Source organism: Sarcophilus harrisii, chromosome 1 (assembly GCF_902635505.1).
Source record: "Sarcophilus harrisii chromosome 1, mSarHar1.11, whole genome shotgun sequence".
Classification (NCBI taxonomy): Eukaryota; Metazoa; Chordata; class Mammalia; order Dasyuromorphia; family Dasyuridae; genus Sarcophilus; species Sarcophilus harrisii.
Window position 1 is genome coordinate 671,794,140 of NC_045426.1, and position 72,089 is coordinate 671,866,228.

At 37.0% G+C, this 72,089-nt stretch overlaps 1 protein-coding gene across 1 annotated transcript; it reads left to right on the plus strand.

The window, feature by feature from the left end:
• Window positions 1-13,737: 13,737 nt before the first annotated feature.
• LOC100932082 (ceramide synthase 4-like) lies at window positions 13,738-51,631 on the plus strand. The gene is made up of 11 exons (XM_003762726.3): window positions 13,738-14,211; window positions 26,902-27,111; window positions 29,803-29,920; window positions 31,449-31,567; window positions 31,751-31,808; window positions 33,096-33,146; window positions 35,353-35,445; window positions 36,046-36,174; window positions 47,492-47,598; window positions 47,908-48,064; window positions 49,900-51,631. The coding sequence occupies exons 2-11, from the start codon at window positions 26,939-26,941 to the stop codon at window positions 49,975-49,977; spliced, it is 1,083 nt and encodes a 360-aa protein (XP_003762774.1). The 5' UTR covers window positions 13,738-14,211; window positions 26,902-26,938; the 3' UTR covers window positions 49,978-51,631.
• Window positions 51,632-72,089: the final 20,458 nt, after the last annotated feature.

The window sequence follows — 72,089 nt, forward strand, 5'->3', positions numbered from 1 at the left end:
CAAAACCATTTGGTATTGGCTAAGAAATAGACTAGTTGATCAATGGAATAGGTTAGATTCAAAGGACAAAACAGCCAGTAACTTTAATAATCTAGTGTTTGACAAACCCAAAGACCCCAGCTTTTGGGATAAGAACTCACTGTTTGACAAAAATTACTGGGAAAATTGGAAATTAGTATGACAGAAACTAGGCATGGACCCACACTTAACACCGTACACCAAGATAAGGTCAAAGTGGGTTCATGACCTAGGCATAAAGAATGAGATTATAAATAAATTGGAAGAGCATAGGATAGTTTACCTCTCAGACCTGTGGAAGAGGAAGGTATTTATGACCAAAGAAGAACTAGAGATGATTATTGATCACAAAATAGAAAATTTTGATTATATCAAATTGAAAAGTTTTTGTACAAACAAAACTAATGCAGACAAGATTAGAAGGGAAGCAATAAACTGGGAAAAATTTTTTACAGTCAAAGGCTCTGGTAAAGGCCTCTATTTCCAAAATATATAGAGAATTGACTCTAATTTATAAGAAATCAAGCCATTCTCCAACTGATAAATGCTCAAAGGATATGAACAGACAATTCTCAGATGAAGAAATTGAAAACTATTTCTAGCCATATGAAAAAATGCACCAAGTCATTATTAATCAGAGAAATGCAAATTAAGACAACTCTGAGATACTACCACACACCTATCAGATTGGCTAGAATGACAGGGAAGATAATGTGGAATGTTGGAGGGGATGTAGGGAAACTGGGACACTGATACATTCACTGTATTGTGAATACATCCAGCCATTCTGGAGAGCAATTTGGAACTATGCTAAAAAGCTATCAAACTGTGCATACCCTTTGACCCAACAGTTACTACTGGGCTTATAGCCCGAAGAGATTTTTAAAAAGGGAAAGGGACCTGTATGTGCAAGATTGTTCATGGCAGCCCTCTTTGTAGTGGCCAGAAACTGGAAACTGAGTGGATGCCCATCAATTGGAGAATGGCTGAATAAATTGTGGTATATGAATATTATGGAATATTATTGTTCTGTAAGAAATGACCAACAGGATGATTTCAGAAAGGCCTGGAGAGACTTCCATGAATGGATGCTGAGTGAAATGAGCAGGACCAGAAGATCATTATTTACTTCAACAACAATACTATATGATGATCAATTCTGATGGATGTGGCCCACATCAACAATGAGATGAACCAAATCAGTTCCAATACAGCAGTAATGAACTCAACCAGCTATACCCAGGGAAAGAACTCTGGGAGATGACTATGAAGCACTACATAGAATTCCCAATCCCTCTATTTTTGTCTGCCTCCATTTTTTATTTCCTTCACAGGCTATTTCACTATTTCAAAAGTCTGTATACTAGTTCAAAGTCTGACTCTTTATATACAGCAAAATAACTGTTTGGACATGTATACCTATATTGTATTTAACTTATACTTTAATATATTTAACATGTATTGGTCAACCTACCATCTGGGAGAAGGGGTGGGGGGAAGGAGGAAAAAAGTTGGAACAAAAGGATTTGCAACTGTCAATGCTGAAAAATTACCTATGCATATATTTGTAAATAAAAAGCTCTATATATATATAAAAAGAAATAATCAGGTGAGAAACAAAAAAACAGAATTAGGAAAGTGAGTCAGAAAAATCCCACTTTAAGCAGAGGCTAACATTGTCTTCCTAACACTTGCCCAGATAAGACATCCACCTAGACATTTCAGGAGCATTCTGAGTAATTTATAGCATTTCACTCCCAAAGGAGACTCAATTATCAGGCAATCAAATTCAGAACTCAAAAGAATAATCAGTTATGGTCCCAAGAGATTTTATCTCTAATAGCAAATTCTACCAATGGCAGCATAGGGCTAGATACATTATTTTAAAAGTTTATCAGGACTTATACACATAGATTTTGTTTAACATGCCTCATACGTTTAAACTTATCCTGGTGCAAAGGATTAATCATTAAACAAGCTTATAAATTCTTAATAAATATTCCTTGTTTAGAAACTATAAATCCTAAACAGGCTCAGTTCTCAGGGCTGATAATCTTGCTTACCCTGATGATTTCAAGAAAACTGGCAAGTTAACAAATTAAGGGGAGTTGACAGAGAGCTCATGGAAGGGGCTGAGCTTGCTGTTGCCCACCCCACCTATTCTTAGTGTTTTCATGGGCTGGGCTATTCGATATTTCCTCCCACTCTATGAAGGGGAAAACTTGGAGGTAAATTGATAAAACTTAACATGATAACAATAACTCTCAGTAACTTAGTTAACAATTTTAGAATTTTTCCTAAGTAATAGACAAATAATCTTAGCTGTAGTTTCTATTCGCTTAAATAAGTTTCCCTTTTTAGGGAGAAAACAAGACAATTCTTAAAATTGAGATAGAACAGATTTAAAATTGACTTTAATTAATGAGATTCCCTAAATTTTGATTAAATGTCCTGGACAAACAGAATTGCAATTTGGTTATTTTCCAATTTATGAAAATCATTTCTCTTTTTTGAACCAGGAAAATGGTAAAGGTGCCAGTTTTTACTGACAGGGCCCTCAGATATCTGACTCTAGATAACTAGATTTTTAAAGTAATACCAAACTCTTCTGCTAACACTATCAGTGCAAATAGATCCCTTTAATGGATTTTAATTAGAGCTCCTTTAAAATTGCTTTTACTATCATCTCAGACAAATTTCCAAATTATTTTAGAAATCATTTATCAATTGATCACATCTTAAACAATCTATAAAGTTGTCAAATATGAAACAATTATATCCAATAAAGTAGTTAACATAACATATTTATGCTAAGCACTTTTGCAATCATGTATTCTTCACAACAATAACTATTATTTTTCTTTACAAATTAGAAAACTGAGCAGAGAGAAAATAATTTCCCATAAATTATATAGTTAATACATATCCACAATTGAGACAGAGAATGGTGGTCTTACCAAATGCAGAGGCTAAGTTGCTTTCTCACCTCACACTGCCATGCTAGATGGTGCCAGGGGTACCCGAATTCTTCCCAGGCAGTTCCTGGACAGAATCTGCTGAAAGCTGGGGTGACTTGTCCCAAAATATCCCTTTGATGGTAGTTTCAGGTGCCAGGGCTCAGGGAATGTGAACCATTGGACCTTATCCCCACTCTCCCAAAACTGGGTTGGGAAAGTGTTTGGGCAAAATTGTGTGGGGTCCCCATGGGCTACTTCCCCTATTTCTACAGGTGAGGCAGAATTTGAGTTTTAATCTGATCTCAGATGAAAGGGATTAGCAACAGAGGGACTTGGACTATATTGATCTTGTTAGCAATCCTCACAAACTGAGATACACTTAGGTTCACTCTGGATCACTCATTAAGAAGTTCCCTTAATACTTTCTGGGGTGCTTTTCCAAAAAAGCAGAAGGGAGACTTCAGATAAGATAGGAGTCAAAGAAGGGTTTGTAAAAAATTGCTATTTACCTAGTTTGTTTTTTCCTTTTCTTTACTTTCAGAATGGGGTAAATTCCTGGAATTATTCCCAATGTTTCAGGAATTTTTCTTGCAATCTTAAAATGACTAATTGCCAAACTTCTGAATCATTGCTCTCAAAATTGAGAATTTGCTAAAAATATTTTACTCTCAAAACTTTGAAAATCTGTAAAGATGTTATTTTAATTTTAATTAGCTAAGTTTTTGTATAGCCCCTACATTGGCCAGAGTTAACGTCCATGGAAAAAAGTTAGGCTTTTTAAGAAATTTTCTCAGCATTCTAATTACAACATAGAAGTTTGTTTGTTTGTTTGTTTTCCTTGCTGGTTGCATTTTAAATCTTTCCAGATAACAAAATCTAGCTCACAGAATAAACATGACACAGACATTCTGCACAAAGACATAGACATAGAGAAAATGACATGAAAGAGGACTGTCCTATCTTTGCCAAAAGCCATAAAATTTTGCCAAAACTATCCTATAGCACTTTCAACTTCTGGCATCCCAGAGAAGGTTAAAAGATATCAAAGGTTCCCTAGGAACTTTGCCAAAAATTGCAAGTATTTCCAAGTCTGGCCATCCCTAGACAAGGAAAACTTGCTGAGCATGGACCTCATGACAATCCAGACAAGCCTTCTCGCATGGCTTGGGGTATTTTGCTATAGGATTGTGGGAGGGAAAAAAAAGGAGGCTTATCTTGACAAGAAGAGAATAAAGCCAGGGGAGTCCAGATTCTCCCCATACAGGTCACCAAATGTTGATGTTGGGAAGGGGACCCCAAGTTTGGGGTCACAGACTGGTGTTGTGAGATGTCTCAAAAGAATTTGCAGACTTGAACCCATTTCCTAGTCAAGGGGCAAAGTTTATTGTAATAGTAATGCCATTACAAGTAGGCTGAATTCCAAAAGAAATTAGCAGAGAAACCAGAAGCAAGGACACACATTTATCCAGATTTTTATCACTGACAAGTTAATTCCATGGCCCAGAGGAATGGTCTCCAAAATTTGGTTATCACTGACCAGATTATCACTGACAAGATTATCAATCAGCAATGAATTGAAGAGTGGTCTATTCAGAATCAGACAGATTGGGAGTGGGAGTTTCCTGAGGCAGATTCCAAAATCAGAAGATTTAGGATTACTGATTTATTGTTAGAAGAGAAGCCCCCCCTAAAATTAGGGGACCATAAAATCATTATTATATTACATCATTCATATGACCAAACCTCAAGTTTTAGTGCCAGATCCCACACCATAGATTACATCAGTAGTTGGGATCATTTTGGGTCCTGATACTGCTACTGCCACTGTCCTAGATTCAAAGAAGAATAAAAGAGGCAAGGATACTCTCACAGCTCTGGACAGAAATTGGAGTACCACAATGATCAGGCAACTAGAAGTCAGAATATCTGAGGGATATTTTAGTCTTGGGCACAAACAGGAGATTGTCACATAGCAGATGAAATAACAGGGAGAAACCAGTATAGCTTTAAGAAAAGATTCTTTCCTGTGGAATATCCTGTGAGACTGGTGAACTAGAGACTTTTCATTTAGCTAATGAGTCTGAAGTGGAAAATGGGAACTCATCACTATCTTTGCAGATTTCTCCTTTATTTTGGTTCTGAATCTGAGACAAGGACTGAATACCTGCCCACCATTTCCTTTAATGTTCAAAGTGATAACAAAGCATTTAATTAAGGCTCTTCTGGCCATACCTGAAGCTCTTGGAAGATAAATATTAGCAAGGGTAGGAGATGGACACAAAACAAATGTCATTTTCCTAAAGTATTTTGTTCTTAAACATCTTCAGCTCAATGTGTCCAAAATAGTAATCATGACCCTAAACCATTCCATCCAGCTACCTTCTCTATTACCATAGAAGACAACATGATTTTGCCAGTATCAAGATCATAAGTTAGGAGTTATATTAGACACCTCTCACTCTCCATATCCAGTCTGCTGCGAAAGCCTGTCAATTTTGTTTTTATATAGCATTTCTCAAATATGGTCTCAAATATGGCCAACATTTTAGGAAGGGAAGGGGAAGGGAAGGGAGCAGAGGGCAGGAGTCAGTCATTTGGTTCAGTGACAAGATACAGATCAGGACATCTTGGTTTCCGATGCCATGGGAGACCTTGGCCTTTTTAAGCTAAAATCTTTAACAGGTCTCAGTTTGTCTGAGAGTAGGCCTAATCAGTGATTCAAGTTAGATAAGGTTGTGTACCTCAGATCAGTTCTATGAGGAATGTGAATTGTTGTTTGAATTTTATAGATAAGATAACTGACTCTAAAAGAGATGGGATCACAAAAAAACTACTAAGTATTGAAGCCAATTAATTGGAGTAGGGTAGATTTCAAAGGCAAAGGTTGTCAGAAATAAGATAGAGCTAATCCTGTAGGCTTCTTGAAAAAGAAAAATGGGGGGAATAGAAATATAGGGAAAGAGGGGATGGCTGCCAGCTCTAAGAAAGGTCTCATATTTCCAAAAGATTGTTTTATAAAAAGAAATGTAAATGTTTGCTCTAGGAGAAAGAAAAGTTGGAAGAGGAAAAATCAGGGGACAGTTGATCTTATTCCTTAAGCAGTCTCCCAGGTGGCCCTTTCTCTGCTTTAGTTCTGCACTTTCAGATATGGTTGCAGAGGGTGCTCCAGAACTCTTTCAGTAGTCAAACAACATCCAGAAAACTAACCCAAGAGGATAAAATCTAAGAAAGAAAAAGAAAAGGATGCAAGCAGGCTTAAAAATAGATCTTTGTCAGATAATCGGTATCTTCTTTAGGAGATGAAAAAATGATTGATAAAATTCAATAGAAAGTGAACTGGATACTAGGTTTAGAGGATCTAGGTTCAATTCCCCTGCTGTTGTCATTGTATAACTTTTGGCCAAGTCACTTAGCCTTACTGTGCAGGCCTCAATTTTTTCATTTATTGAATGAAAAACGATCTAAAATTCCCTTCCAGCTCTAAATCTATGGATTTAGATAGAGCTGAGACAAAAAAGGAATTGAATCTGTCCTCGAGAAGTGAATAATCTTGCAATGAGTACACACAGGAGCATAACACAGAGGACAATGTGATAGAAGCTCTTATGGACAGGTCTGACTTGACTTAATATCCTATTAGTTTAGGTATGATGTTGGAATGAAATGAGGTACTTATAGATCTCTCCACAATTAACAAAAGAAAGTTTACTTAATGATATTATGGGAAGGCTATTTACTAAGCATATTCAAAGCCAGGAAAACAATGCGCATATTTCTCATTAGATCATAAACACTTGGAAAAAATTAAAACCCTGCAGACTCTCACAGCTAGCTCTAAAAATCACAGCAAGAAAGTAAAAAAGCTTGGGACAGTACCCAAGCCAACTTAGCTTAAGGAAACATAGTTCATCCTTACTTCTGATAATAGGGCAGGCTTTGGTGATTGGCAAAGATTTATGGATAGTTGACAAGACTGAAGGATCTATACTTGATCTGGACAGGTTTTTTTAATGTTCTTGGATGAAAAGGAAGCCATGTAGATAAAGTCAAAGGCTACAAGAAATCTATATCAATGGAATAATCAATCTAAATCAAATATCACAGCTTGGATCTCTGGGTTATTTAAGTCCCTTACAATCTTTCTGAAAACAATAGCTTAATTTGCATAGGGATGAGAGTGGGAGGAAGATTAGGATGTTCCTCCCACCAAATGAACAATGAAAAGAGCAAATTCACTCAAAATTTATTGAGTTTCTTCTTGGCCTTACATGCCAATGGTTGTGCCAGGTGCTGGGATAAAAAAAGTAACATCGTACCCATCATCAAAATTCTTACATTCTATCAAGTGTGGGAGGAGATGCAACTTGTCCATTGATAAGAAGAGAGTGATAATGGCATAAAGAAAAGAAAAAGGACTCCAGGAGAATTTGAGGAGCAAGAGAATACTTTCTGAAAATTAAACAGCATCTTTTTTTATTATGTACTACTTTAAAATTTCATATACCAACTATTTACCTGTCAACCCAGAGAGGAAACTCACATACTATTTCTCAATATAAAACTATTAAAAAAGAGGCATGGGGGTAGGGCAGAGCCAAGATTTTAGGAGAAAGGAAGGGACTCACCTGAACTCTCCCAAACTCCACTCCAAATTACTTTAAAATAAGGGCTCAAATCGATTCTGGAGAAGTACAACCAACAAAAGTTTGGGGTAAACAATTTTTCAGTCCAAGTCAGCATAAGAGATCATCAAGAAAGGTCTGTCCTAGCAGGATTATGGTCATGCTGGAGCCCAAAGCAGACCAAGCAGGGGCACCAGAATCATTCCTGGAGACTATTTGGCAGCAGCAGCTTTGGGAGTTCTCAAGTCACATTTGGTAAGGGGTAAGACAACTGATCAGAGATTACAGGGGAACCTTTGCTGATTCTGGGTATAGTCATCTGTTGTATTGCCCATACGTTACTCCAGGTCACAGTTTCAGAACTAGGAGAAGCACTAACTTATTAGAACTTGTGGAAATAGGAGTGCAGGGATGCTTGTTAGAGTTCCAGGGCATGGGATGGTGGAGAAAAGTGTTTGTGGTCACCCACAGAGCAGAGCAAAGCCAGGAAAACAATGCACATATTTCTCATTAGATCATAAACACTTGGAAAAAATTAAAACCCTGCAGACTCTCACAGCTAGCTCTAAAAATCACAGCAAGAAAGGACAGAATCATGGGACATACACCCTCCACCTGGAAGGAGAGTCCAACTTTAACATAAAGTAAAGAAATAGGCTGGAAAAGGAGCAAAGAACAACAGAAGAAAATGACCGCAAAAAGTGACTGTGGTAACAGGAATAATGAAGACACCGGCCCAGAAGAAAATAATGAAGTGAAAACAGCCACATTCAAAGCTTCAAAGAAAAAATATGAATTGTTCAGAGGCCCAAAAAGAATTCCTGAAAGAGCACAAAAAGACTGTTAAAATCAAATAAGAGATGTAAAAGGAAAATTTGAAAAAAGAAACGAAAGTGATATAAGAAAATCATGAAAAAAGTCAACACATCAGTGATTTATTTCTTTGCTATCTGACACACATACCCTTATGGGTAAGTTCTGTGCCTTTGTTCCTGCTCCAATCTCTGAACTTCCATCTTGGTAAAGTTTGCCATTCTTTATAAGAAAAACTCCAGTGCCTCTTTCAAATTCATCTCGAATCATTCTAGTAAGTATATCCTTTCATAGTGGTACATCTCTGTTAATTGAACTCTCTGCATGTCTCTGTTTTTTTTTTTTTTTTTTATCGCACATTTCTGTAAAATTGTAACTGTATGTCTCTTGTCCCTCTATGTGCCTCTGTTGTTTTGTAACCTGCACACCTTTCTAAAGTTGACACTGCATATCTCTATAACTGTGTGCCTCTGTATGGATTGTGCAGTTCACTTTGTTAAAACTATCTATGCCTGTTTGTATCTATCTTGTATGTTATTTGTGTTTGTGTCTGTAAAATACAGAAAATCTGTATCATGCTTGTGCTGTGAGCTAGATTATATTACCTTGAAAAATTTGGATGCAGGCATCCAAAAAAAACCTTTTAAAAGTGTAAGCGGAGACTTTATTGGAAAAGATTAATGAACTTTCTTAGCTGAAACAACTGACCAGTAAGCAGGACTCACTCCCACTTTAGGCTAGGAGATTAGATTATAACAAAAAAAAAAAAATCTTCGACACATTTTTTCCCTCTCATTTCAATTTTGGCTATTTTGTAATTATGAAAAATAAAGTCAGGTGATCAACATTTGTTGAACTACTAACAACAGCAGATTTTGGAGGTTTGAAGAGTAATCATTTTAAGATTGCAGAGAACTCCTGGGATTTGGGGGTAATTCCAGGAATTCAATCCCTTCTGAAATATTTTAATAATTTGGGGGGCACTACTCTGTAGAATTTGTTTTAAGGAAAAATAAGGATTAGATTTTATAAAAGTTTTCAGAGTAAATTTCTAAATTCTCTCATATTGTGAAATTTGAGAGACCACAAAACAGAAATGCTTTTAAACAAAACTTTTTGATCTGATAAATTGAGTGAATTGGGACTTTAAAGGGATGTAATAAAAATAGATATTTGAAAATTGTTAAATATTTAATGAAATATTTTTCCTCATGAAATAGATAATAATACATAATAATAAATTTTCATTGAAATTCTTGGCTTTTATGGAAGTGTTTAGGATAGTTTAAAGATTTAGCTTCAACAGATTAATAATGAGTCAACTGAGGTATTTACTTGAAGCCCAGAAAAATGGGTAGTTTTCATTTATATGTAAAGAAGTGAGATGTTATAGTTAGAGAAACATCAGGAAACATATTCAAGCCCTAATTTGTGCTTAGTGAAATTTTACTATTTAAGGTAAAAATTCTTGGGACTGTAATTTACTATTGTTTGAGCTTTGATTACAGGGATAGTTGTCTAAATTGTCATAAAACTAGCAGTACAAAATGACATGTGCTGCTAAAAGTGGATGTCTGTGCATTGGAAAAATTCTGCAGATAGCTTTGGCACATTCAAGTTAGGATCCCCCTGAATCTTTCCCTGCATTATTATTTCCTTTCTGAAAAAGAAAAATTCCACCTGGATAATCCTAAATTTTGCTTTTAATACCCTGTGACTAAATGATAGGCTGTCAGATATGACTTACACTAGAATCAAAGAGAGCTAAGGGAGTTTTTCACTCTGTTATGACACTTGTTATAACTATGTCCCTCTTTTCCTTTCATAGCAAATTTCTATAATTAAGATGTTTTAGAAGTATAATTCTAAATCTTTTAAATAACAAATTGATACAGTAACATCTCTGAGCTGCTGTAATAAGATGCAAGTATAAATATCTTACAATTTTTTCCTATATTTGTGGCTAAATTATAATACAGCAATGATATCTTCCTAAGGGGAAATAACTAAATAATATAATAAGACAAAAATGTAAGGTGAAAGTTTTCTAATGAAATGGAATAGTAAATTTTGAGAAAAGCAACAGGATTAGACTCTTTTCTCTAAGATGCAATATAGATATACAGATGCATATGACTGTCTTTCAAAATCTGTCTATCATGGAAATTCATCCTTTGAGTATGTTTAGGGATTAAGAGTTCAAAATTGGATTTTACATGTAAATTATAATGATTTACTATTGTAAAGGAAGTGAAATTATTTTCCTATTATTAAAGTATCTGATAATTTTAAAAGGCAGAAGAATTCATTTTATGCTTGCATCCTCATACATTTTTAAAAGATTCTCTTATCAGATACAGGATTTGGGTAAGGATAAAAACAGCAAATAATGTATAAACTGAAATTCTTTGAAGTTTCAAGATTGAAGAACCATAATTAAATGACTGTACTAAATTATATTAAGTTAGAATTGTCTAGGAACCTCTAGATTTGGAACCAGAGAAGTAGATCCCTTTTAGACCTGACCTGAGAATAAAGACTATTATCCAAGAAAAGATAAACAGGGACAAAATAATTATATGAGACATCTAGGATTCAAAATGTGCTGGCTAAATGGACATTAAGAATGAGTTACCAGGATGCAAGGAGATTATGTTAATTAACATTGATGATAATTATTGTATGGCTTTGCATGGTGTATGTTTACATTTACATTACCTTGATGACATAAATATCCCTTCTCAAGACTAGTTCATTGTGAGCCCTCTAAGTAGTTTGATCTGTAACTGACTCAATATAATTATGCAGTTATGAAAATTCTGAGAAACCTTTGCTGCATTGTTTGAAACTACACTACATGGTTAGGAAAGTGGATCTCTATGTTCTGTTTAGAAATCCTTAAGCAAGGATATATGTTATGTTGACCAGAAACTCAGATCCAAAGATTGAAGCAAAGAGTTTTCTCATCTGAAAACTGGTCCAATATTGATCAATCAATCATTGTTTCTAAGGGCGCCTACCCAGTCCTTCTGACTACCCCCAAAGCTGTCATACTTGTAGATGTAGACTCCTTGAACATCTCGAGAGAGCTTCTGCTTCTAAGTGAACAGCAGAACCTTCTGGAGCCCTCATAGTTCTTCTAATATGGAACCACAAGCAGTTGACACCTAGATAAGAGAATGGTCCCAAAATTTTAGAGAAGGGCTAAGTATACTCTCTTCTTCCCTTGGGTTGTGTCACCTAACCAACAAAGGCCTGGTTCAAGTATATGTTCATATTTTCTCCCACTACATTCTTGGCCCTCCCTCTTCTTTCTGATTGCAAGCAAACAATGGCTAGCAGTGATATCTGGAATACAATTCCCTGATAGATTACTTTTATTACTCCCTGGGTAATATCTCATCCTGGCCCATCTGGCTTCTCATAGCATCTTGGCTTATACTTGCCTCTCTTTTATTGACCAGAAAAATAGGAATACTTTCAGACCCCCTGTCTTTGACCAAAAGAGAGAACTGTCAAATTATTAGGAGATACCTGTTTTCTCAGTAGACAAAGACAATATAATAAAAATGACAACTCTATCTAAATTAACTTACCTAGTCAGTCCTATATCAATGAAATTACCAAACAATTATTTTATAGAGCTAAAAAAAATTTAAATTCACTTAAAAAATCCAAAAGATCAAAAATATCAACAAAAAAAAATCATTGGGGGAAAAATGTAAAGAAAGGTGGCTTAACAACACCTTATCTCAAACTGTATTACAAAGCAATAATCATTAAAACAGTCTGGTACTACCTAAGAAATAGAGTAGTGGGTTAGTGGAATAGCTCAGGTACATAACACAGAGTAGTAATATCCATGGCAAGCTAGTGTTTGAAAAATTAAAAAATCCAAGTTTTAATTTACCAATGGATAAAAATTGCTAGGGAAACCAGGAAAGCAGTTTGGCAAAAACTAGGTATATTATATTTCAAGATAAGATCAATATAGGCACATGATTTAGATTTAAATGGTAATATCAAAAGCAAATTAGGGGAGCACTGAATATCTTTTCTGTTAGATCTATGAATTTATGATAGAACAAAAGATAGAGAATGTTATGGGAAATAAAGTGGATAATTTTGATTACGTTAAATTAAAAAAAGTTTTGCATATACAAATCCAATACAGCCAAGATTAGGAGAGCAGAGAAGGGGGGAGGGGGGAAAGAAGAGAAACTTTATATTAAGTTTCTCTGATAAAGGCATCATTTCTTAAATGTATTAAAGAACTAAGTCAAACATAAAAAATGCAAGTCATTCCCCAATTGATAAATGATCAATGGATATGAAAAGGCAATTTTCAGAAGAAATCAAAGTTATCTACAGTTATATTAAAATTGATCTAATGAAGAAAATGACAGCACAGGAACAGAGTAACCGTTTATCTCAGGAAATATTAGCCATGACTCCCACTGAAGAACTGGCTGGGTTCCCTCAGTCCCTGAAAGAACCTGAGACTGTTAACAACTTAAAACTTGTGAGAGATTTCCAGCTGCCTGTCTTCTCTCATCCCTCCATCGATGCATATATTTCATGGACACGAAACAAATTTGTTTCCATCTGTATAAAAATTCAAATTAGTTTTTGACCCTTTAGAATAGGTAGCCACTCACTTCTGTTCAGGTCAAACGTCAAAGATGGGATCCTCCCTAGATTCAAAGCTTGTTACTGGATCATTGAGAATATGGGGGGGGGGGGGAGTTCCCGGTGTATAAAGTGTAAAGTGCTTGAAAGGTAGCAAGAGGCCGTATGTCCTTGTGCTCAGAGTGGGAAGGGGGTGTCTTGCGCTTGGAAGTACCAGAGGTGTCTGAAAGGAGAAGGTACCCCTATTTCTTGAGGGGGCTGAGTGCCCCAGTGGGCAGAGTGGGGAGGGGAGGGGTGGAGGTGTGGAGGTGTATGGAGGACTGGGTGCGAGTCAGAAGTTGGTTAAGTAAGTTCCTGAAAGGCGAGAGGTGCTGGGTGGAAAGATCGGTTGATTCCCGCTTCCAGTACTGGGCTGGAGGAGAGCCAGCTGCCAGACCGGATAGGTGGAAGATGAATCAGATAAAGATTTCGAGCTTTCTGATGCTTCTTTGGAATCTATCGGCTCCAATAGTTCCTTTTCCTGCTCCCCAACCTGCTTTTTCCTTTTCCTCCTCCCCGCCCCCACATCATCTCCTGCTGACTACACTTTCAGCCCCAGCCCCTGGTCCCCGGCCAGCGATATCCACCCACCTCCCTCCAAAAAACACCTTCCAGAACACGTCCCAGGTTCTCCCTATGTTCCCACCCACAACTTCCCTTCATCCCTCCCATTCCGAGTTCAGGCTCTATTTCACTCTAAACTTTGCTCTGCCTCCCACTTTCTATTCTCTAGGGCTCCCGCAATCCCCCGGGAAAACGTTTCTTCCCTGAACTCCCTTCTTTTCCTGGGGAGCCTCCCCTTCCCTGTCTTTCATCTGGGTCCCCTTTTCCTTCTGAGCCTGCCGGACTTCCAGGACTCTCATGGGTACGCGGGCCCCCACCCTCCTCTAGGATGCTCCTCCCATTCCCTGGAGCCCTTGACGCCTCCTTCTGCCAGAGTCCTCCCTCCTTCTCAGAGAGGCAGCCGTTGGATAACAGGGAAGTTCTTCCGAGACTAGTCTCGGATTGTGAGAGACCCTTTTGCCTGGGCAGCGGGGACACAGATGTATACCGTGTCCCTTGAGCCAGGACTGCTCAAGTGGAGGGCATAATCGGGCTCAACTGTTTTCCATCTCACTGCGCCTCAGCAACAGGTAAGCGTTTCCTCGCTATATCCTTCATTCTCCTTCTTCCCAGATAGCCAGCCCCTATTCTTAAGGAGTTGCTCCAATTCACATTTACACAGCTAGGACTCACACTCCATGTGCAGGACCCCCGCCCTGATGCTCAACTCAGATGACTCTGGGTCTCCTATAGATTTGTCCTCTCGGTAACACTCTCTGTCTCTTCTTTCCCCCCTCCCCCCAATGACTGAAACATGTCTTCCTCCTTGGCTCCTCTTCTTTCAAAAAGCATTTTTTCTTTGTTACCCATAAGACAACTAGGTTGCCTAGTAGATAGAGACATGGGCTAAGAATCAAGAAGATCCCGATTCCTAAATTTAAAATCTAGCTTTGGATTCTCACTAGCTGCGGGATCCTGAAAAGTCACATTATCCTCTTTGTCTTAATTCCTCATCTGTAAAATAAATTGGAGAAGGAAATGGCAAGCCACTTAGTATCTTTGCCAGGAAAACCTCAAAGTGAAGTTATGAAGAGTTTTGGAAAACAAATCAAGATATTCTTTTAAGGATCCTATCAAGCACTTATTCTTGTCTGAGATATTTGCTCTTACTCCTGCACCCACCACCACCCACCAGTATCTCTCCTTCCTCTTATTATCTTGCATCTATTTGGTATATAGTTCTATGTGTAATGTCTTCATCAGCACAATTCTCCCCAGTTGTGATGCTGGAGAAAACTTTTGAGAGTCCCCTGGACAGAAACATCAAATCAATCAATACTTAAAGAAATTAATTCAGGGAATTTTGAAGCTGAAGCTTAAATGCTTTGGTCACATAATGGGAAGACAGGACTCATTGGGAAAGATCCTGATGTTGGGAAAGATTGAAGGCAAAAAGAGAAGGAGGAAGCAGAGATGGATAGATAATGCCATGGAAATAATGAACATCAATTTAAGATTTTCATCAATAGTGGATTAGATGGGCCTGGTGTGCTATGGTCCAGGGGGTCTGGAAGAGTCAGACATGACTGACCAACAACAAAAGTGAATATTTCACTTTTGCCTTTGCATAGTGACTAACACATGGTTGGGCTTTAAAACAATGATTGCTTGATGATTAATTTATCTACCACATGCTTCTTCCAAATCTCAAGGGAAACTCTATGGTTCTTCATACACACACACACACACACACACACACACACACACAAACACACACACACACCATTCCTACTTTGTCCTCTTCTCTTTATCCTACTCTTGTAGTTCCCAAATGACCCCAGCTCTCCATGACACAGGCCTCCTCCTCTATGTTACTATGTTATTCATACACACACACACACACACACACACACACACACACACACACATATCCCAAATGCTATGTATCCATATCACAAATACAAACCCATGTCAAACATATATGTGGGAGGAGGGGAGGGTATCATACATCTCTGTCATTCTTGGGTCACATCCAGTTCCTCCAAAGTTCTGTTACTCTCAGGTTACACATTTAATCCCTTTTTCATATCCCCTTGAGTATCTTTCACAGTCTACTCCTAGGAACAGTCCCAAATAGGATTGTCCAAAGGGTGGTTTAGATTTGCTCCCAGGTAGATAGTCCTAAACCCAGAAAAAATCTGGTCAAAGTCTCCAAAATTTTTCTACTTCTCGAGGTTAGAGGGTTAAGGGACAAAGTGGACTCCAGTCTCGATTCAGTTTTTATCTTGGTTGGCTTAGACTAGAGGCAGGATAATGTCTTATTGGAGGAGAAATTGGATAGACTGGTGCTCATCAAAGAGCATCATCCATGATCTGAACTGCTGGTGCTGGATGGCAATGACATAGGATAAAGCCTAGTTTTCAGACTTAAAGATGTGTGAAGAGAAGAACCACAGTGGCACCCCTCCTCCCAATCCAGGGCTAGTTGCCTTCTTGTGAATAATGAAACTAAATGCTGAGCTTGGGACCCCATTCCCAAGGAAGGCCTTACTGGTCCCTCCATTCCCCTCTTCTTATTGTCTTTTCTCTGTTTTGCTCCTGTGGCTCCCAAATGACTTCACTTCTCCATCCTACACCCCTTCGTGTTTTCCCCTATTCCTATGATATTATCCCATGAAATACAAATTAGAATATCCATATGCAAAACATATCTCTGAGTCAAACATACCTAACATGTCACACACATGTCTTTTTGTGTCACACTTATCACACATAATAGCACCCTATTGCCTTCATATTGCACAGATATTCTGCACATTTGAACACTCCTCTGGGAATTATATACAGAGGATCAATATGATCAGAAAGATGTGGGCCAGATCACTAGGTGTCTGTGTGAGCTCAGAGAGGAGTGAATTCAAGGTCTACCAAGGAGACAAAACTGACAACACTTGGTAACTAAAGGTATGTTGTGGTTGATAACCTTCTTGATTCTTAGCCCATGTCTCTATCCACTGGGCAACCTAGTTGTCTTATGGGTAACAAAGAAAAAATGCTTTTTGAAAGAAGTGGAGCCAAGGAGAAAGACATGTTTCAGGCATTGGGGGGAGGGGGGGAAAGAGGAGACAGAGAGTGTTACCGAGAGGACAAACCTAGGGTACAGAAAAGATAAGAATGCTTTGGATAGAAAAAAGATACATTTAAAAGAAAACTGAGTTATAAAACATTTTATTTAGGACATGCTGAGTTTGAGATCCATCCAGTTGGAAATGTTCAATAGTTGGTGATGTAGGACTGGACCTCAAAACAGTAGAATGTAATCGACAATCAGCAAGCATTATATTATTTTTTTAATCTTTGTATTTCCAGCAGAGACTCAACCAATATTTGTTCAGTGAATAAACACTGAGTGGGAAATATGGAAAATTTTCTATTTCTAGCTCATTTCTATTGGGCTATATACATATATATCAAATAACAATCCTGTGGGGTATGCCATGCAAGTAAGCGTTTACCTAATTTACAGATGAGGAAATAGGAATCCAGAGAAGGTCACTGCACTATACCATGTGTCTTCTAGGGGCAGTGGTACTTGCTAGGCTGGTGAGAGGAACCACCATAGTCATTTGCAGTTACAAGCCCCCTGATACAATCACTTTCCTTCTTTCACCCCCATCCCCAGCTAAAAAAGGTTTCCAGGGGAAAGGTTTCTAGGGGAGGTCACTGTGAACTGGCTTCACCTCCCTTCTCCACTTACTGGTGCAATTTAATCTGGGTGAGTTCACCCTCCACTAGAAAATTCCCAAGAAGTTTGTTGATTCCAGTTGGCTCCCAGGTGAGATATAACATCCCCCTCTCCTAGAAGATAGTCTGGAAAAAAATACTTGAGAATGTCAAGGAGGCTTTCTTGCTCTACAACTTGGGGTTATACCCTTGCCTTTCCAGGTGCTCAGATCTCAAGAAAAGAAGAACAGCTGTTCCAATTAGATGAATGGAAATAGGTGTTGAATAGCTGGGACCCACTTGAAACTCCACCCTTCAGAAGGTAGAGTTACAGCCTGCTGAGACTCCAGATAGGAATCTGACTTGAAATGGAGATAAAGCCTCCTATCAATCAGTCAATAGATTTGCTCTGTGCCAGGAACTTGACACTAGATATGCAAATACAAAAATTTTCCTAAATCACAAGACCGCCTCTATTACCTTCTACTCCTACTCAATAAAATCTAGTGTCTCCCTAAAAGTAATCTTTTGATGTGGTACAAGGATACAAAAGTGTTGAATCAAAAAATATATTGGGGTTCCAGGACTTTCCCCATACCATCCACCAAATGTTGGGGAATAGGATTTGGACCCCAAAATATATTGGAGTTATGTGCTGATGTCACAAGGTATCTCAAAAGAATTTGTAGGCTTATACCTTCTACTAATCAAGAGGCAAAGATTTTTATTATTATAGTATTGACTGATGGCCAAGTTCTAAAAGGTAGTCTTAGCGATTAACAAAGAGAAAAACTCATAAATTCCCTAGCTGAACTTGCCATTTACAATGGGAAAGCTTAGTAAGCAAACTAGTTACTAAAAGGAGTTAGTGAAGAAGTGGGGTATATGTAGGTTCTTTTATAGGAGAAAAATAACCTTAGAGGTTGACATCATAAATTGGCCTTCTGATTGGATGGATACTATTAACTATGAGATCCTGATAATTTTGTCAATGCAAGGACAACAAAAAGGCCCACTTAAAAACAAAAGGCCTGCTAAAGGACAGAGAATCCTGCTTACCTCAGGGAGTAGCTTGTGGGAATTCTGCTAGGGCTCATGGCTACCAACACTCACTTAAATTCAACAAAACCTTCTCCAAGTTCAGCATCAAATAGAAAACCTTCTGTTTTCTTCACAAGCAGGCCCCTTCTTCTACTCTTCTGGCACTTGACTCATCCTATTGGTACTCTCCAATGTGACACTGGTGTTCTTCTGTTCCTCAACTGCCACTCCTCAATGGCCATTCCCTCTCCCAACTTCAAAATTTCTTCCTGCTTGTCCCTCATACCTGGAATGTTCTCCCTTCTCCTTTCAGTGCACTTTCTTCCCTCTGGACTCAGGTCCTTTTGAGAGAGGCTTTTTCCAGTCTCTTTTCCACTCAAAAGCTCTTAAGGTAATGCTTTCCCTTTGAAACTACCTCCTATTTGATGAGGTCTAGTTTTGGGGTGCCTAAATGAAATTAGGGTTTAGTTGAGGTCTAATGGCAGGTTTGGGGTACAGGGAGTCAAACAGAGCTCCCCTGCAACCCTGTTGGATTCTCAAGGATACAGAGGTAAGTGAGGTCTAGTAGGGGGCAGTCCCCAATAAAGGCATTTATCAGCCTGAAAGCTAGATTGATAAAAGAGGTTTATTATTGGGTTTGGAAGCAAGATTAAAGCATAGTTAAGGAAATAGGCAAAGGTAGAGATAAGGAGAGCACCGGACAGAGGGTTCAGTGCACAGAGAATCTTGCCATGGCTAGCATGTTTGGGACCTCTTCAAAAAGGGGATCCCAGTGTGTCCGTTTTATAATGGGAGATTTAGCTAGAGAGGCCTGTGGGTGTAGCCCCAAAGTTGGCTCAGATCCCGATGGGGGCTGGGACAAGTGGTCCGGATCTTCTATTGGAATCCAAAGGGACCAAGATTTGTGAGTCAAAGGGTAATTACATTAACTAGGGAGGTTGGGAGTCACAAAGAAAGGAATCTTTCCCACATCATATTGACACAGTTTATCTTGTATGAACATAATTATTTAATGATTGGCTCTCTTATTAGAACTTGCATCATAGAAAGCTGATAGGACCTTAGTTATCATTCAAATAAATTTCCTCCTCAGACTGAAGAGGAAACTGGGTAGAAATGATCTGCCCAAGATTAAGAAGGGCTAAAGGTCCAGGGTCACTTAACTAAAGGCTAAGAAGTAGTAAAGCCTAGAATTTCACCTAAGTCTTTTCACTTCGAATTAAGTTCTTTGTCCACTTTGGAGAGCACTGAGTTTAGAGGAATAAGGGAGAATGGTTTGAAGGTTTGGAAGCAAAGCTAGGAAGTCTTGAGGGGAGGGACCATATGATTTTCAGTTGATCCTGGTCTTAGAGTCAGAAAACTGGGGTTAATACTTACTGGAGCATTAGTGGGCTGTGTGATCTTACATCACTGCCCTTTATTGAACCATATTTTCTTAACCTGTAAAATAAACAAGGAGAGACCAGAAGCATTTATGAAATATGTGCTTATCCTTATATTGGACTAATTCCTGGATATATAAAAGGAGACCAAAAATATTCCATGCAACTTAGGGATACAATGGATAGAGTCCTTAGACCTGGATTCAGGAAGATCAGAGTTCAATTATGACTTGGATACTTAATAGCTATGTAAATCCAGGCAAATTACTTTATTTAGTCTCAGTTTCCTTGATTGTAAAGTAGAGATAATAACAGCACTTCTCTCCCAGAATTATTGTGAGGCTCTGATGAGAAAACATGTAATATGTTTAACACAATGCCTGTCACATGATATTCTATTCTTCTCAGTCCTAAAGGAGCTTACATTCTAATAAGGACACAAAAGGGAACTAAAAAAGCAGGAAAGTTTGGTCTAAAAGTCTAGAAAATCAGAAGAGCCAAGAAGAGAATGAAAGATGGTTACTCCGGACCCCTCCTCAAAATGGAGACCCCAGGAAAATCTCACTACTGGGAAAAGAAGGCCAGAATAGCAGAGGGATGATATGGGGTGAGAAGGCTATAGGAGGAATGGACATACCAGGGAAAGGAAGCAGTTACTCCAAGAACTGGAATAAATTCCAGGGTAAGATTAAAGCTCTGTGGGAAAAATCCAGAAAATCAAAAGTAGAGTTGACAAGAGAATTGGATAGTAAGATGGCTAATTAGTTACAGAGTAATCTTCTTGTATGACTTCCATGACTGCTTTGCTTTCTTCTGGGCTTCCTCAACCTTTTTATCAACAGCCCATAATCTGGCATTCCCTTAAATCTTTTGGTTCTATGAGATCTTTACTTCAAAATTAAATCAGGAGTGTTTCCCATGCTTTCTTCCTTCTTCTTTCTCTATTTGTAGTTTCATTTTAGAAAATCCATTTCAACAGTTTGAGATTGCCTTAGGAGATCCTGGGATCTTCTTCAAGGAGATGATGGATTGACTCTTGTAGGGAAAATTAGACAAGGATTCTTGTTCAGGTATGAGTAAGATCTCCCTTTCCTGAGATTCAAAGATCCCAAGCCTTTAGGCAAATAATATGGATTCCATTGGATGGTAAATTTGCAAGATCTGAGATAAAAATCCCATAATTTCAGAATTGAGATATTGGTTTTCTCATGTTAGTTTTCTAATCCATTGGACTAGTGAATTCCGATAAGCCAGTATGAATCAGAGACAAATATATTGTAGTTTATTCAAAGTATGACACACTACTATAACACTTGATAGAAACGTGTGACATACCCAATTTGGCCAGCAGTATTTTTACATTAAATGAGACAAAGGAAAAAATTGGGGTTTTTACTGTAGTCCTTCTGGTCATACAAAGAAAAAAAGGAGAATGTATATCATTAGCTTCAGGAGATTGAGAAGAGATACGTCCTTGTTAGTAAAACAAATTGCACTAAATCAAAAGGAACTGTCCATCAGACCAGATAAGGAATAAGAACATTCCTTACGCCATTGAAGTCTTCTTTAAAGCAACTAAGTTTTTTTGTACCTATTAAGAGAGTGAAGAAAACATTGAAGGGAACCAGATGTTGCAGTTTATGCAGGAGCCATTAACTGCAAAATGATTATAGAACAAAATGGAATTGTTCATGGTCTTTCAAAAACCCATTTTCAAATGGTTCTAGCTGGTCTTAATTGTATCTGCACAAAAGTTCTCTGTAGAATTGCCAATATTTGACAAGGGGTCATCATCATCTGTTTGCTCAAATATTCTAGCAAGGAGGAACTTGCTGTCTATTGAAGTAGCCCCTTCTACCTTGACTTAGTCCTAGTTGTCAGGAACTCTAATTGTTTTTCCTGACATCATGCCAAAATTTGCTTCCACCAGTTTTTGGTTCTGTCCTCGGGTTGGACCGGACAAGGCTGACCCTTGGCAAGACTAACACACATGACAGCCCTTCAAATACTTGTCTAAGCTAAACATTCCCAGTTTTTCTAAGCAATCTATATGTGCTATTACTCATAGCACATTCTATGGGTCTTCTCCAGATCCTCTCCAGTTTATCAGTACCCTACTAAAAATAGAACTTAAAACTCAGCCTTATTGCCCAGATAGGTTTTGACTAGGTTAGAGAAGAGATCATCTGAATCTAAGAACAATGAGATTATCTCCTCCTGAGTCCTAAAATCCTCATTCAAGGAACTGAGAATCGGGAAGTTTGGATGCTTTGCCCAAAGTCACACAATTGATAAGTGACTGAACTAAAATCTTTGAACCATATACCTGCCAAAGTGGTAGTGTAATCTTCCCCTAATTAAAGTTCAGTGGCTCCATATTATTATTAAAGTCAAATATAAATCACTTTACTTTTTAAGACCCTTCTCATGCTGGTCCTTTCTCAGTGATATGCTAGTAAATATTAAACCAATTGTCTCCAAAAAATTATATTCCCATGACACATTTTTTAATTTAATCTGCGTTATTAACATTTTCTTCCTCTCTTTAAGTCCAGAAATCAATAAAACAATAAATCAAATCCAAATTTGTGGTATTGGGGATTTTCTTTTTTTATTATTATGATAACTTTTTATTGACAGAACCCATGCCAGAGTAATTTTTTACAACATTATCCCTTGCTCTCACTTCTGTTCTGACTTTCCTCCTCCCTCCCTCCACCCCCTCCCCCAGATGGCAAGCAATCCTATATATGTTGAATATGTCGCAGTATATCCTAGATACGATATATGTGTGCAGAACCAAACAGTTCTCTTGTTGCACAAGGAGAATTGGATTCAGAAGGTAGAAATAACTCAGGAAGAAAAACAAAAATGCAGTTTACATTCATTTCCCAGTGTTCTTTCTTTGGGTGTAGCTGCTTCTGTCCATCATTGATCAATTGAAACTGAGTTAGGTCTCTTTGTCAAAGACATCTACTTCCATCAGAATACATCTTCATACAGTATCATTGTTGAAGTATATAATGATCTCCTGGTTCTGCTCATTTCACTTAGCATGTATTGGGGATTTTCAAAGGCTCCCCCGCACTGAAAATTAACAATCTACTCTGTAATTGCTTTCCTCTTCAGTACTTCCCTCCATGTATTCAGTATACCTTAACTAACCTATTTGCTGTATCTCACACACAGGGTCTCCCCATTTCTGTACTTTTGTAGTAGCTAGCCCATACCTGGCATGCTCTCCATCACTTTTGCCACTTAAAATCTGGTTTTCCTTCAAAACATCTCAATTCTGATCTCCTATAAGAAGTCTTTCCTGATTCCTTTCCCTTTTTCCTTCTGAGACTTACCTTCCTTTTACTGTATATATGTACTTTTTTGCATATTGTCTCCTCCATTAGAATGTAAGCTCTTTGAGACCAGAGTTCATCTTTTTGTCTTTCTTTGAACTGCTATATCTTGGAGCCTTTTGCAATATAAACACTTAATACCTACTTGTTGATGGATTGATTTTGCTTCTCTTTTCTCTGCCAAAGAACAGAAGCTTTCATAGAAAGCTCAGAACTAGTCACTAATAGGAAGGTTTTGGGTAACCCTGATATCTGGACTGAGATAACGAGAGTACCTGTATTTCTCAACTTTTAAATCATAAGACTATCATAGAGATATTTAACTAATTTTCATCAAATAACTTGATAAAGTCTTTCAAATAAACAAGATTTTAAAAGAACTTACTATGTGCCAGAAACTATGCTAGAAAGAAATTTAAAAGTTCTTTCTCTTTAAGAGTTAACATTCTAATCAGGGAGATAACATAGAAACAACTATGTACAAATGACATAAACAGGATAAATTCAAGGTAATTGCAGACAGAAGGCTCTACAATTAATGGGTATTAGGAAAGATTTGTTTAAGAGGTTTGATTTTTATTTTTTTTCTGTTTTTATTTTTTAATTAAAGGTTTTTATTTTCAAAATATATACATGGATAATTTTTCACATCCACCTCTACAAAACCCTGTGTTCTAATATTCCCCCTCATTCCAGTCAGCAAGTGACCCAATATATGTTGAACATGTGCAGTTCTTCTATACATATTTCCACAAATATCATGCTGCTCCAGAAAAATCAGATCAAAAAGGAAAAAATGAGAAAGTAAACAAAATTCAACCAAAAACAACAACAAAAGTGAAAATACTATGTTGTGGTCCACATTCAGTTCTCACTATTCTCTCTGTGGGTGCTGATGGCTTTCTTCATCACAAGACTATTGGAGTGGTCTAAATCAAAAGGTTTAATTTTTAACTGAAACCCAAAGGAAGTCAAGAAATCCAGAAATTAGAGATAAGGAGAGAGAACATTCCATGGACAGGGGATAGTCAGTGCATTTGCCTACAGTTGGCAGATGTGGTGTTTTTTCCAAGGAGGCCAATGGAAAATGGAGAAATATGGACTAGAAGATTACAATTTGATGAATTCAGAATTAATAGCATTGCTAGATATAAAAGAAATAATGATTAATAGTTTATGACACTTTAGTATTGCAGTAGATAGAACACTAGACCTGGAGTCAGGAACACCTGAATTCAGATGCTGTCTCAGTTGTGTGACTCTGGGAAAGTCACTCATTCTCAGTTTCCTCAGCAATAAAATGGATATAATAATAGTACTTACCTTCCAGAGTTCTTATAAGGATAAAATGAGTTAATATCTATAAAATACTTTGTAAATCTTAAGTTGCTATATAATTTTAGATATACTGATGATGGTGGTGGTGGTGGTGGTAATAAAAAATGTAGAAATTCCCAAGGGAGCACCAGGGATTTGTATTTGTCTTACCCATGGGTTCAAAAATTAATTTCCCAAACATAAAATGAAGGAATTATACTAGACATGAATTCATCTAGAAGACATTTGAACCCAGCTTTGCCCTCTGGACCTAGGAAAATCTTTTCCTCCAAAGAGGCAGTGCAATGAGGAGACCAATTTGGGGAGCCAATATATCTGGTTTCTAGTCTGAAATATGCCAATAACTTTACTGAATGATCTCAAGCAAGCGCCTTTGTTCTGTTTGTGGAGGCTAATTTCAAAGGAAGGAGAAAGGATTAAGATCTCTTGACTATTGCCCAACATTTAGCAAGCAGTGCTCTTTAAATGAATAGTTCTGTAAGGTCTTTGCCTCTAAAAAATGAAGGCAGAAGCTAAGATGTATCCTTCAAATAACAATCCATTCAACTTTCATGTACCAATAAGATTTATTGAAGGATCTGAGTCTTTACAGAGATGAGTTAGGGCTACCCAGATCTTAAACAGATATTGAGAGCAGGTTTTGCAAATGTTACTTGTTACAGGAGCAGGTGTGGTCCAGCTCCTTCACAATATTGGACAAATTTACTGACTATGCTGTTGGGGGGAAAATAATCATGTTCCTACAAAACAAAAAACAGGAAATTGTTAATGACCACATGTAAGTGTGAAGGGGCAGGACAGTTCTCCAAAAGCCCCCACAGCTGTGTATCATAACATACTTGAAGGAATTACAAATCAGTCTTTACTGATACAGATGTTGCTTGTGAATTGGGAATGAAATAAATTGGAGGCAAGAGGGAAAAGGCGAGAGGTCAGAGAATGCAGTTGCCTCTCAGTCTCCTTGTATCATTATCATCCTCTCACATGAAGATATCTATTCTGCTGGTCAGAATTAGATCCCCAGATGCCATTAGCTGGTGACTCCCATAACAAATGGTGCCCCACATTGGGCACCAAATGTACTGTCCAGACTAGCTTTCTGGAGGATCTCAGTGACAGCCTGAGTCTTTCGTCTTAGAAGAGGAATGATGAGGCTGGGACCCATATGGACGGTCAAATATGGAGTCCATTTATTTCAAGTTCTCTCAGCCTTAAATACTTTAATACAATTACATCATCACAGCACATTGAGCATATGCTAACTATATGATTACATCACTGCAGCATTCTGAGCTCATGCTAACTATAAGCACCTTGCTATTATTATGTAAATGCTTCTTTACTGCAAGTATACACAGGTTGTCCTGACTTCTCAGGAAGGCTGAGATACCCCCAAGGGGAGATGAGAGCAAAACAGACATTGTCAGCAGGTTCCCTCTGGGCTGAAGAGTCTTATATCTCACTGAGAGTTCCTCCATTATTTGTAGCCCTCTACAGTTATAGCCCTCTACAGTTACTCTTGGTTAGGTCCTTTCATATGAAGGACACACTTTTTTGAGTCTATTGTTACCTTAGTTGGGGATTAGGGGTAAGAGAAAAGAAAAGAAATCATTACCGTTTGGGCATGTGAATTTATGAAGCTCCAAGCCCCATGGTTCAAAGAAAACTATTAGCTTTTAACATGCAAACAACAGGGATTACTAGAAATGATACTTAATACAAAACATTCTTCTGCATAGTTGTCTCCCACAGTGGGGGTTACATTTTGCAGTTTCAGTAGACTTTACAGTAGAAAGGGTGATCACTATCCTTTGGGAGTAGAAGAACATTGTCAACATCTCCCTGAATGGAGAGATCATTTTTCTTGCTCAAAATGAATGGTTGTCCCTAGCTTTGTAATTATCTTTTTTTCTTCTGAGAACTCTCTCAGTTCTAGCATTCATTGAGCCTTCCACCTCTAACATTCTAACAGTTCTTTGGTTCTAGGATTTAGTTAGTTCCCTCTTTGTGAAACTGTCTTCCCTGACCTCTGTCATCTTGACAATCCATAAATTGTCAAAATAGCACTAGGCTGGGTTAATCTGTTTAAGGCAGATGCTGACAGACTGGGATACCTGAGTCTCTTATGCCAAAAAAGATTTAGGTGGCAGCCAATATGTTAAATGAGAACTGTCCAGCCAATCCGTTCTCACCGAATCCTTGATCCCAATTACCAGGATCTGTGAGTAGCAAAATCATTAGGAACATCACTGGACAAGGAATGAAGAGACCTGAATGAATCTCTTCCTATTTAGGTACATCAGTTTTTCTATCTGTAAGATGAATGGGTTATAATTCCTCAAGGTCCCTTATAGTTGTGACATTCTCTATTTCTAAAATTAATGATCTGGATGCATTGACTCTGTTGAAGAGAATTTTTGAATAATCAACACATGTTTTTCCTTAGAAATCCCTCTTGAGACATTTGATGCCTTAACCTCAGGATGCTGACCACTTTGTATGAGTCATTTTGGGACACTAAATACTGGATCGCCCCTGGGAACACATGGGCTGACTTGGAAGATTCAGATGGCATCATATACCCTCATCCCAAGGATCTATTGGCAGCTATTCCCCTGACATTTGTCATAACAATCATTAGATATGGCATTGAAAGGTGAGTCAATTGTCAAAGTTCTCCCTTTACCTTTGGGATATGCCTTTCTGCTATTCCCAACTCATTCAGTATACACCTTTCTTTGTAACAAGGGGAAAAAAGTTAATCAAGACCAAAGAATGCATCAAGCACATATGACAATGTATATACCATTTTGTATCCATAGTGTCCTTTATCTGTAAGGAAGACAGGGACCAGATAATTTCCTAATCTCTCCAAAGGAAAATGTAGGAAAGAATTATTATGGAATTATCTAGCATTCAGATCCATTTACATTTATTGTAATCACTGTGTATACTATTCTTACGAGTTTCATTTTTCATACATTCAGTCAAATTTTTTCAAGTTTCTCTAAATTCTACACACTTATCATTTTTGTTTATCCCACTAAATTCACTCACCACAATTTATATAGTTGTTCCCTAATCAATGGAAATCTACTGTTTCCAATTTCTTTTGTTTGCTATCACAAAATATCCTATTAAGATTTCATTATATGTGAGACCTTTTTATATAAATGATATGCTTAAGACACTATCTGTACTTAGCAATCAGATATCTTAGTCAAATGATGTCAACAGTTCATTGACTTTTGTAGCATTAATCCAAATTTCTTTCTAGAATAGTCAAACCAATTCAGACCTCCACCAATATTGTGTTATTTATTACGCCTGTCTTCCCACAACCCCTCTCAACAATGACAATTTACACCTTTTATCATTTAACCATTTGATGGGTAAGAAATGAGTTATTTTGTTCAGCATTTCTCTTATAAGTGATGTGGCAAAAATCTTCTATTTGGCTATTGACAGTTTATAATTCTTTTGAGAACAGTGTGTCATATCTTTTGATGACTAATCTCTTGGAAAATTGTTTCAGCTTTCTTTATGTGTCAAATCTCTATCTTGCATATAGGACTTTTTGATTGAAAGATTTTTTTCATAGTTAAGGTAATAATTGCTCATTTTTTCCCATTTATTTCTGTACAATTAATCTTTATGCCCTTCTTGTAACTTGGTGATGTGTCCTTAAGTTTGGTTTTGCTTACATCCATTTCATGCTGTTGTTTTTAAGTGAGATGGCTTGGATCACCCAAATGCATTCCTTTTAGTCCAGTATTTTCATTTTACAAAAGACAAAACTGATGCCCAGGGAGATAAAGTGTCTTACCCAAGGTCACATAATAGGTAACAGCAACCTACATCCTCTAACTCCAATCTAACATTCTTCTCACCATATCATACCATTCAAAGTAGGTTTATAAAATGTTTTCCTCCCCAAATTTGTGAGATTGTGGTATTTGAATATTCAATGCATGTATAAAGCTCCTCAACTCAAATGTTTATAGGTCCTCCAGTAGATGACTATCTCAGATTCAAGAGACACTGTAGGTCCATGTCACTAATTTATATAGTTCATGAGCCTCTACTAATGCTTTCACTATTTTTAGTCAGCCAAAATACATAAATACTTCACATCAAAAACATTTAATGAAATGTCAGTGTGAAAAAAGTAGCCTCACATAGGTGGGACCTAGTCTCCCCAAATCAGTAGAAAGAATGGACATATCGTGTATTTAATATGAATAGATTATTTGTGTAGGAAGAAAACTCATATTTTTGATTCTGCTCGGTTGCTGATATTTTCTCCTTAATTTAAGTCTCATAGTTTACTGGATAAGCCAGGTCCATAGTGGTCTTATATTCTCTGTCAAATGCTTGTCCTCACAGGATTCTGGTCTGTTAAGTTAGCTGTGGTCTCTTATACTTCCAGCTTCTGACTAGCTTCCTCAACTACCATTCTATTAGAGTTTTTATTGTTGTTACTGTTTTCTTTTTCTAGATCCTTTAGGAAAAGCTTTAGGACCAGAAGAATGCTCTCCTGCTTTATTTTTATTTATTTTTATTTATTTTTTTTTTTTGCTGAGGCAATTGGGGTTAAGTGATTTGTCCAGGATCATACAACTAGGAAGTGTTAAGTGTCTGAGGCCAAAACTGAACTCAGGTACTCCTGACTTCTGGGCTGGTGCTCTATCCACTGAGCCACCTACCTGCACCTCCTGCTTTATTTTCTACTGAAGTTTTTCATTTCCCCAGCAACCCTAGGCTTTTTGTTTATTAAAACAAAACAAAACAAACAAAAAAAAAAAACAGGGTCTTTCTTAGCACTTAATGCCTTTGGTTATGTCTTCTCTTTACACAATTTACAGTACTTGACTTGGTTTCTTATATCAGAAACTTCATGCTAGCTTGAAGTGACTATTCTATTGAAAATAATTTTCATCTTTTTGAAGATTTAGGTATAAATCAGACTGTTTATTTGCCAAATGATTATCAAATACCTCTGAGAATCAGGGTTTTTTCTATACCCTAAATTTCTCCAGTTATCTCCATGTATTTTGAATTGCTTGAAAAAGATACAAAGGTCAGTTATACCCAAAGGTATAACTTGTTTCAACTTCTTTCTCAGATTCATTCTTGTCTTGTTCATGAGTGAATACCGGCCATACAGATATGATGGGATGTAATTGATCCATAAGAAATGAAGCAATGTCTCAGCATTTCTCTGCTTCGTGGATGACACTGCTTCTTTAAGCTATGCCAATTTAGCTGTTAGGTCAGTTGGTAGGCAAGATTTGGCCATAAGCCTGAGAATTCCTATATACTCAACTCTTCCTATCTCCTCTCATAGGATGATAGGGTTACCTTTGAGCAGAGCCTTCGGTGTGCGTAACCCCATCAGGATCAAGGCTACTCCCAACCCCATCCTGGAATCATTTTTTCAAACCCAGAAAAAGAATCCTGAAAAGGTGAGCAGGCTCCAGATTTGGATTCTGTTAAGGATCCCAGAAGATTTAAGCCTCCATTTCCTTCAACAGTATAATCCCTACTGTTCTTGGTCCATGAATAAGAAGTTGGGGAGATGGGAGGTGCTATGTGCTCAGAACTCACTTGGATACCTGTTCTTTGTGTTGCTGTTTCCTCTAGAGAGGAATCAAGTTCTACCAATCTCTAACATCAGAGGGATTAAGAGCTCAAAAGAACTTTACTAATTCTACTTCTACCCTGATCTGCTTTGTGATTTCAGTCAAGTCACATGACTTTTTTTGAGTGGAGTCTTGATTTTCTCATCTGTAAAGTGAAGGGATGATCTCCAATATCATTCTCAGTTTTCCCATTCTATGTTCTGGAGATATGGGGTTTCCTACCCCCCAAGAATCATTTCCAATAACTCATCTCCATATCCAATCAGTTGCTAAGTCTTATTGTTTCCATAATATTTCTTGAACCATCCCTTTGTCTTCACTCCTTCTATAATCACTTTAATTCAGCCCCTCATCACCTCTATGCCTACTCCCACTATTGCAATGGCCTTCTAATTTGATCCATTACCTCCATCATTTTCCCCTCTAAAATCCATACTCCAGCAATCAGACATTCCTAAAGTTCATGTCTGAGTGTGTCACCTCTCTGCTCCCTTGAGTGACTCCCTTGACTAAGATAAAATCCAAACAACTCTTTTTTGACTTGTAAAGCCCTCTACAATTGGACTCCAATCTACCTTTCAAGACTTATTGCATATCATTACACTACACACACTCTGTTCTAGTCAAATTCACTTATTTGTTATTTGTATTTGACATTCCATCCCCCACCCCCATGCTATGTCTGGAATACTCACCTTCTTCTTCAGGAATGCTCTTCCTCAATTTGGAAACCCCAATCCTTTCAAGGCTTTCTGCTTCTTTGAGAAACTTTCCAATTATTAATATTCTTTTGACATTATTTTGTAATTATTTGTTTCTATTTTATATTTATATACAATATAAATACACACATGATATACATAAATACATATACAAATATATAATATATGTATATTTTAATATATATGTGTTGTCTCCCTTTAATAGAATGTAAGGTCAGTGAAGGCAGGGAATATTTAGTTTCCATATTTCCATAGTACTTGGCAAGTTAGTTGCAGACTCCCCTATCCTCCCTACACCCACTCCCACAACATGGACCTCCTTTGTTCCAAAGGGCAATAAGACTATGGCTTAGGAATGCTTTGATTGAGAGGTCATGCCCCCCAAAACTGCAGAGTAAGGTTTTAGGGGAAAAGGCAACTCCATAGATCCTGCCCTTGGAGACTAGGCTCCAGGCTTATGGACCAAAACATGCTTTTTACCATGTTCTTGGAAGCCTCTGGATCCCTGAGGGGCAGAGGAGATGCTCCCTGATTAAAAAGATTATATGAATTTAGGGGAGAGAGTGGTGACCAGAAACTAAGGTTCTCCCTTTGTCTACTCTAATCCTAATCTTCTCCTGTTGTCCTAGTATGAGCTGAATCAACTGGCCAGCCAATGCAGCCTCTCTGTGAGGCAAGTTGAGCGCTGGTTTCGACGCCGGAGAAACCAAGAGCGACCATTAATAAGCAAGAAATTCTCTGAAGCCTGGTGAGCTGGGGGGACCTGATGGAAGACTGGCACCAAGGTATCTAGACTTGGGTCAGTGGGCCATGGGGACCAGGATTGACTTGGAAACCAGTGGCCCCACTTGTTCATCTCTCTACTCATTCCCTCTCACTCCCAGCAATATGACCTCATTCATTCATTTCTACCCCTGTTATGTATTTTCAGTTGGAGATTTTTATTTTACTCCTGTTCTTTCTTTGGAGGTTTTCTCATCTTCTGCAATGTGAGTATGTTCTATCCCATCCCTACCACATGACCATCCCTCCTCATTTGACTTCTCATCCTCTCCATTCCCATTGTCTTTGTCTTTCTGCCTTTTTGTGCCCATTCATTCTTTCATATTTCTCCCATCCTTTTGCCTCTCATCTTCTTTCACCCTGTCCTCTTTGTTCTCTGTTCCCATGCTGTTCACTTTGTCTCTTCTTGCTTTCCTTTCTTTCTGTCACTTCCCCTGTCCCCATACTCATCATCCCTCTTCCTTTACCTTTTGTGATTTTTTTTGTCCTCTTCATATTTTGTCCTCTTCATCTTTCTCACTCCTTCATCCCAAGTTATTTCTGTTGCCTCTCTATCCTCTAATTTTTTCCATTATCTTGATTCTTCTCTTTGTGATTCTGCTCTTCCTACAGTTTGGCTTTAATCTATGTTTCGAGGCATATCACATGTAAGCCCCTACATAAATGTCATATTTAGGCAAATTCAACTATTTAATGGTTGTTTTCCTCTATACTCTCCCCTCTTTATCAATGTCCTTCTTAAATCATGTTATATACCACTGTACCCAACTGTCCAGAGGAGGTCTAATGAGAATAGAATATAACAAGACTATTCCTCCCTGTTCCTGGAAACTCTCCCCCCATTAATGCATTTAGTTCTTTTGGCTGCCACATTACACTATTTTATTTTATTTTATTTTATTTATTTATTTATTTTGCTGAGGCAATTGAAGTTAAGTGACTTGCCCAAGATCACACAGCTAGGAAGTGTTAAGTGTTTGAGGCCAGATTTGAACTCAGGTCCTCCTGACTTCAGGACTGATGCTCTATCCATTGTACCATTTAGCTGCCCCCTATTATACTATTAAAACACATATGTATATACATAATATATGAGAAGGGAGAAGAAGACTAGCTAAATCCTCCAATCACTTAATAGCTTCCTACTTTGACAGACCTATTCAATCCAATCCAAATCCCCTAGCTAGTCTAAAAGTAAGAGAAGGATCAAAATGCTAATGTCCTGGAAGGAAGTAAAAAGGGACAAAGGATCAAGCCTCTCATAATCAGGGATTATAGCAGCTAAACTTGATTTTGACTTGTTCTGAACTGAGGAGGGGAGAGAAAGTGGAAGTCAGGACAAAGATAGGCAATAATGTAATAGTAATGCAGTTATTCCTGTTGAGAGCTTGGAGTTCCCTGGGAAAAGACTGAAAACTTTTGGGAGGAGCCATTACCTGTGACATCTAGTGATACTGAGAGTAGTGTCTACAATATGTCTTTGTTTCTTCCAGGAAACCTGGTTTAGCCAGCCAGAGACAGTCTGGAATGGATACCCTAAGCAGGTGAGCTGTTCCTGGACTGGTGCCAGATTTGTCCTAAGTGTTGAGAGAACACCTAGGAACAATGATGATGATCATGGTGATGATAGTGATGATGATGATGATGGTGATGGTGATGATGATGATGAAAGTTGGCATTTATATAGCACTTTAAGGTTTTGCAGAGCACTTCACAAATGCTCTCATTTGATCTTCACAACTTTGTGAAAAAAAAACCCCAGATATTTTCAGACCAATTGATAACTAACACTATCTACCCCAAATTGTACTTGTAAAATAGATTTTTTTAATTTTTATGTTTTAAAACTTTATGTTTACCCCACATAAATTTCATCTTATTCATGTTATCTAGACAAAATAGACACTCAAGATTTTTTTGGATCTTAATTGTCATCAAGTTGACCAGTTATCGGTTATTCCACCAGAGTAGAGGATAGCTTTAGCTACATAATTCCCCAATAGCAGGATAACTCACCTATTTTCCTATTTCTGTCTATCATCCCTATTTCTCAGGAATACCCTTCCCTTCCAAAAGGGAGACTTACCTTAACTCAGGATTCAAGACTGAAGGAGTTAGACATTTATGACTACCCTATTGACTCCTACCTGACTTTCTAAAGTAGCAATTGCAATTAAGGTAAATTGGAGCAACAAAATTTGAAGCATGTTCAATTTATTGGTAGTTGCCAATAAAAAGGAATTTTATCTCCTCAATAAGTCAAAAGACCCTGGATGATGAAGGCTGACATTATTTTCAAGGACAAAATAAAGACCATCCACAAATTAGAAAACAGCATCATAAGCAGGGAAACAATATAACTGATTACAGAATCAGAAGCATTATACCACCAAGGACAATATGATTAACTGGAAATTTGGAATGTAAGGCTAATAACAACTTCTCTTCCCCTTTGTTACTGTGGATCTTGTTATTGGTGGTGTCTTACCTGCATGGAGCCAGTTGTCATTGTTGTCATTTTTTATTTGGACATGCTAGATTAAAATGGGAGAGAGGCTCACAAAGTCATCTGCCTCATTCTCTCTTCCTGAGATATCAAAATCCAATGGCAGGATCTAAGTCAGGATGACTGGTGATGGCGTAGGATGCAGTAGGATGCACCTTGGCATCTTTGATGCCTGCCTGACTGAACTCTAAGCACTCCAGGGAGTGACTTCAGTCACTTTCATGACATTTGGAACAAATTATTCTCATCTTTCCATTTCATCAGAAAACATTATCACATGCTTGGGGAAGACATCCCCCAAACTGACTGATGAGATTGAGATCTGTTAATTACCCTCAATGTGATTTAGCCTGTCTACCAAGATGGTTTTACTAGATTGCGGTCACTGTAGGTGCTACAGTTTCTTGGAACCACAGGTTGAGAGTTGAGTGAAAACGTGAGCACCAAAGGTGTTTGAGCAGACCTAAAAAGGACTCAGCAAGCCCTCATCAGAGGTACTAATCCTCCTGAACACCTCATGCACCTCGCATGGCTACTTTGTGTCACAACAGTAACAGATCAATCCTTCTTGAAGAAAGGTTACAAAGATAACAGACCAGACTCCCTGACATCTAACTGTATCATTCAAGGAAGAGATTTTCTTGATACAGGAATAAAACAGTGACTAGCAAGAAAACAGAACTCCTGAACTTACTTCAGAGACAATGAGTGATTTACAAGAAAGCCAAACTTCCAAACTTAACTCAGAGATAAATGATACATGACTTATTAATTATACTAAATGTCAGTACAGATACAAAATGAAATCAAATATAAAATGAAATCAATTTCATTTTCTCAGTTTTCAGCATATGTGTATATATGTGTGCCTTGTGAATGTATGCATATATGTATGTGAATGAACACATATATATGTGTGTGTGTGCATGTATGTATATAGAGTTTCCCCTAATAGAATATATTTCTTCTTAATGCAGAAATTGTTTCATTTGTATCTTTGTATCCTTAGTGCCTGACATATAAGAAGTAAGTTTAATAGATGTTTGTTTGTTGAACATAATCAGACTTATAAAGGACTGGTCCCAGGTGTGTCCTACCCATAGGCCACAGCCTAGCATGACTAGAAAATGGGAAAAGGAAGAGTGCTTAGCCCTATTCTACCAGAACTCCTGAACATTTGCTTCCCTATTGAACTTTGTATCTATGGGCAATACCAATGACCAAGTGATTTCTTTAACCCTCAGCCTCTGAAAACTACACTATACTGGTGGTTCCTCTTGGAGCTCAGCTTCTACCTCTCTTTGCTGCTCACTCTGACCCTTGATGTGAAGAGGAAGGTGAGTTTGGAGGGAGGCTAGGTTTGGGGAAAAACTCTTGTCTTCACGGTCAGAAGGGGAAAAAGTAGAAGGAAGAAGAACTTGGTTTCTAGTGTCTACCCCATGAGTAAAGTGTCATACTTGGGTCTGGCTCCAAAAGCCAGTGAATAGGGTTGAGTGTAGGGCCATCTCCCATGGGAGCAGTAAAGACAGACCTAGTCTCCCTGAGCTTTGTGTTCTCTGTGGGAGATTGGATAAGGGACTAGAAGTTCATGGTGAAATTTAATTAAATGGCCAAATGGCTCTCTTTGGAACTCCTACCACTGAGTCCATATCCAACTCAATTTCCTGCTTTTCCTCCATCATGCTATTAACCACTTGTACCTGCTCCTTCATCTACTCCTTGTACCTCATCTCCTACCTTGTAACTCAACCTCTGACTTCTCTCAGTAAACTTGAACCTTTTCCCAATGGACTATCACATAGTCAGGACAGAAGTAGTGGAAAGAATGGTATCCCTTGACTATGGGTTAGAGTCTAATCCTGAGCATGCATAAAACCAACTATAACTTTTTGGAAGTCTGTGAGATCCTGGCCTCATGACTGCTCTCTTCTTCCCAGGACTTTATGGGACAGGTCATCCACCATTTTGCTACTATCACTTTGATCTCCTTTGCCTATTGTGCCAACTTCGTGAATGTGGGTGCCCTGGTGCTGCTGCTACATGATGTATCAGATGTCTTCCTGGAGGTGAGTGAATCCAGCATGGAAGAGTGAAGCTCACGTCAACCTGAGTCCTTGGGAGTTTCATGTGTTACATGGCATGGCCCCAGAGAATAGAACAGAGCTATCCCTAAATTCTTCACCTTTATTACAATCCATTGTGTCTAGAGGTCTAATTGAAGGAAAAAGTCAGGACCACAAGGATCTGACTCTATTCCTGAGAAAGAGGGGAATGAAACAAAATAGAAAGATGACTTTTTTTTCCCCTTGGTTCTGTCCTTATCAGACAATAAGTTATCAGGAAAATCTCTAAAAATAAGATTTAACTAGGGTTCATAAGTAGGATCTCCCCAAAAGAAAAGAGGCATATTTACTGGATCCTTAGAAAAAAAACTTCTCCTTATACAATAAGATTATTAGGTATTGATAAAGGAGACAAAAAATAAAGGAGAAAAAAATAATACCTTAAAAAACAGACTAGACCAATGAGAAGCCAGTGAGAAGAAGAATGCCTTAAAAAGCAGAATTGACTAAGTGGACAAAGAGACACAAAAACTCCTTTTAAAAAAAAAATTCCTTAAGAAGTAGAATTGGCCAGTGGAAAAGAAAGTATAAAAACTCAATGAAAACAATAATTCCCTAAAAAAATAAAATTGACTAAATAGAATTTAATGGCAATTAGAAGTCAAGAAATAATCAAAGAAAACCAAAAGAATGAAAAAATAGAAGGCAATGTGAAATATCTCATTGCAAAAATAAAAACTAACTTGGAAAACAGATACAGGAGAGATAATTTAGAAATTATTGGAGTACCTGAAAATCATAATTAAAAAGAGTCTAGATATCATCTTTCTCTTTTTTATTATAACTTTTTATTGACAGAACATATGCCTGGGTAATTTTTTGCAACATTATCCCTTGCACTCAATTCTGTTCCAACTTTTCCCTTCCCCTTCTCCACCCCGCCCCCAGATGGCAAGCAGTCTTATACATGTTAAATATGTTATAGTATATCCTAGATACAATATATGTATGTAGAACCAAACAGTTCTCTTATTGCACAGGGAGAATTGGATTCAGAAGGTAAAAATAGCCTGGGAAGAAAAACAAAAATGTATACAGTTTACACTCATTTCCCAGTGTTCCTTCTCTGGGTGTAGCTGCTTCTGTCCATCATTGATCAATTGGAACTGAGTTAGGTCTTCTCTTTGTTGAAGATATTCACTTACATCAGAATATTAGATATCATCTTTCAAGAAATTATCAAGAAAAACCACTGGTATTCTAGAAGCAGAGAGTAAAATAGACATTGAAAGAATCCACCAATATCCTTCTGAAAGAAATCCCAAAATGAATATTATAACCAAATTCCAGAGCTCCCAGACCAAGGAGAAAATATTGCAAGCAGCCAGAAAGAAACAATTCAATCAGGATAACACACAATTTAGCTGCTTCTACATTAAAGGATTAAACGGCTTGGAATATGATATTTTAGAGGCAAAGGAGCTATGATTACAACCAAGAATCATCTCTCCAACAAAACTGAATCTAATCCTTTGAGGAACAAATGGACATTTGATGAAATAGAATAATTTCAATTATTCTTGATGAAAAGATCAGAGCTGAATATAAAATTTGATTTTCAATTATAAGATTCAAGAGAAGCATGAAAAGGTAAACAGAAAAGGAAAATCATAAGGAACTTAATAAGATTAAACATTTACATTTCTACGGGGGAAAATGTAGTGTGCTTACTAAAGTCTCCAAGCTAGGGTGCTAAAATATATCATCTTAGTGGAGGAATGAAGAAGACAGGAGACCCACAAGGATGGTGGAGATATGGAGTCCATTTATTCCAAGGTCTCCTCCCTTTATATGTCCTAATACTCATGCACTAAGTATATACTGTATACATGGGACCACATGAACAACTTACTATTGTATGTAGTTTGCCACCTGGTATCACTCATTGCCACCTGATATCACTCTGCTTCAAACACTACAAGTTGTCACCACCCTCTGACTTCTCAGGAAAGCCAAGAGCCGTTAGAGGCGATGGGGAGCTGAACCAGACATTGTGGGCAGGTTCCCTCTGGGCTGAAGGGTCTTATACCTCACTCAGAGTTCCCCCACTATCTGTGGCCCTCTACATCTCTCCCTTTCTTTTTGTTTTAATTGAAGCAGGTATATATCAGTGGTTAAATCCATCATCATGGGAGGAATCACACAGGCAAGTTATAATATCATACAAGCAAGTAGTAATACAACAAACAATATAAACAAACAAGATACTATAAAAGATTTTCATGAGTCCCAGAAGAAAGGTATAGAAAATAACTATCAATTCACAACCACACATACGCTTCCTTCAGCAGCCAAGACTTAGTACAAAGCCAATCTATTGTCTATCACTTCATATGTCAAAGAATCCAATGATTCGTGCAGGTTTTGAAGTTCTGCATCAGGCTCATTGACAATTATTTTTGATATTTGTGAGTTAATTGCCATACACATAAGGTTAACTGCTAGACTCTTTCAGTGATGGGGACAGTTAGTGATGGAACCATCTGATGTTTCTTGGGTCTTTTCTTTCATTTTGAGGGTTTTCTCTTTTTCTGTCTCTCTCTAATGGACAAGGTGGATATGGCTCATTGGCACTTATTGGGTCCTTCTCCATCTGTTGAGATACAAGCCTTTCCCCCAAACAATTAATATATCTGGTCCCTTCCATTCATCACTTTCTAGATCTTTCTACATCACCTGGCAATTATCTAAAGATATTAGAGCTGCTCGCACTGGACACTACCCTTCTGGTGGGTTATGAAAACTGTCTACTGGAGCCAGTGTATCTCCATCAAAAATCAAAACATTAATGGTATAGAGGGCTAAATTTAGGAGTTCTCTGGGGTTACCTGTGGCTCCCCCTATCTTTTGTTTTTTGAGGAGCATCTTGATGTCTCTGTTTCTCCTCTCTACTATTGCCTGTCTTGGAGAATTAAAAGGTATGCTAGTGATGTCCACTGGAAGAGCCCCAGTGGTGTGTAAAATCTGATACTGACCACAAAAGTGTGCAAAATGTTTAGAAGTATGCAGGTCCATTATCTGTTTTTATTGCTTGTGCTTATTGTGTGGAAAGGAAGGCAAACTGTACAGGCCTTTACTGTGCTCCTAGCTTCCTCTCTTGTTATCCCAAACTGCAGACGTAAAGCTTGTGCAATTTAATGATATTTCGAATGAGATTCTTGGGCTGCCTGAAATAAAGGAGTATTGGCTAACATGGTTAGAAGGCGATCAGCCTTTAGAAGTTTTGTATGAGAGTAGACATGTAAGATATAATAACACTTACCTGGATATTTTCTCACTTGTTCTTGAAGTTCCTTAAAGAGCTGATATATGTTAGAGGCTACAAATTTTATTTGGATTGTGGCAATTCTTTGTACCACACCTACTGAATAGGCCAAATCAGATATTATATTTATATCTCCTGGATAATAAGTAAGAGCTAGAATGATTGCATACAATTCATTCTGCTGAGTGGACTGAAAGGAAGTATTGACTACTTTTTTATAGCTAAGTCAGGAGAATATACAGCACAAATGTTATGTTTGGATGCATCTGTAAAGATAGTTGGTCCTTTAAGAGGAACCTTAGAAATCTTTTTTTCAAAAATTCATGGCCAATTATAGTAATAGCTGGGTTATCTTTAAGGAAGACCTGTGTGTAAAATTTGGAGCTATAGACAATAAAATTTGCCACTCTGGGATGGTTTCACAGCATACATTAATTTGTGCATTGGTATAAAAGGTCTATATCTTGTCAGGTCTTATCCCAGATAATTGTATTACTCGCTTAATGGCCTTTAAGAAGATTTTAGCCACAAGCAGTGGGTAAGGAATAAAGCTTTGGTCTGATTATGCTTGGAGGGTCACCCACTCAAGCACACTGTCTCCTTGGTGAAGGACTAGTGTAGGTGGCCTTTTGTAACAAAAACTTATACTTCACGGGTTTTTGAGTGATTTTCAATCACATTGGATAAGCCAGTTCAACAACTCTCAAAGCCTCTTGAGCTTCTTTTGTAAGCTGGCATGGTGAATCTAAAGCAGTTTCTCCCCTTAAAATGTCATATAATGGTTATAACTGATTGATAGTTAAGCCTAACACTAGACACATCTACTGAATATCTCCTATCAGTTTTTGAAAGTCATTTAAGGTATTCAACTTCTCTGTTATTAAAGAAAGTTTTTGTACTGCAAGTACCTTAGGATATACTTCATGTCTTAAATATTGAAAAGGAGCATGCCTTTGAATTTTTTCTGGGGCTATATGCAATTGGTAGTTCCTTAGTGTTTCTATGGTCTTTTGTAGGCATGCTTCTAATGTTTGCTCTTCCAGTGCACATCCCAAAATATCATCCATGTAATGTAATAACATAACTTTTGTAAATGCTTTTCTTACAGGATTAAGAGCAGCCACCACACACATTTGACACATGGTAGGGCTATTTTTCATCCCCTGTAGCAAAATTGTCCATTCAAATCTTTTATAAGGCTCAGCTAAATTAATACTGGGCACTAAAAAGGCAAATCTTTTCATATCTTCCTTATCCAGAGGGATAGAATAGAAACAATTCTTAATATCTATAATCCAAAGAGGCTATTCTCTAGGCAATTGAATAGGAGATGGAAGTCCAAGCTGATGAGTTCCCATAGTTTCCATCTGTTCATTTACTTTTCTCAAGTCAGTTATCATCCTCCATTTTCCTGATTTCTTTTTTATAGCAAATACAAGGGCATTCCAAGAATTTAAAGAAGGTTGTAAGTATCCTTGGTCAAGTTGCTCCTTTACTGTATCTAACAAGGCCTGAATTTTTTCACTGATTAAGGGCCACTGTTTCACCCACACTGGCAATCAGTTTTCCATTGAGTGGGAACAGATGAGAATGCTGGCAGGCCTTGGACAGCAGCCCTGCCTAAAAAGCCTAAGTACTTAATTCTAATCCTAACTGTTATAAGATGTCTCTTCCCCATAGGTTGATGGGGATTTTTTTTTTGCTACAAAAGGGGTAAAAACTCTTATTTTATCTTCAAATTTCCATCTCAAAGGAGTAGCACTAAGTTTAGCTACTATTGATCTTCCTATACCAGACATATAGGTGTTTGCCATAATCTTTAGCTGACCCCTCTGATGACTGTACAATCTGCACCTGTGTCTACCAACCCTTTCAAAGGTATAGCATTTACATAGATAGTGAACATAGGACAGTCAGCTGTAACAGCTGCAATCTAGAATATTCCTGGATTTTGTTGTTTGGAGTCAAAATCTGGATAAACATCACCAAACTGCATTTCAGGAGTGTGTATCAGGAGACCTGATGCTACTACTTCTCCTGGGTGATAGATCACACATTGTCTACCCGTATTAGTGACTGGGATATTAGCTACACATTCCACAGTTTCCCAAATCAGTGTATGGATGGACATTGTTTTGTAAGCACTTTCAGGAGGTGAAATGGTCAAACCTACTGTTTGTGGAAGCAAAGGATCTCTAAGTCGGACAGGGACAGATTTCAGCTCTCCAGGGAATATCTCAGTAGTCCCAGCTGCATACAACTCTATTCTCTCTAATTGCAATCCCCTTATCCCATCAGGTTGCTTCTCTGCTGACTGATCATATTGGAGTTCTGAACTTTTAAAGACTCTCTGGGTATAATAGCAGTTGTCATCATGCCCCAGGTGTTTTTTGCCTGGGGTGCTGTAGTTGATCCCTGCTTCTCGTTTCCCTGAGTCAGTCTACATTCTGATGCCAAATGGAAGCCCTTATTGCATTTTGGACACAAGGTTTTTGGTTTTGTTCTCTCACCCTGTTCTTTTACTTTATCTTTTTGCCAATATTGAACTTTCAGACACCCTGCTTTACCACAATGAAAGCGCTGACGAGTCTCTTTGGACGTCCCATCCCAAAAGGGACCCTGTCTTCCCATGTTCAGATTTTGAAAAGCTTGCATCATATTCTGGGCATAAAAGGTATTTGTTCCCCCTATGTCACAGCGTCTTATGATCTCATCTAAAGGATCCTTTTTTAGTCCTGATATAATTCTTCTACAATCCTCATTAGCATTTTCCTTAGCCAGTTGTCTTATAATTTCTGTTGCTTCATTTTCACCGATGGTTTGTATGACAACTGTCTGCAGACATCCCACAAAATCATCAAAGGATTCATTAGGACCTTGCACTATTTTCATGAAGGCTTCCCTCTATCTTGTCTTCCTAGAAGGGTGCCCCTTGCTTTGATAGTAGAAGAAGCAATTTGCTCATACATTGCCAAAGGGTAATTAATCTGTGTTAAAATGTCTGCATAAGGACCTACACCTGCTAGTTGGTCAAAGGTGACTGATATATTAACTCCAGGCTGCCTATTTCATTGGGCTTGTGTCCTACAGAGTTCAGCATACTCAGAAAGCCACAACAAGGTTTGTCCAGATTCTAAACATGTCTTTGCTATAGATTTCCAATCATTAGGGATTAAAATTTCATAAGCCAAATTCTCTAACAGCCACTTTACATAAGATGATGTAGATCCATAACGAGTGCAAGCCTTTTTTAGATCTTTGATGATCTCCAGATTAAAAGGAGTGTATCTTCTGATTTGACCAGAAGAGTGAAGCTCTTCAACCACAGCATATGCTTCTATTCTCAATCCAATTGTATTCTCTCCTTCCTCCTTAGATTTAACTAATGCCTCTTGTAATGGTGACATAGCGGGTGAGCAAAACTGCTGCATGGTTGTGCTGATGGTGTCATTGCCCCTCCCACTTCTCCTCCTCCCACCCACAAAGGTGGAGTTGAGGGAGAAGGGTCAGGAGATGGGAAATATCTTAAGGGCACATGCTCAGGTATAGGCAAAAATAAAATCACACCATGAAAATGAGAAGCACCATATTCTTTAGACTTATCAGCACAGTACTTGAGATACTTAATTTAGCCCAACTGACCATGCCTTCCAGCTGTGTTGTCAGTACCACCCCCCTCCTGCTTTTTCTCCTCAAACTTCCTTGCCTGGCAATCCACATTAAAATCTTTCCTTGTTTTAAAACTGGTGGGATTCTTTAAAGCCAGTTCTATTATATTATGCATAACAAATGTTTCCTCAGAAATTGAATCAGGACCCATAGCTTTGTAATATCCAGTTAGTTGCTCTTTATTTTCCACAACTCTGGCTCTATTTTTTCTTCCTTAGAGAGGAAGAGTTCTTAAAAATATTAGAGTGCCCATCTACGGGCACTCTAATATTTTTCAGAACTCATTGATCTGCTTCTGAATTACTAACAAACCTTGCTTCTCTATTAACCTAACTAAGCATACTTTATACTTGGGGGGGGGTGCTCTTTTTTTACTATTTGCCCTATTTTGGCTGAAAAACAAAAGTGACCAGTTTACTGTTTTTCTGCTTACCTCTTTCTATACTTAGCTTATTCCTAAGATCACAAGTTTTAATTTCAAGCCCGTCTTCCTCATTTTCTGGGGACAATCAACACATCAGTTATAAAAACTAATCATGAGTTGCTGTATCATTCTGGAACAGCCCATGTACCTCCATAAAAGGCCAAAGTAATTGCCAAACACCAGTCCTATAGTTGAAGCAGTCATTCAACAGTGTAATCAGCAGGCCTCTTGCCTTCTTGTGGAGATGGCTGGTGCATCTGTGTTTTAAGACCTCTTCCAGCCCAGGATTCTTCTATTCTTCCCTATATAGTAAGCCATGTCAGGAACTGTGGATGAGGCAGTGTTAAAAAGGAAGATATACAAATCTGGGCAGGGGATAAAGCTGAAAGAGAAAAGAAGTTGGGTAAGATGGGCAAACCTACCTAGGCTCTAAATAACTTGGCTAAAAGGATCAAAAGTGGCTTTGCGAATGTGTTCATAGCAGAAAATGGAGGAGGCTGGAAGTAACAAGTTGGATATCCACCAGGGTCATAAAAGATCCAGCACTAGGGCAGAGGATGCACAGAGCAAAGGGATGTAGATGAGAAGGCAAAAATCAGTTTTGCAAGCAGAAGATAATCAGGTGGTTCTGGACAATACTTTCTCTGAAAAACCTAGTGATTTATTAGTGGCCAGAACTCTGACCTTGAAACAAGGTGTTAAGTCAGTGGAATTGATAAAGACAATGGTAGTTCAGTACATGTACTTAGTACTTAATATTGTTCTACAAGATTCATACCTATGATGAGAGAGCATATAAGCTTGGACAAACACAGTCAGAAGCAGAACTAGGGAAGACAGAGACCGTGGTAGTGGTCCTCCTGCCTCCCCCACAGAAACCAAGACACAATCAGGAGGACTTCAAGAAAGCTGGTCTGGGCCCCAGGCAAGGAGACAATAAAGTATTTGGCCTTTAACCTCTGGCTACTCTTGTGGTGATTACTCTGACTGAAACGAAGGCTTCTCCCAAGACCCCCAGAGACCCCAAGAAAAACAAAACAAGAGAACATTACAGTGATTACTGGATATAAAGTAATGGGAGTTCAGGGGATGACATTGAGAGCCACAAAAGTTAATGCAGTTTGGGCTGCATTCAGAAAAACCCAATGTGCAATACAGAATACTGTGCTCCATTCACCTTAATATCCTCCCCTCTCTGGACTTATATAATTCTGCTCCCCTGAATTTCCTCTCACCTGGATAACCATTTTTTCTTGGTCTTCTTTGCTGCATCTTCTTCCATGTCACTCACTAACTGAGGATCATTCGTAGTCAGGTAGGAGCTTTAGAATTGACAAACTCAAGTATATTTAGCATAGAAATTGCTAAGTTCTTATGAGCTCATGTCCCTCTCAATAAAACATTTTTTGAGTTTACATCTCCTCCATGTGTGTTTATTAATAAATTATTTTCATGTCCCTTTGACTCATATTAATATGTAACAAAACACAAATATAAACTTTGGAAGGATGGAGAAAATGAAATAAACAAAAAATTTAAAAATGATTTGTCACTGTGCAAAAACTCTTATTTTCTTGAGATCAATATAATTGACTATGCTTTTTTTGCTTTTAATCCTGTCTGTGCCTTAGTTGTTAATAAGAAAAGAACTGGCTTGGGTTCAGGTCTCACCTCTGACACATACCCAGGTTCTGTGACCCTGGGCAAGGTTCTCAATATTTTGGTGTTCTAAACAAGAGATGAAAGCAAGCAACACTCCACAGTCCAGTGGAAAACACATTAAATGTAACTGAGAAATAGTTAACATAATAAATAAAAGAATAATAGAAATAAACAAAATTAATATGTGGTTTTCTAAGTCAATATGCAGCTAAGAAAACCTGACGTCAAATTTAATGACTTTTATAGTCTTATTGGAAGTTTGACATCACTGCTCTACGCAAAAGTGCCAACTTGAATTAGCAGGAGCAATTTCCTCATCCCGTAGTTCCCAAGATCAGTGAAATCACAGATCTGGGTCCTATTCCTGTAACTAATCAGTTAATTTTTTTAAAAGGTAATGCTTTATTGAAATATCCAAAAATAAAACAATAAGTTATAACTGTCAGGGAACAGAATAGTGTCAATGCAAAAATAACAAGCAAATGTGAATTGTATATGGTTTCAATACTGCAAAGAGTATTCAGCATATATCTATTCCTCTTTCTTTATGATGGCTTCATACCTTAAATTAGGTGGCCCAGTGACTGGCACACTCAATCTGGAGTCAGGAAAATCTGAGTTCAAATCCTGCCTCAGAATTTTCTTATTATGTGACCCTGGAAAAATTATTTAACCAATCTCTGCCTCGGTTTCCTCATCTATAAAATGGAGATAATAAAAGCACCTACTTCCCAAATAAAATGAAATTATATTTCCTCTGTGATACATCCATTCTAGCTATTATTTTTTTTTTGTATTTTAATAGTATTTTTATATGAGTTTGAAGTACAGGAAATAGACCAAACTGGTTTGGGAGCAGAATGTAGGAATGTGCATAATAAGACTGGAAAAGTAGATTAAGGATAGGTCATGGAGGACTTTGAATGTAACCACATGAATTTATATTTGATCCTGGACAATCGAAACTGATATTAAGGAGCCACTAGAGATTTTTGAGTAAGGGAGTCGTATGTTCAGATGTGTTCTTAAGGAAGATTGCTTTGGCAATTCAGTGGGAAAGCATATGAAGTAGAGAGAAACTTGAGAAAGAGGGCCCAATTAAGAGGCTGCTAACAGTTATCCAGGCAAAAAGAGCTAACCCTGATTCTAATGGTTATCTAACTGGAGATAAGAGAATGTAGATGAAATGTGTTGTGGCAACTGCTTGGATATATGTGTGAGGAGTGGGGGCAAAAGTGAGTAGTCAAAAATGACAGTGAATTTTCAAATCTGAATGACAAGGGATGTGGTTGATGAGAAAAATGAAGAAGTATTGGGGAAGACAGGATTTGAAGGGGATAAGAGCTATAATGAATATTACAACTCATCCATATATGTTTATCTTATGACTAGTTCTGTCCTACCCAAAATTAAAAGGATGGAGTAGGGTTCACTGGTCAATGTCCTGAAATTCAGTCTATCCTCCAAGGGGAATCTAGGCTACATATAAAGAAAACCTTCCTGTAATGTTCTTATTTGGTTTTCTTGAGGTCTCTGGAGCAGCCTTCCTTTCAGCAAAGTAATCACCACAAGAACAGCCAGGTATTAAAGTCCAAAAGTCTTTATTGTCTCCTCCTGATGCTTAGCTAGCTTTCTCGTGGGCTTTGGAGGGGACTTGGTTTCAGTGCAGAAAATGCAGGAGGACAGGCCACCATGGTGATGTCAGATGAAGCGAGTCTGAGTCCAAGGGTTTGTACTTCAACCTCCAGCCACCATAAAGGTGGACAATGGAATGAATCTATCTCTGTCTCTCTTGGAATGAATCTGTCTCTGCCTCTCTTGGCTGAGTTTGTCCCAGCTTATATGCTCTACACTGAGTATAAACCAATCATTATATTTCTAGGAAACCATTATTTGTTGTAATATTAAATCAATCATACTGAACTTAGAGAACTATTAATCACCATGCTAAACTAGATAACCATTGTATTTATCAATTCCACTGACTTAACACCTCGTAAGAATCCTTGTTAAGTATAAGAGTTCTGGACCATAACACCTTCCTAACATGCAAAGCTCTCTGAAAATAGAATATATGACCTGCAAGATGTAAGAGATGTCCATTATTATAGGCCTCCAGGGGAAATGATCATTTATCCAGGAGAACTCTTGGACATGTGTAGGTTGTACTAGATAGCCTCTAAGACTTCTCCCAATTCCGAGTTTAGTTTTCTAAAATTCTCTCTTTTGTCCCCTTCCAGGTCTATAAGATGCTAAGTTATGCACAGTGGAAGCAAGCTCGGGAAGCCATATTCATCCTCTTTACCTTGGTGTTCTTGGTTACCAGACTCATTCTCTTCCCAATCAAGTAAGCCCAGGGCTAGGAGTTGGAGTAGGGTAAAGGCAAGGAGGAGGAAAAAGAGCTGCCTCTTTGAAAGAGAAGTAAACCTGCTCCCTGACAAGTTCTTCCGTGTATGAAAAAAGTGGAATGACATTAGACCGGGGAGGCTAGGACTCCTTTTAGGATGTTCCACCCTTCCTCCCATCCCAGAGGAGTTTTACTCTTCCTCTTCCATTTCTTTGGGGATGGATAGTTATTTTTGATGATCAAGATATCTAAACCCTGGCAGCCTGCTTCATACCCTGACTATATTGTGATCCCTCTTTTTTCTTGCAGAGTCCTCTACACAACCTACTATGTTGCCCATCAAAGAAAGAGCTACTTCTTTGGATACTATTTTTCCATTACTCTCCTGATGGTTCTGCAGGGTCTCAATATTTTTTGGTCTTCCCTCATCCTCAAAATGGTCCGCAAGTTTTTAGCAGAAGGCCAGGTAGGTACAATATTAACTCTGATCGATTGAAATCCCCTCCTCCAATCCATGACCAGAACACTGTGGAAGTCTTGAGGAGGGATAAAAAGGTTTGGAATTTCCATCATGGTGAGTGGTCTAGCAAATCAATTAGGAAAGCACAATAGGGTTCTCTTCTTCAGTTAGAACCCCAATGGAGGGTGTGTAACAAATTTGTTGGGGAATCTCAGTTATTATGGTCTTGTGATTTTTCTCAAACTCTGTAAAGTAGCATGTGAAAAGGAAAAAAAAGGAGATGGATATTGGAAATAATCCAAGGTTAGGGATTGACAAAGTCTGATAGCTAATAGCACAAGGAAGCAAGAAATTCAAATGGAGAGGACACTGTTGAGCTGGGCTGATTTACCAAGGGGTCAAAATAGGAAAGAAAGAGAATGTAGTCTTATCAATGCACCTGATAAGAAGGTGAAGAATAAGAGAAATTGGAGGTAACAGTGAAGATGAACAAGTTTGGGCAATGTAAAGCCTAGGGAAAGATATAATCATAAAAGGTGATTATTGGATAAGGGAATCTCAGAATTTATGTACAGGTAAGTGGAATATTTGTGGATGATAACAAGGTCAAGGGTATGACCATTTATTTCTATGTGTGGCTAGTAGCTCATAGGAGCTGAACAGTTGAGTTGGAAAGTTAGGCTATTTAAGGGAATATCAGCAGGTATATTGAATTTCAAATATATGAAGGTAGAAGTGTAGAAGTTTATGGTGAGTGGGAGGATGTGGAAACATTGAATTCATTCAAGATGGAAGAAAAACAATCATTTGATTGTTGACTGATAATAGTCACAATGATCTGAACTGGGTAACAAATTCTTTCACTGAGTAAAGAATAAACTCTCCTGCTGAATGAATAGATGAAAAATTTTTATTAAGCTAAACATTTATTGTGCTAAACTCTAGGGATACCAATACAAAACTGAGCCTATCTTAAAGAGTAGAAGATAACACATAGAGGGCAGTAGTGGCCAGAGAGGGATGTTTTGGTTTGAGAATAATAGAAAATAATTTGAGAATAATAAAAAATAGACCTTTAAAGTTTGTAAAAATCCTTTATGAACATTATCTCATTTGGGAACCCACTGAGATTGTGAATGGAATCACAATCAATCACCATGTCCTCTACTGGAGAAATGGACCCAGGAGCAATGGAATGTTGAGAGCATGTTGCGAAGCTGGGAATCGGAAAAGGGGATTTGAGGACCCATAGAATGCTAGAGAAAATATAAGGTCCAGTAGTCCAGAAAGTAGAACAGCAGGCAGGATCAATGACAACATAAAAATGGCCTTCCCGAGCACAACTATTACCACTAAAATAAAGTATAGACTCTATTTTGTCACTCAAAACCTTGTACCAGTCAGCCCCCCAGTCTACTTTTCCAGCTTCACTATAAATGCTCTTATTGTTTCTGATTCTTTCTGATCAAATCAGCCTTCTTGCTGTCCTTCGTTCAGAACGCTATCTCCATCTCTGTATCTTTATACATTTTGTCCATCTATGCCTGAAAATATAATTCCTGCCTCCTCCCTCCACTTCTTAGAATTTCTTATTCTAAGACTCAGCTCAAACATCATCCAAATTTGGCATTACCTGATTTCCTCACCATTCCCAACTTCTCAAAATTTCCTTGTTTGTTTATTTTGCATATATTCTGTATATAATTTTATAAGTGCAGACTGGTTCTCCTGAGGGCAGGGCCCATTGTATTTTTGTCTTGGTTTTTCCATTGCTTTCCACAGTGATGGGTGCATGGGAGGGGGCTAATAGATGCTTATTGATTGTCCCTATTGGTTCTCAGGTGACAAATGATGTGAGGAGTGACTTAGAAGAAGAGGACATGAGTGATGAGCAATTGACAGTGAAATTAATCCAATGATATCACAAAGCATCTGAGCCTGGAAAGAGGAGCATTCAAGGGATGCCAGCTTGCCCCTGAGCCTGTTCCAGTGGCATAACCTAGTCTAGCTTAATAGGAATCCCTGGATGACTGCTCTCCTGACTTCCTGATAACCTAATCATCCTTGCAAATGTCCCAGCTTCTGATTGAATATGGATTCTACAGAACAAGACCTGTGTTGAATGGAGCCCTTCACTTCTATCTCCATGTCTATCTGTCTCCACCTTTACTGGATCTCATGGAGAATATGGATTTTATGATGAATTTTTTTATCTTCTTTTGAATAGTCTTTCCCTCTGAACCATTATCCTTGGACTTGGATAATCCTTCCCCATCAGGAAAAAAGTGAGATTCTTTCTCCCTGTTTTCACAGCCTTGGCCAGATTGGGGATTGCAGAGATGAAGACAGAGAAGAAAAGAACAGAAATCTTTTTCCTAGTTTATAGATAAGTGTAACATTATAAAATCTTTTCAGGGAAATGCCTATTAACAATCTTAGACTACATTCTATGAAGTTATGACATTTATCAAATGGAAACCATAGAAATAAATTTGCAGTATGAAATTACTTTATTATAGCATGCCTTCTTTGTTCCTACAATCTTTTAGTCATGATCTATTCCTCTTCTAGCATGTTTGTAATTCAGAGAAAAACCACAAGACCATAATAACTGAGATTCCCCAACAAATTTGTTACACTCATGGTTTTTCTCAAACTCTGTTCAGTAGCGTGTGAATGGGAAAAAAAAGGAAATGAATGTTGGAAATAATCCAAAGTTAGGGAATGACAAAGTCTGATAGCTAACAGGACAAGGAAGCAGAAATTCAAATGGAGAGGACACTGTTGAGTTGGGCTGATTTACCAAGGGGTCAAAATAGGAAAAAAAAGAGAATGTATTCTTATCAGTGCACCAATCTTCCCTGCTTCCATCCCCACTTTTCCCTTTATTCTACCTCATACATGTATTGTCTTCAATCCTCTGACACCTCTGACACCCTCTCTCATAATCTCTATGGGCTAGGAATATAGAATAATAATATTCTATAAGACATCCATATGCCATAATTTATACAACCATTTCCCCACAGATGGTCACCCACTTTATTCTTGTTCTTTGGTACCATAACAACAAATTTAAATATCTTCATTCATCCAAGTCTTTGTCCACTTTGGGGTTGTATCCAGTAGTACCATAGCATATAGAGCATGCACATTTTCCAAGTTGCTTTGTGGAATGGCAAAATTTTCCAGATTATAAATACAGACCATTTTCCCCAACTCTAATTCTGTTTCCCTCTGTCCTCAAAGGGATATGATTAGCCAATCTGAACTTTTCTTCCTATCTTTCAAAAGGCTACCTTCCTCTTTCTTACACACACACATCTCTACTCATTCTTGCCAAAGTGAAAAGAAAACCTCCTTTTAAGTCAAGGGTTTAATTCCAAGCTTTGCTATTTCTTACCCAATTAAATCTAATAAAATCTATATACTATCAAGCTTGCATGAACCCCTCTTTTTTCAGTATCTCAGTATTCTCTTAGAGGGTCTACCTCCCTACAATTAGTATGTTATGGTAGAACAGCCCTCTTTGATGTCTCCTGACCATTGAAATAGCTGGTAGAATAGCCTGCCCCAACCCCCAAAATTTTTTTGTGTTTTTACAGGAAGATGATTTTTAAAAATTTTTTGTATGACCTATGATGTGAGGAAAACCAGGAGATCACTGTGAATAGTAACAGCAATTTTTTAATGATGGTCAACTGTGGAAAGACTTGACTACTCTGATTAATGAAATGATCTGAAACAATTTCAAAGGACTCATGATGAAAAATGTTATCCATCACTAAAGAGTATAATGATGAACTCTGATGCAAATTGAAGTATAATTTTCTTACTTGTATTTTTGGAAATATGGTTAACATAAAAATATGCTTCCATATATATGTAATTGATATATTGTATTTTTTTCTCATTGAGAGAACTATAAGGGAGGGAGAGAATTTGAAACTCAAAATTTTAAAAGGAAAAAAATGTTTTAAAAATAAATAAATGGAGAGAAGACAGTCAAAATTCCTCAATATATGGGTCAAAACAATTTCCCAACCCAATTCAATTCAGAATATCAGCAGGAAAAGTGAGAATGGAGCATAGTCCAGCAGAGGCTGTACCCCAGAAAACCTGCAGTAAGTCTTGGGGCTAACTGAATCAGTTGCAGCATTGGCATTTTCTAGCCCACAGATACTAAGGGGATCAGACAACTCCTCAGAAAAAAATAATAAGGGTCTTTTTGCTGGCCCTAGAAGTGAGACTGTTGTACTGCCCATAATTGGATCTAGGTCACAGACCTAGGTCTCAGTCCCAGGTCTAGGAGTACCTGCCCACAAAATATTGCAGCCACAGTGGAGCTGGGATCCTGGTCACTGATCCAGGACAGAAACAAATGCTTGTAGCTGTTTACAGATCACAACACATGCCAGGAGAGTACTAAACACACGTCTTCCTACATCCTACCATCTTGGAAGAACTGAAAACTTATTAGTCTCCAGAATTCTTTCTGAAAACAGCATCACAAAAAATCTCTGAAGCTTGACACAGTGTACCCTCAACTCCAGAATCAGATCTCCACTTTGGCAAGTAGTTAAAAGTCAAAAAATAAACTGGGATCTTTTTGTAGTGACAAGGAAATTGAGTGGATGCCCAGGGAATGGCTGAATAAATTATGGCATATAAAGGTAATGAATATTATTGTTCTATAAGAAATGGTGAGCAGAAAAGCCAGAAAAAACCTACATGAACTGATGCTGAGTGAAGTGAGTAGAACCAGTAGAATTTTGTACACAGTAACAGCAAGATTATATGATGATTGATTCTGATGGACTTCATTCTTGTCAATGATGCAGTGATTCAAGGCAATTTCAGTAGAGTTAAGATGGAAAATACCAATCACAGCAAGACAGAGAATTATGGAGATTGAATGTGGATTAAAGCATAGCATTTTCATCTTGTTGTTTGTTTGTTTCTCATGTTTTTTTTTATGTTTTTTTTAATTTCCTAAACATGAAAAATACAGAAATATGTTTAAAAGCATAGTACATATTTAACCTATGTCAGATTGTTTACTGTCTTTGGGTGGAAGGAGGGAGGGGAAAGAGGGAACATAAAGTTTTACAAGAATGAATGTTGAAAAACTATCTTTCCATGTATTTGGAAAAATAAATACTTAGGGGGAAAGAAATAGACTGAGAAAATGAGAAAACAGCAGAAAAATCTCCAGGCTAGTATTATGATTCACTGGATAGATCAAAACAACTCAGAAGAAGACAACAAAGTCAAAAGTACATATCCAAAATCCCAAATAAAAATATGAATTGCTCTTAAGTGATGAAAGAGCTCAAAAAGGATTTTAAAAATCAAGAAAGAGAAATATGTTTTTAATTGGGAAGATAAATGAAAGTGATGCAAGAAAATCAGGGGGTGGCAGGGAAGAGTCAACCTCTTGGTAAAGAAGGTAAAAAAAAAATACAGAAAAAAATTATACCTTACAAAGCAGAATAGGCCAAAGGTATAAGAAGCATAAAAATCCATTGAAGAGAAGAATGCCTTAAGAAGCAGGATTGACTAAATGGAAAAATATATAAAAAATTCACACCTTAAAAAGCAGAATTGGCCAAATGGAAAAGGAAATCCAAAAGCCCGGTAAAGAAAATAGTTTCTTAAAAATTAGAATTGGGCAAGTGGCAGTTAATGACTTTATGACACATCAAGAAACAATCAAAATCAAAAGAATGAAAAATAGAAGAAAGTGTAAAATACCTGGAAAATAGATCCAGGAGAGATCATTTAAAAATTATTGAACTTCCTGAAAGCCACAAAAAAAAAAAAAGCCTACACATCATATTTCAAGAAATTATTAAAAAAAAAAAAACCTCCTGATATTCTAGAACTGGAGGGCAAAATAGAAATTGAAAGAAACTACTGATCACTTCCTGAAAGAGATCCCAAAATGAAAAATCCCAGGAACATTATAGCCATCTAGAGCTCCCAGGTCAAGGAGAAAATAAATCAAACAATTAAAAAGAAGCAATTTAAATATCATGGAACCACAATGAGGACAGCACATGGTTTAGCTATTTTTACATAAAAGGATAAGAGGGCTTGGAATGTCATATTCCAAAGGGCAAAAGAGGTAGAATTACAACCAAGAATCATCTATCCAGCAAAACTGAGTAAATTTCTGCAGACGGGAAAATAAACATTCTATGAAATAGAGGACTGTTAAGCATTCCTGATGAAAAAAACAGATCCAAGTAGAAAATTTAATTTCAAATACAAGACAAGCATAAAAAGGTAAACAGAAAAGAGAAATCATAAGATTTGATAAGGTTAAGCTATTTACATGCCTACATGGGAAAATGATACTTGTTACTGCTGAAACTTTTTTCATTATTAGGGCAGTTAGAAGGAATGTACATAAACAGAGAGTAAGGATGTGAATTGAACATGATGGGATAGTTATCTAAAAAAAAAAAATAAATTAAGGGGTGAGAAAGAGGAATACACTGGGAGAAGGAGAAAGGGACAAATGGAATAAAATAAATTATCTTATATAAAAGAGGTACAAAAGAGCCTTTATAATACAGGGGGGAATAGGAGAGGTAGAGTGGTGGGGAACAGTGAATCTTATTCTCATCAAAATTGGGACTAACATATGCTCATTTGGGCATATATTACCTTATAAGAAAGTAGGAGAAGATGATAGGAATGGGTGGCTGATAGAAGATGGGCAGATTTGGAGAGATAAAAGTCAGAAACAAAACATTTTTGAGAATAGACAAGAGAGAAAGTATGTGGGAGAAATAGGATGGAGGGATAACATAGTAATCATAAATTTGGGGGGAAAAATTGACAGCAAGTTTCCCTCAGAAAGGCCTCATTCCTCAAATACATAGAGAACTGAGTCAAATTTAGAAATAAGAGCCATTTCTCAATTGACAAATGGTCAAAGGATATGAACAGGTAGTTTTCAGAGGAATTAATCCTATTTATGGTAATGAAAAAAAAATACAGATTTTTTTTCTGTTCATTTACCTTCTATAACTTCTTATTTCTCCTTTAATCTTAGCTTTCTTGATTTTATTTATACATAAACTTTTTAATTTGATATAATGAAGATTTTTCATTTGATTTCCCAGGAACCCTCAATCTCTTTTTTGGTAATGAACTCTCCACCTACACATAATTCTGAGAATTCTCCCATATTTCTCTAATTTATGTCACCCTTTATATCTAAATTGCATACTTATTGGGAGCTTATTTTGATAAGTAGGTTTATATGCCATTTCTACCAGACTGCATTTCCATTTTCCCAACTTTTTTTTTTATTGAATAGTGACTGCTTGGCCTGATCTTTGGATTTGTTAACTGCAAATGCTAAGCTACTGGGATCGGTGGCTTCTACTCATTATACCTAATCTTTTTCATCTATTAATTTCTTTCTTATCCAGTACCAAATTATTTTGATGATTATGGCTTTGCAATATAGTTTAAGATCTAGTATTGCTAAGCTCTCTTATTTCTTACTTTCTTTTTTCATTAATATTCTTAATTTTAATAATATTTTTGCTCCTCAAATGAATTAAGTCAATTTTTCCCTTGTTTTATGAAGTTTTTCTTTGATATTTTGATATAGCACTGTATAAGTAAATCAATTTGGGTAATTGCACTATTTTTATTATATTATCTTGTCCCACTTATGAACAATTAATAATTATTGGTATATAATTGGGTAGAATAGAAATTAATATTTCCTTTATTTCTTCTTTATTGATTATAAATATATTTCATGTTTCATGCTAGTAAATTGGCTTTTAAACTCATTATCTAATTGTTTTGTCTACTTTATTGCTATTGTTTGAAGAATTGACTATTTGTTCTAATTATTAATTTAATGAATTTTTTTTTGCTTTCAATTTTCTCTTCTTTGATTTTAGGGAGTTCTATTTTGATGTTTAGGGGAGACTTTTAACTTATTTATCTAGATTTTTTTAGTTTCATGTCCATTTTGTTGATTAGTTTTTTCTTTTTATTAACAAAAATATTTATCCAAAGCAATTCAAATAATCTTTGGACAGAAAATGCCATCTGCATCCAGAAAAAGATCTAAGGAGACTGAATGTAAATCAGCACATACTATGTTCACTTCTTTTTTCTGTTTTTATCTCTCCCATGGCTTTTCCCTTTTGCTCTAATTTTTCTTTCCCAACATGATTCATAAAGCAATGTGTATTAAAAATAAAAAATAAAATAAAGTTTTAAATGGAAAAAAAGAAAATATTTAAAGATATAAATTTGTACTGTTTTGGCTATATCTCCCAAATGTTGGTGTGCTGTCACGTAGCTATTATTATTTCTAATGAAATTATTATTTCTATTATTTACCGATTCTTTAGGACTGTTTGGGGGATGCATGTAGATTTATCTAGCTCAGAGAGAGATAAATTGAAATTGCCACCATTGTAGTTTTACTTACTTTCTCCCTGTAACTCATTTAGTATGGTTTTTTTTTTTTTATTGTTGAGGCACTGTGCTATTTTGTGCATATATGTCTAGTGTTTATATTCATTCATTGCCTGTAATACCTTTCACCAGAATGTTATCCCCCCATTTTTGTTTATTTATTTGCATGTTTGTTTGTTTAATTATTTACTTATTCAATTTTTGCTTTGAGATCATGATTGCTACCCCTGCTGGCAAAGACATCTTGGGTACAGATAGGTTATTGAAACATTAGCACAATGACAGGAAGCTAAATTGGAGATGCAAAGGGTACCAAAACAGATGATCTCACCTAAAATGAGATCACTAAACTTAGAGTGAGAAAGTTCATATTTTAATAGCTGTACAAGCCTGGGCAGGGCACAATCTCTCTCAGACACAGTTTTTTCATCTGTAAAATGGAGATGATAACAGCAGCTAATTCAAAGGATTTTTGTGAGGATCCAATGAAATACTATACATATATGTGTGTGTACACACACACACACACACACACACACATATATATATACATATATACACACACAGAGAAGTCTTTGCCAATCTTAAAGTGCTATATAAATATTATCTGGGGATCTTCATTTGACCTCACACAAAACCAGAGTAGGAGACTGAGGTTACAAGATAGGAATGTTTTTGTGACATAGGCTCCATATGGGGCCCCAATGTTTTGTTTAGTTTAGTTTAGTTCACTGTTAAGTTTATAGAAAGTCAATGTGTCTCTCTGTCAATTATGAAGTATGAGTTTAATTATTTGTCTGCCATATCTGAATTGCCCCATTACAATGTGAAAATGTTTGTGTGATACTGACCTCACACATAGCCCTATGTTTGTGTGGCTCTAGAGAAACTATCATTATGCTGCTAGAAAGACAATTGTGTCTTTGTGTCTATTATTCAGCAAGGGAGTTTAATTAGTTGAGCGCATCTATTGGAATTGGTCCATCAAGTGACACTCCACTTGAGTCAGACCTTGAAAGAAAGCTCCTTTCTCTGGATGAGAGCACTTTCCTAAGAGCCTGTGATATCCCTACCAGAGGAAACTCAGACCATCAGAAGATAGTCAGTCTGCAAATACAGCCTTTTCAATTTGCCTTCCCCTTCCCCCCTCCCCCCCATTCAGAGTCACTGGGCAGCTGAGCTGCAAAAATATCTTTGATCATTTCAATTTTAATCTAGGGTACGCAAACTTTTTAATATCTTAGACCTTTTGGCAAAGTCCGGGAGCCTATAGTGTGGAGCCAAAGTCTAGGAGCCTAGAGAGTCCTTACAGCAATATTTGTTGCCTGCATTCATAATTGAAGAAAATGTTAAATTTCACCTAAAGGTTAATGAAAATAACTCATATTACTTTTTTATGCATATTCAAGTTCATGGAGCCCCTGAAATCCATTCCTAAACCCTAAGTTAAGACCCCTGGATTTACATGATAGAATGGAATATTGCTCAAGATATTAAAATATGAAATCTTCGATTTTAATCAGGGCCCCCATTCCATAGTGGGCTCTGCTCTTTCAAGTCAAATTCCAATATGTTTACAGGTTCCAAGATTTGACATGTGGTGATTACAATTTGCTGTACCTACAATGAAGCAGAAAAGAGATTAGATTGAACACTCTATATGGAGATTTTCCTCATCAACTTCAGTCCCTAGATTTCCTCTCATTTCCCTCTGAGATCTTTTTGTTTGAGGAACTGGAGCACACCTTTCTGTAGCTTGTGGGAATCATGGACCAAAAAGTAATGTCAGGAAGACTGTGAAAGACTTCTCCCCATCTTAGTCTCATGGACTAAAAGAAAAATCAGTTTCCTCAAATCAGTAGTTTAACAAAATTTATATTTGCTTGCAGCCTCATCAACTTAGCTCTGTTTCCTCCCAAATTCCCCCAGGGATAATGAATCGTCAAGAAAGAAACTTCCATAAAGGTTTCTGAAGAGTCTGGCAAATCCCTTCTCTCTACCAATTAGTGAAGTCTTATTTACAACAGCACAAAAGTCACCACATGGACTAAAGAGTAACCAAATTGCATTTAGGTCTCAGTGTCCCCTTTCTACTCTATGTTTTGCTTTCTTGTGATTCAGACCTTTAGAAGAAACAGGCAAATACCAGTGCCCCAACTTCTGGCTAAGACAAGTAGAATTCTCCTTTCCTCTCTGCCTCAAACTGGAAAGCAGCTGTGGATATTGTAGTTCCCATTGCCACAGTTTGTCAATTTTATCTGTAATATCTCTGATATAGCCCCTTCTCTCTCCTGATACTACCACCACTCAGGTGTAGGCCTTACACATCTGGACTATTGCACCAGCCTGCCTCAAGTCTCTTCCTACTCTAATCCATCTTCTATTCAACCAACAAATAATTTTTCTAAATTCACTGGTTCCCTTTTACCAGGAGAAAATATAAAATGCATTCAAAGTCCTTCTTAATTTAAATCCTTTCTACCATTTCATCTTCTTATAACTTATTCCTTGACATACACTCTTTGATCTAGTGACACTAGCCTCCTGACTATTCTACGAACAAAATACTTCCCTAAGCTCTGGCAATTTCTCTGGTTTTCCCCTAGTTTTGAAACACTTTCCTTCTTCATTTCTATCTACTGACTTACCTGACTTCATTTAATCCATATTAAAATCTTATCTTTTACTGCTTTCCTTCTCTTAATTATTTCATTTTTAACTTGTAAATGGCTTGTTTTGAAAAATATATGCATATGTGTACATATGTATGTATCTTGTCTCCCCATTAGATTATAAAGCCTTTAAGGGCAGAGATTGTCTTTTGTCTGTTTTTCTATCCACAGCATTTAACATAGTGCCTGGCAAATAGTAGATCTTTAATAAATGTTTGCTGATTGATTGTTCCTTAGATGAATTCTGTGAGGGAAGTAGATTTTTGCTTGAATTTGATAAATAAGGAAACTGACACTGAGAGAAATGTATTTGTCCCCAGCTATTAAGTACTGAAGCCAATTAAATAGGATAGAGTGGGTTTTAGAGAGGGAGATACTGGAAAATAAAACTGAGCTAACTTTTAAAGGCTTCTTGAAGAAAAAAAAATGGAGAAGGAAGAGAAAAATAGAAAGAAAGAGAGGATGACTGCCAGTTTGAAAAGTTTTCAGAAGGTTGTTCTTTAAAAACAAACCAAAAAAAAAAAAAAAAAAAAAAACCACCTCTAACTGTCTAGGAGGAAGCAAAGTTGGGGGAGGAAAAAAATCAAGGTGACAAGTCAAAACAGTTGATCTTATTCCCTGAGAAGCTGTCCCAGCTCTTCTTTTCCAGATAGAGTTGCAGAGAGAGCTCTATTACTTCCTCTGGGTCAAACGGTATTCAGAAAACCATCCCAAGAAGGTAAAGCCCAATAAAAGAAGAGATAAAGATGTTGGCAGACTAAGAAATAGAAGATATAAATTCTGTCAGTTGATTGACCACAGATAATGCTATGAACTCATTAGGGTCTGGAAACATGATTCAATCCAACTAAAAGTGAACTGACCACTGGATTCAGAGGACCTAGGTTCAATTACCCCACTGCTACCATGGTATGTCCTTGACCAAGTCACTTAACCTTAGTGGCTAGCCCTCAAATTTTTCATCTATACAATGAAAGGATGAGATTACATAATCTAGAAGTCTCTTCCAGCTCTAAATCTATAATCCAACAGCTAAAATGAAAAAAAAAAAAAGAGTAATGTCTTCCTTGAGGAATGGATAATCTTGCAATGAAGACACACAGAAACATAACACAAGAGACAGTGGGATAGAGGATCTGATAGGTAGACCTGACTCAAGCCAATAACCTAGTAGTTTAGGTTTGATGTTGGAATGAAACAAGGCACTCCTAGATCTTTTCACAATTAACAAAAGGAAGTTTACTTAGCCATACCATAGAAAGCCATACCATATGCATATTTACTATGCATACTATAGCACCTGGCTTGGGGAAATAATTTGACCTTACTTACATTTGAAAAAGAGTCAATAGGGCAGGCTTTGGTGACAGGAACAGCACTGGGATATTTGGCAAATCTAATTTCACTTTAACAGGCCTATTATATGCTTGGATGGCCAGGAAACCATGTAAATAAGGTCAAAAGCCACAAAAAAACTAAATCAATGGAGGAACAGTTTGACCGTTATTCCTGTGGGTCAATAAAATCTCACAGCCTTACAGCCTTTCAAAAAAAAAAAAAAAACTAGACTTGATTTGCAGGGGGGAAGAGTTAGAATACTCCTTACCAAAATGGACAAAGGAAAGAGCAAATTCAATCAATGAAGTTAAGCTTCTTCTTGGCCCTATATACCAAAGATAGTGTCAGGTGTTTAAAAAAAGAAAGTGATTAGGACTTACATTCTATCAGGTGTGGGAATGGGTGAATTTTGTCCTTTAATAAATAGGAAGAGAGTGATGGGGACAAAAATCAAAAGGAAAGATTTCCTCCAGGGAAATCTGAGGAAGGAGAAAACATGTTCTGTAAATTAAACATCTTTTGTAATTAATTATGTATTACTTTAAAATCTCATAAATCAACTCTTAACCAGTCAAACCAGAGAGGATGCTCATATATCATTTCTCAGAGTGGAGATAATTAAATAGATCTCTGGAACAGGGAGGATCTAAGATGCTAGGAGAAAGGGAGGGACTCACCTGAAGTCTTCCAAATTTCCATCCAAACAAGTTTAAACTAATACTGCAAATTTAATTCTGGAGCAGTAAAATGAACAAAAGTTTGGGATGAAAATTTTTGCTGTCTCAGGACAGTTTAAAAGGTTGGCAGGGAAGTTCTATCTCAGCAGGGTGGTGATCAGATCTAAAGTCCAGGGCGAACTGTGTAACATAGGCCAAGTGGGGAATCAGCAGCAGGTCTTGGGGGCAGGTTATAATTGCAGAAGGGGCTTTAGAAGATCTCAACCCATTAATAATAAGGGAATTGGACAACTGGTCAGGAGGAGAATACAAGGAATCTTTTAATGCCACTGGATGCAAGACTCTTTCACTGCCCATACACAATTCTGGGTTGCAGTCCCAAAGCTAAGAGGAACATTTTCTCACCATCACTTGTGGAAATTGGTATAGAAAGACCCTGATCACAGTTTCAAGATAGAAAAGAGTGCTTGTGGTCATTCACAAACCAGAACACAGACCAAGAGAGCAGTGATATAAATTTGGAAGAAATGAAATTTTACAGACCTCCAAAAGTATTTCTGGGGGGGAAAGAAAGCAGTAAAAAGAAATAAAAAGCATGAACCTTGGGACAGTGCCATCTCCACTGTAGGAGCTGAGCCCAGCTTTAATATAAAATTATAAGTTACGAAATCTGTTGGGAAAATGAGCAAACAAAAATCCTGACTGTGGGTGTTCTCTTTCTTTTCTAAAATATGGATGGTTCTCTCTGAGAGCAGGTTCCTTGGAGAGGTTTTCTGGAGGCAGCCTTAGTTTCGGTTCAGAGTAATAATCACCTCAAAATGCAGCCAGCTGATAAAATCCAAACGTTTATTTCTTATCTCTTTCCTTGGGCCCGGTTAGCTTTCTTAGAGGCCTATCTTTCTGCTTGGTTCCAAAAGCTTTTGCCCCTAATCTTTTGCCTCTGCCAGCTTCGGCTTCTCTTCTTCCAAATGTCTCCAGCCAGCACCAAGGTGAAAGTTGGAATGAATCTGACTCCACCTCTGAGAGTGGGCTCATGGGCTTCTGTATCTCCCAAAGTGCTCGTCTTGGACTCCTGGCAATGTTCCAAATTAACTAACTGACTGAAGCTCCAAGAGCTTCTTGTATATGATCTCTTAAAGGTTGACTCCTCCTCTGAGGGGGGGGGGGGAATTAAGGGAGATGTGAATTCACAAAGTTACAAAGTTAACTTTGTGAATCTCCCATACTTGTGAACTTCAATGAGTACTTAAATACATTAGCGAGCTAGAGGATTTGCTAAGTACCATGCTAAATTAGGCAACTGACTTATTACTTTGTAAGGATTCCATCTAAGATGTGAACCAATAAGCATTGTATCAATTCCATTGAGTTAATACTAGGATTCTAACATCTCCCTTGAGTTATTACCTTGTTTCAAGTTCTGGCTCATAACACCTGACCATAGAAAGTTATGATGACAAGAACAATCAAGACACAAACCCAGAAGGAGATAACAAAGTTAAAATATCTGCATGCAAAGCTTTAAATAAAAATGTGAATTAGTCACAGGTCCAAAAAGAATCTCTAGAAGAGCTCAAAAAGGATTTGAAAAACAAATAAAAGAGGCAGAAGAAAATTGGAGAAAGAAATGAACGGTGCAAAAAAATCATTTTTTAAAAAAAGAATCAACAGCTTTTTTTATAATAACTTTTTATTGACAGAACCCATGCCAGGGTAATTTTTTTTTTTACAATATTACCCTTGCACTCACTTCTGTTCCGATTTTTCCCCTCTCTCCCTCCCTAGGGGAGGGGGTCCTCCCCTAGATGGCAAGCAGTCCTATATATGTTGAATATGTTGCAGTATATTCTAGATACAATATATGTGTGCAGAACCAAACAGTTCTCTTGTTGCACGGGGAGAATTGGATTCAGAAGGTAAAAATAACCCAAGAAAAAAAACAAAAATGCAAACAGTTTACATTCATTTCCCAGTGTTCTATCTTTGGGTGTAGCAGCTTCTGTCTATTATTGATCAATTGAAACTGAATTAGGTCTCTTTGTCAAAGAAATCTACTTCCATCAGAATACATCTTCATACAGTATCGTTGTTGAAATATATAATGATCTCCTGGTTCTGCTCATTTCACTTAGCATCAGTTCATGAACTCCAGGTCTCTCTGTATTCATGCTGTTGGTCATTTCTTACAGAACAATAATATTCCATAACATTCATATACCACAATTTACCCAACCATTCTCCAATTGATGGGCATCCATTCATTTTCCAGTTTCTAGCCACTACAAACAGGGCTGCCACAAACATTTTGGCACATACAGGTCCCTTTCCCTTCTTTAGTATCTCCTTGAGGTATAAGCCCAGTAGTAGCACTTCTGGGTCAAAGGGTATGCACAGAATCAACAGCTTGTTAAAGGAGGCACAAAAATACAGAAGAAAATAACTCCTTAAAAAATTTAGGCTGAATGGCAAAAGAAGGTTTTTTTTAAAAAAACATCTGATGACGAGAAGAACTCTTTAAAAAGCAAAATTGGTAAAATGGCAAGAGAGCTACAAAAAATTCAATGAAGAAAAGAACTCTTTAAAAAGTACTTAGCCAAATAGAGGATTATTTTGGGTAATTGAAAGTTAATGATTCCATCAAAATCAAGAAACAATCAAAGTCTGAACTGAAACATTCCCCCGCCATACTCTTGGACTCTAGGTCCCTGGGGAACAGAATGGGCACTCCCTGATTAAAGATACTTTGTGAGTTTAAGAGAGAGAACAGTCACCTCAAAGTATGGTCCACCATTTGTTTGCCCTATCTTCTTTTGCTGTTCCCAGGATTAGTTGAGTCATCTGGTCAACTACTGAAGCAAGTCCAGAATTGATTTTGATGCTGAAGAAACCAAGACTGAACATTAATGAGGAAGAAATTTTCTGAAGCTTGAGAAACTGGGGGACTTGATGGAAGACTGGTTCCAAGGTGCCTAGACTTAGATCAGTGCTTCATGGGAATAAGCCTGACTTAGAAAACAGGGATCCTATTGGTCATCTCTCTCCCCATTCCCTCTTACTACCACTACTACTAAGCAATATGATTTTATCCATTCATCTCTACCTCTATTCTGCATGTTCAGTTGGAAATTTTTATTTTATTCCTCTTCTTTCTTTAGCAGTTTGCTCATCTTCTACAGTGTCAATATGTCCTAATCCATCTCCATCATATGACTCTCTCTCTTCATTTCACTCTTCATCTTCTCCATTCCCATTGTTTTTGTCCTTCTGTCTTTTTCTGCCCATTCATTCTTTTCCAAATTTTTTCTAATCCCTTCTATCTTCTCATCTTCTCTCTCCCTATCCTCATTGTTATCTGTTTCCATGCTGTCCACCTTATCCTTTCTTGCTTTCTCCATTCTTCCTATCCCTTCCTACCCTCTCTTCCAATGTCCATATATCATTATTACTGTCCTCCTCCCCCGTGATTGTTTTCATCTTCATTTCTTTCTTCCTTCATTCCTTGTTGTTTCTGTACTCCACATTCCATAATTTTTTCCACTCCCATTCCCTCTTAAGGAATTGATGTAGAATTAGCTCTTTTGTATTCCACATTACACTGCTAACACCTTTCAATCTTTTTCTGAAACAGAAAAACTGGTTAAATGCTTCAATAATTTGAAATAATTTAAATTAGATTGAACTCTCTAATCTAAGCCATACTACTTACCTATGAGAGCTAACAGATGGACCAGATAATAATCTATTAAACTCCTTGAAGGAAGAAGAAAGAAACAAAGGGCCAAGGTTTTCATCTAACCAGGAGTTATACCTCATAAGTTTGATTTTGCCTTATCCTGGCCCTGAGGAGGAGAAAGTAGAGTCTAGAATAAGGATAGGAAATGCAATGCAATCATTCCTATTGCCTAAAGTTCCCTAGGGGAAGGCTCAAAGATACTGGGAGGAGCCATTACCTGTGGGGAGCAGTGTCTATGACATATCTCTTGTTTCTTCCAGGAAACCAATTTATAGAGTCAGAAATGGTGTGGAATGGATACTCTAAATAGGTGAGCAGTTCCTGGATAAGGACCAGTGCCAGATTTGTCAACTAAAACAAGTCCTAGGGATGATGATGATGATGATGATGATGATGAAAACTAGCATTTATATAGCACTTTTAGATGGTTCACATCACTATCTTTGTGAAGCTTTTCTTGATACCTAAATGTTAATCTTTTCCCCCAGATTGCCTTGAGTGAATGTATGTGAATACATACATATGTATGTATGTATTCACATACATTTCACTATGTACACATATGTGTATATATGTATGTCGTAGCAATTGAAATCAGATAACTGAGGCAACAAAGTTTAGAGCACATTTTATGTATTGGTAAAACTAGTAGTTACAATAAAATGGGTCTTTAGCTCCTCATCAAGTTAAAAGACCCTGAATAGTGGCTTGACAGATTATTTTTCAAGGCTAAGGAAAAGCATCCACAAACTACAAGGCAGAGATGTAGAGGGCCCCAGATAGTGGGAGAACTCTGGGTAAGGTAGAAGACCCTTCAGCCCAGAGGGAACCTGCTGACAATGTCTGGTTTGGCTCTCCATCTCCCCTAAGGGCTCTCGCCCTTCCTGAGAAGTCAAGGAGGGTGTGACCACCGTGTTCTACTTGAAGCAAGGGATACTTAAACATTAAAGTGATGCATTTACATGTCAATAGCAGAGTGCTTATAGTTAGCACTTGCATAGAGTGCTGTGATGATGTAATGCTACTATAGTTAGCACTTGCTCAGTGTGATGTGATGATGTAATGGTTTTCTAGTTGGCACATGCTTAGTGTGCTGTAATGATATAATCATACCAAGCCCATATTTAAGGGCTGAGAGGACTTGAAATAAAGGACTCCATTTTTGACCATCCTCATAGGTCTCCTGCCTTCAACACTCCTGCACTAAGACCAAGGACTTGTGTTGGTCCCAAAATCCTCCAGAAAGCTAGTCTGGATTGTATATTTTGGCACCCCAGTGTGGGGGCTCTAGAAAGCATAGTATATTTTGGCACTCCAATTTGGGAGCTCTAGAAAGCACACTACACAGAATCATAGATGAGAAAAGCAATACAATTGATTACAAAGTCAGGAATATCATAAATGTGGAAGACAATATGGTTGGCTGGAAATTTGGAATGTAGGTCCAGCAACAACCCCTTCTTTTATCTTGTCACTATAGAAAGTGCATTGGGGTATCCACCTGGGGATAAGTAGTATCCCAGTGTAACAAGCCAGACTATTTTGGAGGACAGCCAGCACTGCAGAAATAACAGACCAATTCCTGTCTACCTGCATCCTTCAAGAAGAATAGAATTCCTTGACACAAGAATAGAGCTGTGATTAGCAAGAAAGCTAAACTTCTAAACTTAACTCAAAGACAAGGAGTGATTTACAGGAAAGATGAACTTCCAAACTTAACTTAAGCACAAATGAAATGTGATTTGAGTAGATACACAAACTATTAGTAGAGATACAAAATGAAATCAATTACAGAATAATATTAATTTTTTCCTTTGATCAATGGGAAACATATCTCCTATAGCTCACTTATCTATAAGATACTTCTATAACATTTTTCCCACGGTTATTATCAGTAGCAAACAACATAAGCTTTTCTTATGAAAGTTTAGAGACTCACCAAGAATTAATTTGAAAAAGGAGTTTTACATGCAATGAAAGGAAGACTAAAAGACATGGTTGTAATAGCAACAAGACTGTTAACAATATTTTTTATATAATGGGTTTCTCCAAATATATAATACACAAAATTTTAGAAATACAATAATAGCATAAACAATATCATGAGGTTAAAACACTAAGAAAAATTTATTTTCAGTCAAATGACATCAATACAATTTGAATACATTTCCAAATTATCTTACATAGAAAATCATTCATTTTATTATCCTTTACATTTTATATTAATCACATATGAAACCCAATATATAGTTTCCCAGAATGGAGAAATTATATTCAGTTGAAAAACTTATAATAACAATAATAACAGTAGTTAACATTTCCATATGTCAGGCAGTTAAGCATTTCACAGTCATATTATTGTGATCCTTACAACAACCCGGGGAGATGGGTCATCATTCCCCTAACAGATCTGAGAACTGTGGGAAACAGTGGTAAGGTAATTTCCTTAAGATCACACAGCTAATGAACGAATCCAACCATTCTGGAGAGCAATCAGGAGTTATGCCCAAAAAGTTATCAAACTGTGCATACCCTTTGATCCAGCAGTGTTTCTACTGGGCTTATACCCCAAGGAGTTACTAAAGAAGGGAAAGGGACCAATATGTGCCAAAATGTTTGTGGCAGCCCTGTTTGTAGTGGCTAGAAGCTGGAAACTGAGTGGATGCCCATCAATTGGAGAATGGTTGGGTAAATTGTGGTATATGAATGTTATGGAATATTATTGTTCTGTAAGAAATGACCAGCAGGATGAATACAGAGAGGCTTGGAGAGAATTACATGAACTGATGCTAAGTGAAATGAGCAGAACCAAGAGATCATTATACACTTCAACAACGATACTGTATGAAGATGTAATCTAATGGAAGTGGATTTCTTTGAAAAAGAGACCTAATTCATTTTCAATTGATCAATGATGGACAGAAGCAGCTACACCCAAAGAAAAAACACTGGGAAATGAATGTAAACTGTTTGCATTTTTGTTTTTCTTCCCGGGTTATTTTTACCCTCTGAATCCAATTCTTCCTGTGCAACAAGAGAACTGTTTGGATCTGCACACATATATTGTATCTAGGATATACTGTAATTTATTTAACATGTATAGGACTGCTTGCCATCTAGGGGAGGGGGTGGAGGGTGGGAGGGAAAAATCGGAACAGAAGTGAGTGCAAGGGATAATGTTGTAAAAAAATTACCCTGGCATGGATTCTGTCAATAAAAAGTTACTATAATAATAAATAAATAAATAAATAAAAAGATCACACAGCTAACAAATTTCTGAGACCAAATTTTGACTCGGGTTTTTCTGAACCATGATTGTTTTAAGGCTATGTGTATGTAGTAAATGTAGTTTGTATTTGGGTCTAATTTACCACAATAATCCTATTTATTTAATTTCAGTACAAAATTTGACCATATAACATATGGAATTTTAATCACAAATGGTGCAATTTAAAAGTTAAAAAAATTGTCCATGGCTATTTGTTGCTGGCACTTTACATTATAGGGCCTAATATTTCAGTTAATCTATTGTCAAAGATTTAAAGTGGCAGTCTTGTATTTTTATCCCCTCTTGTAGGGTTCATAAGGATTTTATATTCCTCAAATAAATATTAAAACATAACTTTCTAATTTTAAACATACTATCTTCAAATAATTCTATGTTTCAAATATCAGAAAGAATAATTACATAAAGTCTGTCACATCCATTATACATGGCAACAACAAGACTATACAATGATCAATTCTGATGGATGTGGCTCTCTTCAATAGTGAGATGATTCAAAACAGTTCCAATTGTTCAGTGATGAAGAGAGCCATCTACACACAGAGAGAGGACTATGGGACCTGAGCATGGACCACAACATAGCATTCCCACTCTTTCTGTGGTTGTTTGCTTGAATTTATTTTCTTTCTCAGTTTTTTTTCCCTTCTTTATCCAATTTTTCTTGTGCAGTTAAGATAATTGTATAACTATGTATACATATATTGGATTCAACATATATTTTAAGATATTTAATATGTATTGGACTACCTGCCATCTAGGGGAGATGATGGGTTAAAGGAGGGGAAAATTTAGAACAGAAAGTTTTGCAAGAATCAATGTTGAAAAATTACCCATGCAAGTGTTTTGTAAATAAAAGCTTTAATAAAAATAAAATAAAATAAAATAGTCTATCATATCCTTATCTCAACAAAATCAAAATCTTCCTTAAAAATCTCTTTTCAAAACTCCAAATTTTTTTTTACTTTCAAATCCTACTTGTTTAAACTCTCTTCTTTTCTCTTTATATATACCTCCAATGGATTTTGATTAAAATCCTTTAAAAGTAGATCTTTCTTGTTCTTTCATGTCCTGATCTGACTCCTCTCCCACTTTCTCAATTACTTCAGTTTTCATTTCTCAATTATATGTCATACTATCTATTGAGCCCATCTTCATTCACTCCATTAAATTTCTCCTTTGTAATTTGACACAAAAATGTTTCTTACACAACCCCAGCTAATTGTAATACTGTAATACTTTGAGGTTCTTAACAAACACATGGTCCTATCAATTTCTTTTGGTGACCTTGTTTCTAATCTACCTAAACAATTAAATTTTGTTTTGTTATTTACAGAAAAAATACAGAAATAACATCAAAAGACTTCTTCGAATTAAATTTCACTTACTTTTAGTTTCTTCTTGATTCAAACAAATCTCTTTTTTCGTGTTGAAGGAAGGAATTTATAATAGGTAATTCTTAAGTACGAGATAAATTTAAACTGCCAATGACAATCTCTTTTTTTCTTTCTCCAGCAGTGAATTTATTTTTCTATCTAATACTAAAACAATTAATCTGTCAGTCTTCAGTGAAAGAATGATAAAAGTCTAATTGTTGCTTTCATATAAGTTCCACATTATTTGTCTTGTTTTTCTTTAAGTCCATCTTTTAATTTCAATTAAAATTGTGGTAAAATCTTGCATCATGTCTCTTTGGATCCTTCTCAATTAAGTAAATCCTCAGGTTTTGAGGTTGTTTGGGAACAGTTTTTATTACACACTAGTCTTCAGTCAATCAATAAGATTTATTTATTAGATTCTGCTATGTGCCAATCCCTGTGCTAAACACTGTAATTACAAAGAAAAGGAAAAGGATAGTCCCTTTTGCAAGGAGTTCACAATGTAATAGAGCATCAAACAAGATATATACGAGACAAATTGGGAAGGGCTAAATTGGAGATACTCTGAGGGCAATGGAACTGGTGTTAAATGGGATTGGGAAAGGCTTCTTGGAGAAGGTGAATTTTAACTAGAACTTAAAAGAAGCCCAGAAAAATAGGAGATAAAAATAAAAAAAGAAGAGAATTCTAATCATTGGGGGATAGGCAGGGGAAATGCTAACAGCTCTGATAAGAGTACTCTCTGTGAACAGCAAAGAAATCAGAATATGTAATGAGAAGTAGTAAGGTATCAAAAGATTGATGGGGGAGAGAGGACAACTTAAATTTAAAAGGTTTTATACAAACAAAACCAATGCAACCAAAATTAGAAAGAAATCAAAAGTGGGATACAATTTTTACAGCAAATTGTCTCTGAAAAAGGCCTCATTTCTCAAATATATAGAGAAGTAAGTTAAATTAATAAGACTACAAGTCATTCCCCAAATGATAACTGGTCAAAGGATATGAAAAGGCAACTTTCAGATGAAGAAATGAAAGCTATCTATAGTCATATGCAAAAATTCTCCAAATCACTATTGATTAGAGAAATGTGAATTAAAACAACTCTAAGATGCCACTTTACACCTATCTAATTAGTTAAAATGAGAGAAAAGGAAAATGATAAATGTTGGAGAGGATGTGAGAAAATTGAGACATTAATGCACACAACTGATGGAATTGCGAACTGATCCAACCATTCTGAAGAACAATTTGGAACTATATCCAAAGGACTATAAAACTGTGCCTACCCTCTGATTCAGCAATATAACTACTATTTCCATATCCCAAAGAGATTTTTTAAAAAGAAAGAGGACATTTTTATACAAAAAAAAAATGTATGTCAATTGAAGGAATACCCATCAATTGGGGAATGGCTAAATAAGTTGTAGAATATTATTCTAATGGAATACTATTGTGCTACAAGAAATGATGAGCAGTATGTTTTCAAAAAAGCTTGAAAAGACTTACATGAACTGGTACAAAGTGAAATGGGAAGAACATTGTATAAAGTAAAAGCAATACTGTACAATGATCAACAGTGAAATGACTTAGCAATATAGTCATCCAAGACAATTCCAAAAGACCTATGATGAAAAAGGCTAACCATACTCAAGAAAGAACTGATAGAGTTTGAATACAAATAGAAGCATACTTTAAAAAAAAACCCTTTATTATCCTTGGTTAGCATTTTCTTTTGTAACACGGCTAGTGTGGAAATGTTTTGCACGACTATACCTATATAATCTATATCAAGGTACTCTCCTCAAAGAGTGAGGGGAGGTTCATAGTTGGCAGAAAAGAAAAGAATATGAAATTCAAATTTTTTTAAAAATTAGTGTTAAAAATTTTTGTTTATGTTAAATTAAGAAAATAAAATTAAATGTAAAATGTTTTAAAATATCTTTTACATTAAATTAAGAAAATAAAGTTAAATGTGAAAGTAAAAAAAAAAAATCCCTCCTCAGATACTTATTAGCTGTGTGACCTTAGGAAAGTCACTTAATTTCTGTGTGCCCCAGTTTCCTCATCTATAAAATAGGAACATAACATCTATCTTTCAGGTTTCTTAAAAGGATAAAATGAAATACCATTTATACAATACTCTGCAGATTTTAAAGCAGCATATAAATGCCAGTATTATGGTGTTGCAGGTAAAACTGAAGAATAGTTACACATATATCAGGCAGCAATACTGGTGATTGGCTGTGTGAATCATACTTTACATGTAATTGCATATTTATTGCTACACATGCTGATTATTTGTATATCTGAATCATTGAGGACTTTTTAATATTTTTTTAGCTATTATGTTCATTTGACTATGTTCTTGCTATAACAATGTCTATTTCTTGTCTTATTTCTATTTAATTAATACTTATAATGACAATATTGTTATACTTTTTGAATAAACATCTATAGAGAGTGTGATTGTTACAAGAAGTCAGCTTTGC

Coding starts and splice junctions, on each gene's coding strand:
- LOC100932082 (XM_003762726.3), top strand. CDS start 26,939: ATGCTGACCACTTTGTATGAGTCATTTTGGGACACTAAATACTGGATC. Junction 35,446..36,045: donor CCCTTGATGTGAAGAGGAAG/GTGAGTTTGGAG, acceptor TCTTCTTCCCAG/GACTTTATGGGACAGGTCAT. Junction 36,175..47,491: donor TATCAGATGTCTTCCTGGAG/GTGAGTGAATCC, acceptor GTCCCCTTCCAG/GTCTATAAGATGCTAAGTTA.